General features: G+C 32.7%; 2 protein-coding genes across 7 annotated transcripts; both read right to left on the reverse strand.

The window, feature by feature from the left end:
• Positions 1 to 2144: 2144 nt before the first annotated feature.
• On the reverse strand, positions 2145 to 21452 carry LOC114176910 (RNA polymerase II C-terminal domain phosphatase-like 1). 5 transcript variants are annotated; one of them, XM_028062111.1, is made up of 19 exons: positions 17682 to 18196; positions 17115 to 17283; positions 16157 to 16627; positions 15579 to 15789; positions 15201 to 15358; positions 15023 to 15093; positions 14692 to 14797; positions 14488 to 14577; positions 13797 to 14378; positions 13630 to 13693; positions 11491 to 11621; positions 11331 to 11384; positions 10725 to 10821; positions 9816 to 10048; positions 9645 to 9734; positions 9168 to 9233; positions 8985 to 9058; positions 8548 to 8716; positions 2145 to 2396 (listed from the first exon to the last, which is right to left on the reverse strand). In XM_028062111.1, exons 2-18 carry the CDS (start codon positions 17142 to 17144, stop codon positions 8665 to 8667), a joined length of 2580 nt encoding a protein of 859 aa, XP_027917912.1. In that variant the 5' UTR covers positions 17145 to 17283; positions 17682 to 18196; the 3' UTR covers positions 2145 to 2396; positions 8548 to 8664. The 5 variants fall into 5 exon arrangements, with proteins under 5 accessions (XP_027917912.1, XP_027917911.1, XP_027917910.1 ...); XM_028062110.1 differs by lacking the exons at positions 2145 to 2396; positions 8548 to 8716 and adding an exon at positions 8734 to 8914 and having other exon boundaries at positions 11491 to 11540; positions 17682 to 18197; XM_028062109.1 differs by lacking the exons at positions 2145 to 2396; positions 8548 to 8716 and adding an exon at positions 8735 to 8914.
• A 3171-nt stretch (positions 21453 to 24623) lies between these two features.
• On the reverse strand, positions 24624 to 34832 carry LOC114177574 (RNA polymerase II C-terminal domain phosphatase-like 1). 2 transcript variants are annotated; one of them, XM_028062973.1, is made up of 17 exons: positions 34069 to 34832; positions 32982 to 33452; positions 32404 to 32614; positions 32026 to 32183; positions 31848 to 31918; positions 31517 to 31622; positions 31313 to 31402; positions 30622 to 31203; positions 30455 to 30518; positions 28370 to 28419; positions 28210 to 28263; positions 27604 to 27700; positions 26695 to 26927; positions 26524 to 26613; positions 26049 to 26114; positions 25866 to 25939; positions 24624 to 25431 (listed from the first exon to the last, which is right to left on the reverse strand). In XM_028062973.1, exons 1-17 carry the CDS (start codon positions 34321 to 34323, stop codon positions 25323 to 25325), a joined length of 2781 nt encoding a protein of 926 aa, XP_027918774.1. In that variant the 5' UTR covers positions 34324 to 34832; the 3' UTR covers positions 24624 to 25322. The 2 variants fall into 2 exon arrangements, with proteins under 2 accessions (XP_027918774.1, XP_027918773.1); XM_028062972.1 differs by having other exon boundaries at positions 28370 to 28500.
• Positions 34833 to 51681: the final 16849 nt, after the last annotated feature.

A 51681-nucleotide genomic window follows, 5' to 3' on the forward strand; every position in this document is an offset into this window, starting at 1 on the left:
TCCTACGTCTCACGTTCCACGACTCACGTTTCACGTTCCAAATCGCACGTCTCACATTATTGCACTGAAATACTTGATTCTTTAATAAAATAATGGTAATTTGGTTTACTGGTTGTAGTATAGCTAAGGTTCTTCTTTGCTGTTTATCTTTCAAATAATAGTTTCTTATTGATCGAAAGAAGGAAAAGAAATGACATTATTTTACCGGAAAGAGAAAAGCTAACCTTATGCAACAACATTAATTTGAAGCTTTTGCAGATGTCTGCTATCATTACATGGATGATTTTAGAAAAGTGTTTAGATGTTAGCAAGCAATATTTTTTTTTTGGTTTTCTGACATTCAATATGAGAAGAGATGTGTCAATAAATTCTAATCAAGGGTGGGCAAAAAATCCACTTTTTATAATCCAATCTATTTTTTCTATGATCTAATCCATTTAATATCTATTTTATTAAAAATTCAATCCATTTAAAATTCATTTTATTGGATATGGATATCAATCTTATATATATTTTATATGTTTTATGAATTGGATATCCATTCTCTAAATCTATATTTTCAAAATGGATAATCTAAAATATCCAATCCAAATTTTTAGTTTATATTTTTGGTTAGGTTAGGCTAAAAGTTGAGACCCACTAGTTCAAATTTAATCGTATTTGATTGAGTTGGCGTGACCCTATACAAAATTTGGTCGAATTCTGTCAAGTTGGTCTCGATCGAAATTTGGCCCAGCTGGTCTTGGACAAAATTTGGAAGTATTCGGTTGAGTTCACCCCGACCCAAATTTGACTGAATTGGGCTGAGTCGACCTAGACAAAATTTGACCGTATTCGGCTGAGACAACCGCGACCAAAATTTGGTTGTATTTAGCCTAGTTGGCTCTAGTCAAAATTTGGTCGACTTCAATCGAGTTGGCCCCGATTGAGATTTGGCTGTTAAATTCTATGGTGTCAGCCCTATCGAAAATCTAATCCACATCCATTTTGGATCCAAATAATGGATGTGGATCCAAATTTGTGTCCATAGGGATGACACCAAAGAATTTGACAGATTTGGCCAAATATTTCCAAATTTTGTCCAGGACCAACTTGGTCAAATCTCGATTGGGACCGACTTTGACAGAATTTGGCCTAATTCGGCCAAATTTTGTATAGGGTCACACCAACTCAATCAAATATGACTAAATTTGGGCTAGTCCGTCTCAACCTTTAACCTAACTTAACAAAAAATATAAAGTGAAAATTTGGATTGGATATGTTTGATTATCCATTTTGAAAATCTAGATTTCAAGAATGGATATCTAATCCATAAAATGTAGATTAGATTGATATCCAAATCCAATAAAATGGATTGGATTTTTAATAAAATGGATTGAATTTTTAATAGAATAGATATTAAATGAATTGGATCATAGAAAAAATGAATTGGATCATAAAAATTAGATTTTTTGTCCACCTATAATTTTGGAGAAAAAACTTATGTACTAAATTTAAAATTATCATTTATATATAGACAATTTTTAATTAGTAAATATAAAAATATTTTCTAATGAAATGAAGTTAATTTTTTTGGAAACATTATAGTAAAATTCTAGATATATTTTGGAATCTCTGATTGCTCTCGATGGATTGTGTATTTTAACTTTTAATGTTAGCTCAAATCCTTCAAAATTTAATTTTGACTTTATATAATTTGTTTAATTAAGAAAATAGTTTATAATGCAAAGACTAAAGTGAAATATACACATTAAAACACGATCAACTCCTACGAAATAAAGATTATAAGCACTTGAGTGAAAATCAATAAAAATTAAAATATTTTCAAAACTGTTATGTAATAAATTCATGGAACATTAAAATCGATACAACATAACTAAAAAATTTTACTCAACGCCTCGCCAAGCCTTCAATAAATGTATATTTTCAAGGCATACATATATATATATATATATATATATATATATATATATATATATATATATATATATATATATATAAGAAATACTAAGATAGCTTGCATGAGATTATCAATAAACTATATATATCACTAGAGTAGAATGTCAAGTTACAAAAGCTTTCCAAATCAGTAGTTGATTGACATATTTTATCTTTTGTAACTTTTAAAGTGTAAGAATACTAAATTCTGATAAATCTTTGCATTTGTAAAAACTAAAATATTTGGGGCATTTAGCTTTACATTTCATCAATTCGTTGTTGAATTTGCAGCTCCAACAAATAATTTGAGTTCATATATGAATTTTGTCAAAAAGAAAAAAGGTTGTACAAGAGAACAAGCATCTATCCAAATTCTTGTTAATCTGATGTAAGGATCTTAATCTGATGCAGAAGAAGAAGAGGCAACTCTACCTGGTCGTTTGCTTTATTTAGGTACCCTGCAAAAGAATCTCCCTCAAATTATTGTTCCAATTTCTTGTGAATGAGTAAGAGGAATAGTTCAACAAAATTAACAGGAAAAGCAGGCTATGATGCAGAAAACAATGCAATACGTTTTGGACTAGGAGGATGAAATTGCACACCCATGTAACAATGCTCCATTTTTCGCATGATAAATTAAACATGTGATGTCACAAATTTAAAATCTGCTAGAGGTGTTTGCTGTATGTAAAAAAAAAAAAGACCCTAAAGAATGTGGTAGTGATACAAACATTGAAATAGAAGGGCAAATTAGGAAGGCCCAAAAGGTGTACGAGAGGAGAAAGTGGAAGCCCATTACTTGGGGTCCACAGACACACACTCACTGATTCGGTTGCAACAGAATTTCCTACGTGGCTGTGAGGAGGGAAGGAGAGAGGATCGGGGGGTATAGGAGAGAGGGTCCGAATGGAAGAGGGGGGCTGGTTTTTTGGAGGAGGGAACGAGAGGATAGGTTGGTCTGGGATGGGACGAGAGTGTTACTAGACCTCTCTGTTTTGAGAGTGCATGGTGATTACGAGAAACACAATGGAAAAGCGTATGGAAGGCCTGGAACAACAACTAGTGGAGTTGAGAAATTTAATCATCTCGCGTAGCAGGTCTCGTCGGGGACGATCTTACAAAAGACGAACACATAGGCAAAGGCAGAGGAATGATGACGGAGATGGAGAAGTCGAAACTGAAGGTGGTTCGCGCTTCACTTCACGAAGCTGGAGTGGCGAATCGTCGCACGACTTCGGGGGACGCAAACTGAAAATTCCCATTTTCAGGGGCGATGATGCTTATGGTTGGATAGTTAGAGCTGAAAGATATTTCAAATTGAATATGGTGCACGATGACGAGAAGTTGGATGCCGTGGTTATTGCCCTGGAAGATAAGGCATTGAGCTGGTTCCAGTGGTGGGAAGAACAAAGCCCAGAGTTGAACTGGGAGGAATTTAAGGGGGCTCTTATTAGACGCTTCCAACTAGGGTTGGTGCAAAACCCGTTTGGCCCATTGTTGAGTATTAAGCAGACAAGCTCAGTCATGAAGTACAGGGAGAGGTTCGAGAGGGAATCGGCTCCGTTGAAAAAAGAGGAAAGAATTATGTTGAAGGGTATTTTTCTCAACGGATTGAAAGAAGAGATACAAGCTGAACTAAAGTTATATGCCACCGGGTCATTGGAGGAATTAATGGATAAAGCATTATTGTTAGAAGAAAAAAATAAGGGTTAAATATGTTTTTGGTCCCTCAAGTTTGAGCGAAATTTGGGTTTAGTCCCTCATCACAACTTTTGACCAATTTAGTCCTTCATCTTCCAAAATGCGTGAATTTAGTCCTTTTAACCAAATTTTGTTAAGTTTATCTGACATTTCAAGCGCATTTCATGATAGTATTTAAATTATTTATACTATTTGACACATTTTTGCTTCAATGTTAACTTAAATACTATCATGAAATGCGCTTGAAACGTCAGATAAACTTAACAAAATTTGGTTAAAAGGACTAAATTCATGTATTTTGATGAGGGACTAATTCCAAATTTCGCTGAAACTTGAGGGACCAAAAACATATTTAACCCAAAAAATAATGCTTTATGTAAAGTTGGGTTGATGGGTACAGAGAAGAAAGGAGGGGAACGACCTCTAACAAGGCAGACAAAAGGCTTTACTAGATGGGAGAAGGGAGGAAGTAAAGAGGGGTCAACCATTAGAGTGACTGAAAATGATTCTAGTGAAAGGAAGATAGTGGGGGGAGGAAGATTATCACAGGCAGAGCTACGTGATAGGAGTAAAAAGGGATTGTGTTTTAAATATGGAGAAACTTGGGGCAAAGATCATATGTGCAAATTTAAACATTATCAATTTGTGCTGGTGGAGGATTTGGAATGTGAGGAGTCGCAAGGGAGTGAGGGAGAGGGAGAAAATGGGGGCAATCTTACTGCTAAGATATTGCAGATTTCATTGAAAAGCAAAGAAGGGTTGACTTCTAATCGGTCTTTCAAGGTAATGGGAAGTATTGGAGGAACGGAGGTATTGGTTCTAGTGGACTGTGGAGCTTCTGCGAACTTTATTTCAAGAACTTTAGTTCAACATCTCAATTTAGAAGTGAATGATACAAAAGAGTTCGAGGTGGAAGTAGGAACAAGAGATAAAGTAGTGAATAGAGGAATATGTAAACAGTTGGAATTGGTGGTGCAAGGGATTCCAATTGTGCAACAATTCTATCTAATGGAATTGGGAGGAACTGATTTGGTGTTAGGAATGGAGTGGCTCACAAGCTTGGAAAACGTGAAAGCTAATTTTCGAAACTTAGTGTTGTGTTGGGGACAAAAAGGGGAGAAAAAACGGATGAAGGGTGATCCAACCCTCTGTAAATCGCAAGCTTCATGGAAGGCAATGATGAAGGCTCTCAACAATGAAGGGGAAGGACTTGCACCCACTGGCAAAGTGCCAGACAAGGATACTCTCAATGATGATATAACAACTATTTTAGCAGAATTTGAGGATATATTCAGTATACCCACTGAATTACCTCCTAAAAGAGCTTGTGATCATGCCATTACTCTTAAGGAAGGTGTGGATCCTCCCAACATACGACCCTATAGGTATCCCTACTATCAAAAGAATGAGATTGAGAAGTTTGTGAAGGAAATGATGATTGCTGGAATTATAAGGCCCAGTAACAGCCCTTACAGTAGCCCTGTAATTCTAGTAAGGAAGAAAGATGGGGGATGGAGGTTTTGTGTGGACTATCGAGCCCTAAACAAGTTGACAATACCAGATAAATTTCCTATACCAGTAATAGATGAACTTTTGGATGAATTGGGAGGAGCTCAAGTGTTTTCGAAGTTGGATTTAAAATTTGGGTACCACCAGATTCGCATGAAAGAAGGAGATGTTCAAAAAACAGCTTTTAGAACTCACGAAGGCCACTATGAATTCCTTGTCATGCCCTTTGGGCTTACTAATGCCCCATCCACATTCCAAGCCCTCATGAACCAAGTACTAAAGCCTTATTTGAGGAAGTTTGCTCTAGTTTTCTTTGATGACATACTCATATTTAGTAAGAATATGAAGGGTCATTGTGAGCATCTGAGAATTGTTTTGACTGCTTTGAGAAGGCATGGGTTAGTAGTGAATCAAAAGAAGTGCTCCTTTGGAAAGGAAAGTATTGAGTACTTGGGACACATCATCTCTGGGCAAGGAGTTGCGGCTGATCCAGCTAAAATAAAGGATATGTTAGAATGGCCAGTCTCGAAAGATGTCAAGGGATTGAGAGGATTCTTAGGCCTCACGGGATATTATAGAAAATTTGTAAGGGAGTATGGAAAAATAGTGTGGCCTTTAACACAACAGTTGAAGAAAGACAAGTTCAATTGGGATGATTTAGCTCAAAAAGCCTTTGAAAAGTTAAAAACTGCTATGACACAAGTGTCTGTGTTAGCAGTTCCTGATTTCAATAAGACTTTTGTGGTGGAAACTGATGCGTCTGGGAAAGGATTGGGGGTTGTTTTGATGCAGGAAGGACAACCCGTGGCATACATGAGCCAAACATTGTCAGACAAAGCTATAACTAAGTCAGTTTATGAGAAAGAATTGATGGCTATGGTATTGGTGATCCAAAAATGGAGGCACTATTTGCTAGGCAGGCATTTCATTGTTCATACAGATCAGAAAAGTTTGAAGTTTTTAATAGATCAAAGATTGATGAGTGAGGAGCAAAATAAATGGACCTCTAAGTTGTTGGGGTTTGATTTTGAAATTAAGTACAAACCAGGAATAGAAAATAGAGCAGCAGATGCTCTTTCCAGGAAGCTACTCTTCTCAGCTATGAGCACAATTTGCTTCTTTGAGTGGGAGGAATTAGAAGCCGAGATCGAGAAGGATGAGAAACTGAAGAAGATCCTTCAAGGGTTGTTGGTGACGGGGGTTGAACACCCAGGATATAAAGTGACCAATGGTAGATTATATTATCAATACCGATTGGTGATACCTAAAGAATCACAGAAAATAGGTTCTATATTGAGAGAATTTCATGACACAGCCGTAGGAGGGCATTCTGGGTATTTTCGAACCTACAAGAGGATTGCCAATCTGTTTTTTTGGGAAGGAATGAGGAGGAACATTAAGGAGTATGTGCAAAAATGTGAGGTATGCCAGAGAAATAAATATCAGACATTGAGTCCTGCAGGGTTGTTACAACCTTTGCCTATCCCTAAACAAATTTGGACAGATGTCTCTATGGACTTCATTGGGGGGTTGCCCAAGTCGGGAGGGATGGACACTATCTTGGTAGTGGTGGATCGGCTCACAAAATATGCCCATTTTATTGCTTTGGCACATCCTTATAATGCCAAAGATGTTGCTGAGTTATTCTTGAAAGAGGTGGTGAAATTGCATGGATTTCCCGAATCCATAATTTCTATAGGGACAGGATATTTATAAGTTCCTTCTGGACAGAGTTATTTAAGATGGCTGGAACTAAGTTAAAATTCAGTTCTGCTTATCACCCACGGACAGATGGGCAGACGGAAGTAGTAAATCGATGCTTGGAGACGTATTTGAGATGTATGACAGGTACTAAACCCAGGCAGTGGCATAAATGGCTTAGTTGAGCTGAATATTGGTATAACACCAACTATCATGAAGCTACGAAGATGACACCTTTCAAAGCCATGTATGGCCGAGATCCTCCTCCCGTGATTAGAGGAGATGTGGCAGCAACATCCCTAGATGAAGTCTCATTCATGATGAAGGAGAGAAATGAAATGCTAGACATGATGAGAGAGCACCTGGTGCAGGCCCAAAATAGGATGAAGCAACAGGCTGACAAAAAGAGAAGAATGGTGGAGTATAAGATTGGAGATGTGGTTTATTTGAGGATACAACCTTATAAGTTGAAGAAATTGGCTAAGAGAATTAATCAGAAACTTAGCCCAAGGTATTATGGTCCATATGAAATTGTTGAAAAGGTGGGAGAAGTGGCTTATAAGCTGAAATTACCGAATGATAGCAGAGTACACCCTGTTTTTCATGTATCTTTATTGAAGCCCACTCTCAAAGCTGATGTTGTTGTCCAACCTTTACCAGAATATGTGAATGAAGAATTGGAGTTACAAGTCCAACCAAAAAAGGTGTTAGCAGTGCGTGGAGAAAATGATCAATTGTTAGAAGTGCTGGTGAAATGGAAGAATATGCCAGAATGTGAAAATTCATGGGAATTTGTGTCCAAGATGATGGAAGCCTTTCCAGAACTCCACCTTGAGGACAAGGTGAATTTTAAGGGAGGAGGATTTGATACAAACATTGAAATAGAAGGGCAAATTAGGAAGGCCCAAAAGGTGTATGAGAGGAGAAAGTGGAAGCCCATTACTTGGGGTCCACAGACACACACTCACTGATTCGGTTGCAACAGAATTGCCTACGTGGCTGTGAGGAGGGAAGGAGAGAGGATCGGGGGTATAGGAGAGAGAGGGTCCGAATGGAAGAGGGGGGCTGGTTTTTTGGAGGAGGGAACCAGAGGATAGGTTGGTCTGGGATGGGAGGAGAGTGTTACTAGACCTCTCTGTTTTGAGAATATTGAAATAATACATACCATTTTGTCTTTAAAATTCCTTTTCCTGTTTTATTGGGTTCTATCAGGTAGTTTCTGGTTTATTTTTAGTGTGAAAACTTAAACATAAAAAGGTACTAATACAAATGTATCCAAAAGATGTATCAAATTTATAATAGTTATGGGGCTGAATAGAGGCAGAATGGTTTTGTTAAGGTAGGAACTGATGCTAAACTTGTATTCGAGGATTCTCTACCACCCCCTTTGTCAAAAGTATATTCAACAGAAAAGTCTACAATGACCAATTTTCACTGCTTTGGCAAGGAGAAGCTTTAAAATTTGGTGAAGATTTGACCAATAAAGTTTTATAAAATATAAACAGTCCCGTTCTTATATACATAAGTTTTAAAATAGTATCATAATATAACTTCAATCTACTATTTATCCGGATAGTAAAATTCAGGATGTCTTCATCCTGTAATTTGTTTCTTTTACTGATTCATTGTAGCCACTGGGTGCTCCACATTGATGTATGGAAAAGGAAAAAGAGATGGTAAAATAGGAACACCACTTACCACACTAGACACTACAATTTTATCTGACATTTCCTTGCACCTTCTATTAGAATTGAGCTCAAAGATGCCCAAATTGCTGGCGAAAGCTCGCTTTCTGTAACTTGAGAAAAATAAACCTTATCTACTTATAGCATTTATTTCCATGCCAGAATTGGCCTCATAAAAGTACCTGAACAAATAATAAGTAAAAGCAGATAAGAAATCTCGCACTGCACCATATATACTTCAATTTTAAGGAAACCGATAAGCCTCAAGAGGATATGGCTTCATATTATGGGGTAGGTTTTTCATCGTCACTGGTAGCTTGAAAAGATGCAGCCAGCCCCGAAAATCAAATGGGTGCAAACAACCCGCCAGATCAAGAAAGCTGAAAAAGACTAAACTCCATTCATTGTGGAAGAGAAAATGTAAAGAACATTAAATATAAACTAACGGACCTGGGAGTGCTCTGACGTTTCTGAATGCTTTGGCCAAGCTTTGACCTTAGACTTCCTAGTGCCTTCTCGGCAGCCTAAACAAAAGAATGCATCTTTAGTGCTCCAACACCATATGTGAAGAAGTTAATGGAAGAACACAAATATATTCATAAATATTATTTCATAATAAAAAAAATGACAGACCTGCATTTTAGCTTCATCCCATGTTAATCCGATACCTTTACCAAAGACCTTACCATCTATTTCGACCTAAAATATATAAAACAAAATATTTAGATGCTGCCCGAGCTTTTCTATTTTAAAAAATGCCAGAATTAAATAGGAAAGGTCAAAATGCAGGGGTAAACAGCGTGATCGAAATGTTCAGAATTACTATATAACACTCATCCTTCAACTTCCCTTGAAAATATAAGCATAAAACACATAAATAGAAGGAAAGTGACTATTTCTGATATTTCATCCTGGGGACACAAAATGGCCAAAACACCAGCATAATGTCTCTCTTCTTGAACTACCTCTTTTAAGTAAAAAACAACAACAAAGAACTAAAACATATAAATAAGACAAAGTTCAGAAACAAAGTATAATCCTTTTGCAACGCAATGAAGCCAATATTTTTAACTCAACTGGTTCAGACAACCGAAGCATTTGATTACAAACCTGTGCATGTACTTCGTCTTTCTGAAGTGAATTTGTTGACACTGGAGCAGGTGCAGATAGAAAATTGACACCAAGACCCTCCATCATGCACTGAAAAAATTGAGCGCAAAGTTATAGCATATCAATAACACAAACACTTAACTATAGGTAGGTCAATTTAAAAAATCTTACCAATTCTTTTAGGGCAGAGATTGAACCCATTGGCCTCTTAGAGACTTCCAACCTAGGATCTAAAACCCTTGATGAATCGGATGCAGTTGAAAAGGAAGCTGAATCCTCTTTAGGCAATGACTGGTTAGTAGAGCTGGCGATAACCATATAACCATTGTCATTTGCATTAGGAAACCCACCCACATCCCCATATGTGGAACCAGGCTCATCCTTAGCACTAGACAAATATATATCTACAAAAACAGCCAAAGTGTTCAAAATATACATTAAGAAAACAAAATTTTGAAAAAAAAAAGGAAAAAAACTTGAACAATCATTATCAGCTAATATTTTTCTGACAATGGGATCTAGCGAGAGATTTTAGGCGGCTTAGAACCAGCTAAAATTTGTAAATCAAATTATAATCATAATTTCTTATTCATCTACTGCAACCAACTAACTTTCGTTCATCATAAATAACATGATTGTTCACAAAAGATCTTTTGAACCAACTGTTGTAAGATATTTAATTTTGGAGGCGACAATGGTTTTACCATTTTAGATCACTAAATATCCTAATCCAAGAGCCTTCTAAGCTTGAAGCATGGATACTCCTTATGCTGAATTTTAAGTTAATAATAAAGAACAGGCAACATGGCTTAAAATATTGACCATTTGGTTCAAAAGATCAACACTCTCAAGCTGCAAGGAGGAGGCCCTAAAATGATTTATCTCTGACACGATTTACACTGAACTTTTATTGGTAGCAGGGCCATGGATATGAGCTTAATACACCATTGAGTTAGTCAATATCAAGCCAATACATCCGTTAACAAAGCAAGCTCTTCTTTTGATTTTGCAGTGGTGGAGATCGCCAATGCAAGAAAAAGTTTTGATAAAGTCACGATAAAAAAAATTAGAACATCTTACCGGCCAAATGCTTGATAGAATCCTCAGCAGCCTTATGTTGGGCTTCCTTTCTAGTTCTTCCAAATCCATGACCAATTTTTTTTCCAGAAAACCACGCCTAGAAATAAAAATGACAAACAATTATGAGTACACAGTCAAGCCAATAAATTCTGATACAAGAGAACCAAAAACATATTTCAACAAGTGACTTCACTCTACAGCAAGCAAGACGACATCAGCTTTGAGTCTCTAACCTAAAGATCACATTAAATTTGTAAACTTGTTTCTAGAAGAAACAACATCCATTCATCAAGGTTACCCAACCTTGTGTTCTAATACATAAACTTCAAAAGATTGGTATGCGTACACTTTGCATGCAAAATCAATTTTGTCCTGTTATTAAAGAGTAGGGGAAAGTATAAATCCCACGCAGTAACCAATTCTAAACTAACTCATATGTCCTGTGATAATTTGCAAGCGCCAGAGAGAGATTTTGTACCCACTGAATGAAAAATTAAACTAACTCATAAATCTAAATCCCTGGAGAAAAATATAAAATGAAAAAAATGCATGCAAATATAATAATCAACAAGGAATCATAGTCATGGAGTCCTCGATGAAAGATACCTCAATGGAGAACTGTAGTTCTGCACTTGCAACCAAAGATGACATAAATTCCACCTGTTCACATTAAACATTAGAAATTTGAAGCATCGCACAGAGAAATTAATATATCCAATGATGCCCCTCTAATTATTTACTAGCAAATAATCATATTTGTACTCACCTTAGTTCCACACTTCAGTGCAATTTCCTGTAACACTACAACTGGAGTATCTGCATGAAAAACAGAATGGCCAGATTCAGAGTCAAGATCCCTGTGGCTGGAAGATGATCTACTAAAAGGGAGTTCATCACCTTCACAACAACAATAAAATTATGTCATTCTCATGTTAGCACTAAAACAAATAGAATTGGAAAAGAAATTGTATAAACCTCATACCAAAACAAAAAGCACAATGAAGGCCTGTTTGTTTCAAGTTTTGTAGGAAAACTCCAACAAAAGTTGGAATATGACATTCCTATGGTTGGTATGCATGATCATTATGCCTATGCTTTACTAGCATTTTACTCCCACTGTAAAGCGTAGACATATTACTTTCTGAGGGGAACAGAGGTTACTTTGAAACCCATTAACTTCAACCTATGAAGCTCAGACATGCCTCATAAATAACATGTCCCGTGTCCGACACGTATCGACACCGACACTCGTACGATACTCGTAGGACATACTATGTCCAATTTAAAAGAAATGTTTTTATCTTTGACATGGTTCCAACACAATGTTAATAACATGTCTTATACAATCACTCCTTTTCGTTTTTTGAATATTAGATAGATAGATTAGGTTCATTTTTGTGTTAGTTGACAATGTGTTAGTTGACAGTTTCAAACTAATATGTATATACACTTAGTGTCCCGTGTCCTATATTTTTTTAGTTTAGTTGTATCTTCATGTCCGTTTCATATCCGTATCTAGGCAACATAGACTTCAACTCCCTATTTCCATTTACCACATTATATTTTTTGTTTTGACTAATCAAAATAGGAAAAAATTTCAGGAAAATTAAATGCTAGCCCATAGTTTGTAATTTACCCAATAATAACATAAGTGCAACAGAGAATCAGGGGTAGTTATTGGCAGAAACTAGTAGTAGTAGTAGTAGTAGTTAGATATTAAATAGGTGTAATAAATAATAACTGTCACTAGTATTTGTATCCTCCCTTCGCTCCTTAATACAAGGCACCATTTAGAAGATATCAATGGTCATTTTTTTAACGTATTTTACAATTGCAAAGAGGCATTTATACTATCTTCGCTGTTTTCTTTTATTGACAGTGGTGCTTTCAGATGTCTTCACATCACCACAATAATTTAATGATAATTAACAATGATAAAATTGGCACATTAGTAATAACTTTAAAAAACCAACTTATTGACTTATATTTACTGATTTGTGTAAATCTGTAACAAGTGTCTTCTACCAATATTAGAGGGAGTATTATTTGAATTAGTTGAATAGTAATGTCATGTTGACGACCTAAGACAGAAAGTTAGGAGCAATTGTATATTATGAAAAATGTGTGTAAGATGGAATGGGCGTATGTGTGTTATGTTTTTGAGTAATTTTGACAGAAAACTCTTCTCTGCAGGAGTCCATGACTCCAGACAGCAAATTCTGCTTTATTTGCGTCTTCTATGTGATTTAATATTACTCTTCTCCAAAATATCCATTGGTGTTCTGTAATAACATTCCTGCCTATATTGATCTTGGGAATATAACCATATATCTTGAGACAAACAACTCCCAATAAAACATTTTCAAATTCATATAATGCATTTTGAATGCTTACTACTATGTCCAGTTAAATAGAAAATGAATTAAGACAGGCAATCCTTCGAGATACTTTATGGAAGAAAAAAAAAGTAGACATAGGAACCAAAAACACAGATTTGTGATGCATTAATAAAAAATATGGAGTTAAAAAGTAAATGAAATAGGACAAAGGAAATCATATCAAGAGATATGTTTAGTATGAAGAGAAATACAGAACAAAAAAAAAATCTATGAAACATTAATAATAAAAACAAACTTATGCATATATATATATATATATATATATATATATATATATATATATATATATATATATATATATATATATATATATATATATATATATATATATATATATATATATATATATATTAGCTCAAAGAACCAAATTAAGCATACACAAGTTCTAAATTACATTTCGGGAGATCCAAATAACTGCATCCAAACACTAATCCTTACAAGAGAATACGTTAGGGACAGACTAGAAAGAAACAATCATATATGTAACAGCAAGTACTACAGCTTACCAGATAAAGATCGATAACTTGAGAGCATATGGTTTGATCTTGGGCGATCATCTCTATGATACATCTGCATGCACATAAATTATCTTAATACAATTAATTGATTAAATAAGCCAAAAGTCTAATCCTACGGTAAAACCACAAATGATAGACCAAAACATAGCCATTACCTCCTTCGGTAACCTTTGGTGGCTATCATGGAGAACTCTATCAGATGAAATGGAACTTTCAACCTTAGAGAAAAAGGATGGATGATGAGGCCGGTGCTTTTCAATACCCAATGGACCAGAATCTACGGAAAACTCCTTAGGTACTACCCGGTTTAGTGGCTGTGAACCAATATCCTCTTCTGCAGGAAACCAACCCCCTCGTGATGATACACGAGGTGCAGAGACTGGCATGGGATGTCTGATTGCGTATGTAGGCTCAGTGGATGCATGATCCCTGGTATCTTGTCCATGTTGCAATATGAGAAGCCTTCGCCTTGTATCTGGATCTAATTCTGATTCAGGTACTTCACCTTCTTCTCTGGCGGGAGAGCTATGCAAGCTAGATTCAGAAGGGGCAGCTTGACCCATTGGCTTTACTAGTGCAGCGGGTTGAGGAAACTGTACATGGGTAAATGGCATCATAGATGCCTGCGCTGTTGGAGGAGGAACTGAACCAGAAGACATTGTGTACTGAAGAGAAGTGAGTCTGGGGTCTAGGTTAGCAGTTGTCACAGGGATAGTTGAAGCTGCTGATAGTGCATCCTAATAGCAAGAACAATTAAAAAAATAAATAAAAAATGAGACAAGCTTCAAATTTAATCATACATATATCACAGTTCTCATGTATTCATTCAGAGTTCGGGGTTGATACCTTCAATTTTCTATCTACCTCAGCATCTGCCATGCCATCAAACAAGAATGGATCTCTGTTTCCATTGGAAATGGCACTAGAACCATCATCCTGAGTTCCAGTAAAACACAATGAAATGATACAAATATTACTTCGACATCAACAAAGTAGCCCAATTGATAAGAGGCAACAAATATGTATATTTGTACATCTATATACACTAACCTCTGAGACTAGATAATTGCTCACATCAGGAGGAGTAGGTATATCTTTGATATCATCTTCATAGGCAATTTGAGGAATCTTTTGTAAAAGACCATCATCAAAATCTCTGCACCAAATCATAAGACTTAATTAGGTTCAAGAATCCAGTTAACTATTTACTTTTATACTGATTTAAGATACGTAAACTGCTCTAAGAGCAACCTATAACCATTAAATACAGTTGTCCCCCAGATAGGGAAGGAAAAATGGTGAATCTGTGTATATCTCTTTCTTTAAGGTGCAGAGATAACAAGTCAAAATTACTTTCTGAAGGTTTAACACTATAACTTACTTAAAGAAGCCACCCCTAACATTGCAAGCAACATTTCTTGCGACACACAGGACAGGGATAGTATTACTTGCCTACAAGACAAACAGGTTGAATAAGTTCATATAGTGGAAAAAGTGCAAAATTCCATTCATGCAATTGAAGGTATTGGGCTTCCAACTATAGAAGAAAGAAAACTTACTTCCGCTTGAGGAGCATAATATGGAGCAAATGCAGGGACGACATGCACTCGAGGTTGATCCTTCTCATCCCACACTTTCAAGCGATCATCAATAACCAATGCCATCTTTGGATGGCATAAACCATCTTGGAAGACATTGAACAATGACTTCTTCAAACCTATATTGCATTATTGAAACACCATATTAGAAGTATTACAAGTAAATGAAACACAGTAGCAGAACTAAATCTGCATATGAATCTCAGATAGGTGAACTTTTACATACAAGCTGTCCTCATTTTCACAGTTTGCTTCTTTTAGGTGCTTCATTTCAAATATACAGTTTGTCAATGAAAACAAAACTAATAGTATAGAAAACAGCCATGCAATGCAACTTACCAGACTTAACACATACAATGCGACCTAACAGTTCTTTAGAATTTATCAAATTGGAATCTGGATCAAGAAGTCTCCACATTTCTAGTGCATAGTCCCTTTCAGCCATCGTGCACACATAAACCTCAAAACGCTTGCGCCCCCTTGCAGTCAGGTAGCTCCGAAGATCTTCCCATGCCGGTCTCAACCTCACAAGAACACTTGTATCTCGAATCTTTTCAAACACAAAATTTTGTTAGTTTGATGATCCTGACAAATCTATCAGCTTGCATAAGTTAGACAAATACATAAAAACAGCTCATCTATGTCTATATCATAGAATTAAACATCTGGACATAGGATAGCATAATGAATGCACTCTGATGTGAAAATGACATTACTCATCCAAACCAGGCAGCAGTCATAACAATGAGAAAGTGTACTAATCAAGTGTTTACTTGAACTAATAATGAAATCAGTTAATGTCTAGAAAAAACATTTTAAAACAGGTCTAAAGTATAATAATAAATATAAAAGGAAAATAAAAAACCCTAGTATGTGACAGTAGATACAACAAAAGTAGTGGATACAATAATAAATACCTGTGGATTGATGCGTGTCAGAATAATGTTCTTATCATGTAACCGTATAAGTGGTCGAACTATAGGCTGATGATTGTCAGATAATGCCGGGACAATCTCAGATTGAACTTTTATCACTCTCCCATTATCAACAACCTGATCATTTTCTGCATATTGCTTCAATATATTCTTATCATCTAGGTACCGCTTGACCTCTGCCTGCATGCCAGAAATTCGTTGTGGATCTACCTCAGAATTTATTTTTCTCTGGAGTGCATCAATTCTATCCTCAAATGACCGCATTGTGTTTGCTACTATAAGTGTTTCGTCCAGATCAAACACTATACCCAAACATCTAAGATTTAGCATAACGAGGCATGAATCATAAAGTCCCAAAGCAACAATAAATCCCCAAAAGCATGGTCTATCATCATTTCGTGAATGCATAGCAACCAAATGTATTTCTTCCCCACCTAGTGGAATTACAGCAGTCTGCAGGGTCCAACATCATAACATAGTTAGAATCCAGAGAGAACTAGTAGGAAACAAAAATATACAACTGTTAACCTGGCATATTTAAGAGATAAACATGATTGGTCAATGCTCACAAAAAAAAAAAAAAAAACTACATGTCGTCTTAATTAATGGTGCATTAACATATTCGCAACTCTATTCAAAGATTTAAGATCCTTTCTTCAACAAAACCAATTTTCACTGCTTTGGCAAGGAGAAGCTTTAAAATTTGGTGAAGATTTGACCAATAAAGTTTTATAAAATATAAACAGTCCTATTCTTATATACATAAGTTTTAAAATAGTATCATAACATAACTTCAATCTACTATTTATCCAGATAGTAAAATTCAGGATGTCTTCATCCTGTAATTTGTTTCTTTTGCTGATTCATTGTAGCCACTGGGTGCTCCATCATTGATGTATGGAAAAGGAAAAAGAGATGGTAAAATAGGAACACCACTTACCACACTAGACACTACAATTTTATCTGACATTTCCTTGCACCTTCTATTAGAATTGAGCTTAAAGATGCCCAAATTTCTGGCGAAAGCTCGCTTTCTGTAACTTGAGAAAAATAAACCTTATCTACTTATAGAATTTATTTCCATGCCAGAATTGGCCTCATAAAAGTACCTGAACAAATAATAAGTAAAAGCAGACAGGTCAGTGTCACGAAATCAGATAGAAATAAAATCATTTTACAACATCTAACCAGACATCAAGGAGATAGCAAAGAACTATAATGAAAACATTAATAGGTCATCGTAAAACAGCAAAGAACTATAATGGAAATAGCACTCTGCCCGGGTAGTCTCTTCTCCTGAACAACAAAGCAGCCATACTTTGCACTAAAAGAAATTAAAGACTGAAACATATTTCCTACACCAAATAAAGAAATAACTACACGTATATGATTTAAGAGAAACCAACATCAATCTATGATAATAACTCCAGGAGAAGGTAGAGAATCCTCAAGATATCCCAGTCCATATACAATATTACAATCAAATAATTGGATAAAGGTTACATACCTAAAAATCTTTTCACAGCAGAATTGTGTTCTTTTCTCCCTTCAGCTGGTGTGTATATCCCAATGACTGTCTGAGATTGATGGATTTGTCAACAACTTGATCATATGGAGTATGCTACTTCAATATATTCTTGGCAAAGGAGTAGCAGTTGACCACGGCCATCACATAAAAAAATTCATTGTTGAATCATCTCACCCTTGATTTTTCTCTTGAGTTCCAATCGTTCAACGATCGTAATGGATTTGTTACTATAAGTACTTCATCCACAACTTCCAATTCCAATCACATAAAGTTTAGCATCACAAGACAGTAATTATGATATAAAGATGTGGATTGTCTTTGTTAAACCTTTGTCTTGTTGCTTAAAACACCATAACCTTCATTTCCAAACAAAGAAGATGGTTACAGTCCACTCATTTCATCATCCCAATTGGACTTTGTAAGACATTAAGAGTCACTTTTTATAGGATTGGTCATAGTTTGAGTTTTGTATCATATCTCATCCATTAGACCATTTGTCACAAGTCCTTCTTCTGGGTAAATACCTTCAATAGCCTCCTGGCATCAGCCCTTTTTCCTGGCATAGAAAAATTTGAACTGAAATATAAGAGAGTGGTCTCAGATGGCACATGTCCTTTTTCACACATATCTCTCAGCAATTTTTTTGCCTCATTCTGATATGACAGTTTAAGTGCCCTGTCCATCTCTGGCTCACAGGATAATTTGCACCATCCACAGATTAGAATGTCATATGTAGAAGAGTTAGGAATTCTTCCTCTTGTCAACATCTCGTTCAAAAGTTCTCTAGCTTGGTGCATCTTTCCTGCTTTTGCACAATCTTGAATAAGCACATTATAGGTTCCTGTTGTAGGAATAAAACCTTTGGTTACCATTTCACAATATAGTTTTATAGAATCTCGTTTATTTCCAATCTTTCCATGGCCAGAAACCAGTATGTTATAAGTACTTGCATTTGGAACAAGTCCTCTTTCCCTCATCTCACTAATTAATTTATCCGCATCTCTCATCAAACCAGCAGTTGAAAAACCTTCTAAAAGGATATTGTAAGTAGAAATATTAGGAGAGATTCCATCCGCCAACATCTGTGAATAAGTATCAATAGCCTTCTCCACATGACTGCCTGTGCAATAACCACAAATAAGGGCATTATAAGTAACAATATCAGCTGAAATTCCTTTCATGACCATTTCCCTAAGCACCACATTTGCTTTTTTAGTCATCCCTAATCTGCATAATACTGTGATTAGCGTGTTATAAACTGTCTGGTCAAGATTGAGGCCCATAGATAAAAGCTTCTTGTGAATTTGCAAAATTGCATCTGCTTTTCTATTCCTTGAACATGCTTTAAGCAGAAACTTGTGAATGATTGGCGTAGGAATATACCCCATAAGCAACATTTCATCCAAAACATCTATTGCTTTTTCAATTGCACCAGTTTTACAAAGACCACCAATAAGAATATTATAAGTGACCATATTTGGCATTATCCCATAGCTCTTCATCTCATTCAGTACATCCAGGGCATTTTCCTTTTTACCTTGTATGAAGTATGTGTTAATCACAGAGTTATATGTAACACAATCTGGAGTCAGACCCAACTCCATCATTCTTGAAAACACGGAATTTGGTTCAAATTTTCCTGGCCTTAAGAGCCCCTTAATCAAAGCATTGTAAGCAACAACATCAAACTGAATGTTTTTGTCTGTCATTTCCTGAACTAAGGAAAGAGCAGCAGACTCATTTCCTTCTTTAAAGTAGCCATCTATCAGAGAAGTGTAGTTAAAAATGTCTGGGTAAATACCCTTGGAGCAAATATCTTCAATTAATGAATTAGCTTCCTTCATGCTTCCAGATCTTTTCAAATTGTTCAAAAAAATATCTAATATAATATTGTTGTCCTCCAATCGCCATGATTTCATTTCCTTATAAAAACCAGCAGCAGCTTCTTGTTGACCTGACCTAAAACAGGCATCCATCAAAATAGCATAAATAAAAGCATTTGGCATAATATTCATTTGAACCATCTTCCTTAACACATCAACTGCTTTATTTAGCATTCCCTTTTTGGCATATCCATTTATAATAGAAGAAAAGGTAACAACATTTGGGAGAACATGTTCTTTCTCCATTTTTTGCAACACCAACTCTGCAGATTTCATATCTCCTAACTTACAATGACCATCTACCAATGCTGAATATGTGACACAGTTTGGGACAAGATTGAGCTTTAAAACACTTTGGAACATTTCCTCAGCATCTTCAGATTTCCCAACTTTGAAAAGTCCATCCATTATAGTTGTACACAAAACTAGATCAAAAGAAATACCTCGAACGATCATTTGACTTTGAAAACTAAAAGCCTCCATCACCCTCCCAGATTTTAATAAAGCATCAATAATTGTAGTGTATGAAACATGATTAGGATCTAAATCCATTTTATACATCTCTCTCAGAAGTACTGCCGCTTCAGGTAATTTACCGTGCCTGCAAAGTCCATAAAGAATAGAACTACAAGTAACCACATCAGGCATGATTCCACTCATAACAATCCGTTCATACAGAGAAAGGAAATCTCCAACTCCGCGATGGTTACAGTAAGCAGAAATTAAGGTTGTCCACGTAACAACTGTTGGCTGCAAATCTCTTATCTCATCCTGACTTTCAACACTACAATCATTTACTACACCAGATTCCTCACCCCTCTGAAAGCCCAAAATGTCATTGATAAGAGACTCCCCCTTCGCAAGATCCCCATTCTTACAAAAAGCATTAAGCAAAGTATTATAAGTAACAATATCAGGCTTGATTCCATTCTTCCAACTATCCTCCACCAATGCTAACGCACGACTCATCAACCCCGCTTCACAATACCCATCAACCAAGGTGTTCAAACCTGTAACATCTAGTGGAACCCCCCCTCTAACCAAGTTGTCCACAATACCCTCAGCATATTGAACCAATCCAACTTCACAATACCCCTTAGCAAGTATATTACAAGTAACTGAATCAAAACACACACCCTTCTTAACCATTTCGGACAACAATCCAAAACCCTGATCAGCCAATCCATGCTTACAGAATCCCCACAGAACAGTATTATAAGTAACATGATCAAAAACACTGTTGTTCCTGAGATACCCTAAAGCCAAACCCAAGTCCCCCACTTTACACAACGAATGAACCAACACATTAACACTGAAAACATTAGGCACAACCCCGCAAAAAAACATCTCAGAATACAGCACTTTTACCTGGGAAACCAAACCACAGGCGTTGAATTCATACAAAAGGTCATTCCACAAGGGCAAGGAGGGGACGAGAGAAAGGGCACGCATGCGAGAGAAAGCGTGAGAGGCAATGCAGAACCTGCCACAAGCCAAGTAGAGGCGAATGAGCGTGCAGAAGAAGGAAGCGTAGAGATGGGTCTTGGTGGCGGGGATAAAAATCGAATCTTTGGGGAGGAGGGAGGAGAATCTTCTGACGGGGATCAAAGGGTAGTGAGGGCTGTAGTGAGGAGGGTGGAGAGTTCTATAAGATGAGAAAACGAACACAAGGGTCTTGCTTTGCAGGCTCTTGAGGTGCATCATCTCTGCACGAAGTAGTTACTTCAAGCTCTCAAGAACATGGTGGTATCTCAGAGTCTCAATTCAAGTTGCTGCACTGCAATGGAGTGGACTGTGAGAGAACACGAAGGAGAAAGAAACAGATTGTTACCGCGTCATTATTATTGTTATGTTTTCTTCTTTTCTGTATTAATCCTCAATTTCCTAGGGCTTGCATTGCTACAATGAAACCACAACAATGGTAATGTATAACATAATATTATCACTTACTAATATAATATCATATATAATATCATGCATATTTAAAAAATACATACACACAAGTATGATAACGCCTGTGTTACGCTAATATATATATATATATATATATATATATATATATATATATAATTCTTGTAAAAATAATAATAAAACATATTATGTAGTAATTATTTTAAAGAACTTATTTAGTTGTTTAAAAACAACAAAAAAAAGTACTGAATTACTTAGTTTATTGAATACAGAAATTACTTTATATTTATTAAAAAATAAGATTATCTAATTAAAAACCAAAATAAGTTGTCCAATATTTTAAATAATAGTATAAATATATAAATAAGTGAAGTCAATTTACGAAAATCAATATACTTATAGTGGTTTATTAAAAATGAATGACTAAGATTGTAGTTGCCCTTATGCATGTACTTCTTCTTTTTCCATAATAGTAGTTATTGATTTCTTTTTAACAAATAATTGTGGTATATGTTGAGCGAAGGATCGAAGAAGACTATTTCAATAAGAAATTGCTAAGTCGAGAATTATTTACATGCCTATTACATTTTATTTTGAAATAAACGTTGGCCTACATATTTGTTAAATAAAAAAAGTTTGTTATTTAGAACTTGCTAAACCATCAAGAAGCGTGTTTAAGAGTGATAAAATGGGTTGAAATCGACAATTGTCTAAAATGGAACATGAAGTTCAAAAATTCAATTTGTTAACTTATTTTAGTTTGATCAGTCTAGTCAATTTAATGGATTAACTCACGGTTATCTTGACCCATAATTTAAGAAATTAAATTTTTTCTATTATATATTTTACAGAAGTAAATATATAATAATATTATAATTTAAATTATTAATATTTACAAATTAAGTTGAATTATCAATTATCATATAATAATTTAACATATAAATATAATAATTATTTTTATTTATATAATTAAAAACATTAGTTAATTAATTAAAAATTTAGAAAATTTTTACATCATTAAATATATTTTTAATATTCATTTATTTGTATATATAATTTGTATATATAAATTGTATTGCACCTAGGCGGCGACCTAATAAAACTGTTCACCCTTTTTATCTTTTGCCGATATGTCTCCACCAGCAAAGGTTGGGGAACTGGTATACTACACCTAGACAGCCCGATCAAACTACGCGACTCAACCCGCATACGTAAGACCTTGCAAATAATTATCAAAGCGAATAAACATACATGTATAAGCGACCTGAACCGCCTACTTCAGATGACATGATGACATCTATCAACACTTCCAGATTTAGAGTATTTCAAACAAAGGCTCTAAGACCCACAATCACTGAAGGCCCAGGCCCACCTACAACCCTACCAATGGTTCAACCCATGACAAGACTAGTCATAATTAATAACTATAAATATACGTGGACCCCAATAATTAAGGGTACACATTCATTAATCCCTTAATCACGAGATTTGACTTTCTGAAAATCCTTTGGTTGACTTCAGCATCAGAGTCTTCTCTGCAGGTAACCCCTCTTGGGTCCAAGCCAGTCCAAACCGTGATACCAGCAAATGACATTCGCGAGCCGAGGAGAAGCCAACTAGAGAGATTGCGGATTGAAATAACGTGATGTTTGTATCTGACTTCTCTTATTTGTTCTCCGCAGGAACATAAACAAATTTTAAAAATTAAAAAAATTGAAAACAAATTAAAAAATAAAAATAATGAGTCAGTCCGGCAGAGGCCGTCAATCCATTTTATGTAGAACAAATTATTACTAATAGTTTATTTTTGTTTGACAGATCAATCCGTTCTAATATGTTTTTGACCTACAAATGACGAACTGGACCAAAATAAGTAAGATCAGACTGTTTTACCACTCTTAAGCGTTATACTATAATGAAAGAAAGAAAACACGGTTAAATTAGTAGTAGTCTAGTAGAAGGAGAATAGACACAAAATTAAAGAGCATGTGATGAGTACATGATATGAGAATCTTGTAAAAATCGTCAATTCGATAATGATAGGAAACTGATATGCATGTCTTGTGAAATCAAACGGATACTCTTCAGCTCTTATTGCCATACAAATAAACAAAGACTTAAAAAAATAGATTTGTCATGTTACGAATTGGCGAAACATTTAAAAACGGAACAATATCTCTTTTTGAAATCGGTTGAAAATAAAAAAACAAATTTTAAAGATTACATGGTATTAGTTATGATTTCAGAATAACACAGCAACTAACTAAAATTCATAAATACACTTCTAACCATGAACAAACTCAATCAATTATGAATACTCTAGCAAGAAAAACTAAGAATAATATTGAGATATTTTTGGCCACAACAAAACCTATCCTACAAATTACAAATATATACGTTTATCTAATCTGAGAAAAGATAAAAAATGTTAACAGTTAAATTCTTAATCAAAATTCATATATTACTGTATTCAATTATTTCCCTTCTCTTCCTTTGTAGTGAACGAAGACTCTTGGAATATAAGTCCCGAGCTAATTGATCACTCATGTTTATAATAGGAGTTTTATTCTTTTTATTTTCTTCTATTCTTACCTAGTTAGTATTTTTGAACCCAAAGAACAATATTGTTAAAAGCATTCATAAAGAGCCACCCTCATCACGCTGTGATTGTGAAAAATATTTACAGGTGAATGAAAACAAGAGCAACATTCTTTGATCTCCTCTTTTAAACATTCCACTATTAGATAAATTTCGTACAAATCTAAATCTTCTTATTTAATGTCTAGTTTGTGAAATCTATGACATGATACTAAAGTAGAAAATAAAGGGTAAAAAGTAAAGTAAATATCTCAAGATTTTGATCCTAATCAACTCTTAGGCAAACAAAATCTGTGGAGACTCCATAGTTACCATCACCTAAATCTAGAGTATTTGTTCTTATATTATCCCATTTAGATAGCTCACACATCTCTGTTTTCTTTCAAATAACTGTCATTTATGCAACATTTCTCTCTCTTTATCATCCTAGGATTCATCATATCACACACATTTCCCCATTTCTATCCCATTGTTGTACATATAACACTTTTCTTTTGAAAAAGATGTTTATAGAGCAGCACAACTCTCCTTAAATGAGTGGGAATAAAATTCACAGATAATCACAATTGTTAAGTGTATTACATCATGAGTGAGTTACAATACTATGCAAATTCGCGAACCTCAGACTCCGCAAATAACAGAATCCTGGGAGGAGCGAATGGTGACAGAATTAGTGCAATGAAAAACTATTAGCCGGATAGGTTAGCGAAAACCGACTTCCATGCATTAAGAAAAGAAAAAAAAAAAAAAGACCTGTACTAAATCATTGTACCATTACTTGAGTTAGAAAAAAGATGAATCAATTCTCAATTTCAATAAGGTTACTACTCTGTCTGAGTATGCTGCATCATGTATATAAACCACAGAAATGCAAATAAGCATCGGACTTGCCTCATCATCTCGTCTTGTGAAACCGGTGGTCTCAAAGCATTTCCAGGATACACAACCAATACTGCATTGCTTGGGAGTTGGGAGGGACCAAGATGAGAGAATCTTACAACATCTTTCACCAGTAGAGCACCCCACTTCAGTGAGGAACTTCTATTGGTACAAAAAGTGGGCCTTCTATTTTGGCTTTGGGCTCAGTATCATATCATAATGACTGAGGCCAAGCACCCACTTAAATGGAAATGGTCCAACCCAACAACCATTCTCCGTATTGTTGAATCAGTAACATATACACATGCCCCAACAACAGTCATATCAGGATCTAAGTCCAATACTCTTTTCAAGGAATTGGTGGAGCATTCCTGGGATATCGAGCTGATGAAGGAATCCGCTGCATTGTTCTAGGGTATTCTTGCTTCAAACGTTTATTTGAAAATCCTTGATGTGACCTGATTCACAAAACAAAAATTATGTCATGTAAGAAAAAGTTATTAAAAGGAGCACAGAAAGGGGGTAGTAAGAAACAACGAATTTTGAAAACCAGCACATCATGGTTAGAAAATGGAAGCCAATTCTATTCTATATATATTTGATTTGTCTTTTTTTATTTTATTTTATTTATGATTTAGACCAAAAGCAGATAAGAAATCTCGCACTGCACCATATATACTTCAATTTTAAGGAAACCGATAAGCCGCAAGAGGATATGGCTTCATAATATGGGGTAGGTTTTTCATCGTCACTGGTAGCTTGAAAAGATGCAGCCAGCCCCGAAAATCAAATGGGTGCAAACAACCCGCCAGATCAAGAAAGCTGAACAAGACTAAACTCCATTCATTGTGAAAGAGAAAATGTAAAGAATATTAAATATAAACTAACGGACCTGGGAGAGCTCTGACGTTTCTGAATGCTTTGGCCAAGCTTTGACCTTAGACTTCCTAGTGCCTTCTCGGCAGCCTAAACAAAAGAATGCATCTTTAGTGCTCCAACACCATATGTGAAGAAGTTAATGGAAGAACACAAATATATTCATAAATATTATTTCATAATAAAAAAAATGACAGACCTGCATTTTAGCTTCATCCCATGTTAATCCGATACCTTTACCAAAGACCTTACCATCTATTTCGACCTAAAATATATAAAACAAAATATTTAGATGCTACCCGAGCTTTTCTATTTTAAAAAATGCCAGAATTAAATAGGAAAGGTCAAAATGCAGGGGTAAACAGCGTGATCGAAATGTTCAGAATTACTATATAACACTCATCCTTCAACTTCCCTTGAAAATATAAGCATAAAACACATAAATAGAAGGAAAGTGACTATTTCTGATATTTCATCCTGGGGACACAAAATGGCCAAAACACCAGCATAATGTCTCTCTTCTTGAACTACCTCTTTTAAGTAAAAAACAACAACAAAGAACTAAAACATATAACTAAGACAAAGTTCAGAAACAAAGTATAATCCTTTTGCAACGCAATGAAGCCAATATTTAACTCAACTGGTTCAGACAACCGAAGCATTTGATTACAAACCTGTGCATGTACTTCGTCTTTCTGAAGTGAATTTGTTGACACTGGAGCAGGTGCAGATAGAAAATTGACACCAAGACCCTCCATCATGCACTGAAAAAATTGAGTGCAAAGTTATAGCATATCAATAACACAAACACTTAACTATAGGTAGGTCAATTTAAAAAATCTTACCAATTCTTTTAGGGCAGAGATTGAACCCATTGGCCTCTTAGAGACTTCCAACCTAGGATCTAAAACCCTTGATGAATCGGATGCAGTTGAAAAGGAAGCTGAATCCTCTTTAGGCAATGACTGGTTAGTTGAGCTGGCGATAACCATATAACCATTGTCATTTGCATTAGGAAACCCACCCACATCCCCATATGTGGAACCAGGCTCATCCTTAGCACTAGACAAATATATATCTACAAAAACAGCCAAAGTGTTTAATATATACATTAAGAAAACAAAATTTTGAAAAAAAAAAGGAAAAAAACTTGAACAATCATTATCAGCTAATATTTTTCTGACAATGGGATCTAGCGAGAGATTTTAGGCGGCTTAGAACCAGCTAAAATTTGTAAATCAAATTATAATCATAATTTCTTATTCATCTATTGCAACCAACTAACTTTCGTTCATCATAAATAACATGATTGTTCACAAAAGATCTTTTGAACCAACTGTTGTAAGATATTTAATTTTGGAGGCGACAATGGTTTTACCATTTTAGATCACTAAATATCCTAATCCAAGAGCCTTCTAAGCTTGAAGCATGGATACTCCTTATGCTGAATTTTAAGTTAATAATAAAGAACAGGCAACATGGCTTAAAATATTGACCATTTGGTTCAAAAGATCAACACTCTCAAGCTGCAAGGAGGAGGCCCTAAAATGATTTGTCTCTGACACGATTTACACTGAACTTTTATTGGTAGCAGGGCCATCGATATGAGCTTAATACACCATTGAGTTAGTCAATATCAAGCCAATACATCCGTTAACAAAGCAAGCTCTTCTTTTGATTTTGCAGTGGTGGAGATTGCCAATGCAAGAAAAAGTTTTGATAAAGTCACGATAAAAAAAATTAGAACATCTTACCGGCCAAATGCTTGATAGAATCCTCAGCAGCCTTATGTTGGGCTTCCTTTCTAGTTCTTCCAAATCCATGACCAATTTTTTTTCCAGAAAACCACGCCTAGAAATAAAAATGACAAACAATTATGAGTACACAGTCAAGCCAATAAATTCTGATACAAGAGAACCAAAAACATATTTCAACAAGTGACTTCACTCTACAGCAAGCAAGACGACATCAGCTTTGAGTCTCTAACCTAAAGATCACATTAAATTTGTAAACTTGTTTCTAGAAGAAACAACATCCATTCATCAAGGTTACCCAACCTTGTGTTCTAATACATAAACTTCAAAAGATTGGTATGCGTACACTTTGCATGCAAAATCAATTTTGTCCTGTTATTAAAGAGTAGGGGAAAGTATAAATCCCACGCAGTAACCAATTCTAAACTAACTCATATGTCCTGTGATAATTTGCAAGCGCCAGAGAGAGATTTTGTACCCACTGAATGAAAAATTAAACTAACTCATAAATCTAAATCCCTGGAGAAAAATATAAAATGAAAAAAATGCATGCAAATATAATAATCAACAAGGAATCATAGTCATGGAGTCCTCGATGAAAGATACCTCAATGGAGAACTGTAGTTCTGCACTTGCAACCAAAGATGACATAAATTCCACCTGTTCACATTAAACATTAGAAATTTGAAGCATCGCACAGAGAAATTAATATATCCAATGATGCCCCTCTAATTATTTACTAGCAAATAATCATATTTGTACTCACCTTAGTTCCACACTTCAGTGCAATTTCCTGTAACACTACAACTGGAGTATCTGCATGAAAAACAGAATGGCCAGATTCAGAGTCAAGATCCCTGTGGCTGGAAGATGATCTACTAAAAGGGAGTTCATCACCTTCACAACAACAATAAAATTATGTCATTCTCATGTTAGCACTAAAACAAATAGAATTGGAAAAGAAATTGTATAAACCTCATACCAAAACAAAAAGCACAATGAAGGCCTGTTTGTTTCAAGTTTTGTAGGAAAACTCCAACAAAAGTTGGAATATGACATTCCTATGGTTGGTATGCATGATCATTATGCCTATGCTTTACTAGCATTTTACTCCCACTGTAAAGCGTAGACATATTACTTTCTGAGGGGAACAGAGGTTACTTTGAAACCCATTAACTTCAACCTATGAAGCTCAGACATGCCTCATAAATAACATGTCCCGTGTCCGACACGTATCGACACCGACACTCGTACGATACTCGTAGGACATACTATGTCCAATTTAAAAGAAATGTTTTTATCTTTGACATGGTTCCAACACAATGTTAATAACATGTCTTATACAATCACTCCTTTTCGTTTTTTGAATATTAGATAGATAGATTAGGTTCATTTTTGTGTTAGTTGACAATGTGTTAGTTGACAGTTTCAAACTAATATGTATATACACTTAGTGTCCCGTGTCCTATATTTTTTTAGTTTAGTTGTATCTTCATGTCCGTTTCATATCCGTATCTAGGCAACATAGACTTCAACTCCCTATTTCCATTTACCACATTATATTTTTTGTTTTGACTAATCAAAATAGGAAAAAATTTCAGGAAAATTAAATGCTAGCCCATAGTTTGTAATTTACCCAATAATAACATAAGTGCAACAGAGAATCAGGGGTAGTTATTGGCAGAAACTAGTAGTAGTAGTAGTAGTAGTTAGATATTAAATAGGTGTAATAAATAATAACTGTCACTAGTATTTGTATCCTCCCTTCGCTCCTTAATACAAGGCACCATTTAGAAGATATCAATGGTCATTTTTTTAACGTATTTTACAATTGCAAAGAGGCATTTATACTATCTTCGCTGTTTTCTTTTATTGACAGTGGTGCTTTCAGATGTCTTCACATCACCACAATAATTTAATGATAATTAACAATGATAAAATTGGCACATTAGTAATAACTTTAAAAAACCAACTTATTGACTTATATTTACTGATTTGTGTAAATCTGTAACAAGTGTCTTCTACCAATATTAGAGGGAGTATTATTTGAATTAGTTGAATAGTAATGTCATGTTGACGACCTAAGACAGAAAGTTAGGAGCAATTGTATATTATGAAAAATGTGTGTAAGATGGAATGGGCGTATGTGTGTTATGTTTTTGAGTAATTTTGACAGAAAACTCTTCTCTGCAGGAGTCCATGACTCCAGACAGCAAATTCTGCTTTATTTGCGTCTTCTATGTGATTTAATATTACTCTTCTCCAAAATATCCATTGGTGTTCTGTAATAACATTCCTGCCTATATTGATCTTGGGAATATAACCATATATCTTGAGACAAACAACTCCCAATAAAACATTTTCAAATTCATATAATGCATTTTGAATGCTTACTACTATGTCCAGTTAAATAGAAAATGAATTAAGACAGGCAATCCTTCGAGATACTTTATGGAAGAAAAAAAAAGTAGACATAGGAACCAAAAACACAGATTTGTGATGCATTAATAAAAAATATGGAGTTAAAAAGTAAATGAAATAGGACAAAGGAAATCATATCAAGAGATATGTTTAGTATGAAGAGAAATACAGAACAAAAAAAAAATCTATGAAACATTAATAATAAAAACAAACTTATGCATATATATATATATATATATATATATATATATATATATATATATATATATATATATTAGCTCAAAGAACCAAATTAAGCATACACAAGTTCTAAATTACATTTCGGGAGATCCAAATAACTGCATCCAAACACTAATCCTTACAAGAGAATACGTTAGGGACAGACTAGAAAGAAACAATCATATATGTAACAGCAAGTACTACAGCTTACCAGATAAAGATCGATAACTTGAGAGCATATGGTTTGATCTTGGGCGATCATCTCTATGATACATCTGCATGCACATAAATTATCTTAATACAATTAATTGATTAAATAAGCCAAAAGTCTAATCCTACGGTAAAACCACAAATGATAGACCAAAACATAGCCATTACCTCCTTCGGTAACCTTTGGTGGCTATCATGGAGAACTCTATCAGATGAAATGGAACTTTCAACCTTAGAGAAAAAGGATGGATGATGAGGCCGGTGCTTTTCAATACCCAATGGACCAGAATCTACGGAAAACTCCTTAGGTACTACCCGGTTTAGTGGCTGTGAACCAATATCCTCTTCTGCAGGAAACCAACCCCCTCGTGATGATACACGAGGTGCAGAGACTGGCATGGGATGTCTGATTGCGTATGTAGGCTCAGTGGATGCATGATCCCTGGTATCTTGTCCATGTTGCAATATGAGAAGCCTTCGCCTTGTATCTGGATCTAATTCTGATTCAGGTACTTCACCTTCTTCTCTGGCGGGAGAGCTATGCAAGCTAGATTCAGAAGGGGCAGCTTGACCCATTGGCTTTACTAGTGCAGCGGGTTGAGGAAACTGTACATGGGTAAATGGCATCATAGATGCCTGCGCTGTTGGAGGAGGAACTGAACCAGAAGACATTGTGTACTGAAGAGAAGTGAGTCTGGGGTCTAGGTTAGCAGTTGTCACAGGGATAGTTGAAGCTGCTGATAGTGCATCCTAATAGCAAGAACAATTAAAAAAATAAATAAAAAATGAGACAAGCTTCAAATTTAATCATACATATATCACAGTTCTCATGTATTCATTCAGAGTTCGGGGTTGATACCTTCAATTTTCTATCTACCTCAGCATCTGCCATGCCATCAAACAAGAATGGATCTCTGTTTCCATTGGAAATGGCACTAGAACCATCATCCTGAGTTCCAGTAAAACACAATGAAATGATACAAATATTACTTCGACATCAACAAAGTAGCCCAATTGATAAGAGGCAACAAATATGTATATTTGTACATCTATATACACTAACCTCTGAGACTAGATAATTGCTCACATCAGGAGGAGTAGGTATATCTTTGATATCATCTTCATAGGCAATTTGAGGAATCTTTTGTAAAAGACCATCATCAAAATCTCTGCACCAAATCATAAGACTTAATTAGGTTCAAGAATCCAGTTAACTATTTACTTTTATACTGATTTAAGATACGTAAACTGCTCTAAGAGCAACCTATAACCATTAAATACAGTTGTCCCCCAGATAGGGAAGGAAAAATGGTGAATCTGTGTATATCTCTTTCTTTAAGGTGCAGAGATAACAAGTCAAAATTACTTTCTGAAGGTTTAACACTATAACTTACTTAAAGAAGCCACCCCTAACATTGCAAGCAACATTTCTTGCGACACACAGGACAGGGATAGTATTACTTGCCTACAAGACAAACAGGTTGAATAAGTTCATATAGTGGAAAAAGTGCAAAATTCCATTCATGCAATTGAAGGTATTGGGCTTCCAACTATAGAAGAAAGAAAACTTACTTCCGCTTGAGGAGCATAATATGGAGCAAATGCAGGGACGACATGCACTCGAGGTTGATCCTTCTCATCCCACACTTTCAAGCGATCATCAATAACCAATGCCATCTTTGGATGGCATAAACCATCTTGGAAGACATTGAACAATGACTTCTTCAAACCTATATTGCATTATTGAAACACCATATTAGAAGTATTACAAGTAAATGAAACACAGTAGCAGAACTAAATCTGCATATGAATCTCAGATAGGTGAACTTTTACATACAAGCTGTCCTCATTTTCACAGTTTGCTTCTTTTAGGTGCTTCATTTCAAATATACAGTTTGTCAATGAAAACAAAACTAATAGTATAGAAAACAGCCATGCAATGCAACTTACCAGACTTAACACATACAATGCGACCTAACAGTTCTTTAGAATTTATCAAATTGGAATCTGGATCAAGAAGTCTCCACATTTCTAGTGCATAGTCCCTTTCAGCCATCGTGCACACATAAACCTCAAAACGCTTGCGCCCCCTTGCAGTCAGGTAGCTCCGAAGATCTTCCCATGCCGGTCTCAACCTCACAAGAACACTTGTATCTCGAATCTTTTCAAACACAAAATTTTGTTAGTTTGATGATCCTGACAAATCTATCAGCTTGCATAAGTTAGACAAATACATAAAAACAGCTCATCTATGTCTATATCATAGAATTAAACATCTGGACATAGGATAGCATAATGAATGCACTCTGATGTGAAAATGACATTACTCATCCAAACCAGGCAGCAGTCATAACAATGAGAAAGTGTACTAATCAAGTGTTTACTTGAACTAATAATGAAATCAGTTAATGTCTAGAAAAAACATTTTAAAACAGGTCTAAAGTATAATAATAAATATAAAAGGAAAATAAAAAACCCTAGTATGTGACAGTAGATACAACAAAAGTAGTGGATACAATAATAAATACCTGTGGATTGATGCGTGTCAGAATAATGTTCTTATCATGTAACCGTATAAGTGGTCGAACTATAGGCTGATGATTGTCAGATAATGCCGGGACAATCTCAGATTGAACTTTTATCACTCTCCCATTATCAACAACCTGATCATTTTCTGCATATTGCTTCAATATATTCTTATCATCTAGGTACCGCTTGACCTCTGCCTGCATGCCAGAAATTCGTTGTGGATCTACCTCAGAATTTATTTTTCTCTGGAGTGCATCAATTCTATCCTCAAATGACCGCATTGTGTTTGCTACTATAAGTGTTTCGTCCAGATCAAACACTATACCCAAACATCTAAGATTTAGCATAACGAGGCATGAATCATAAAGTCCCAAAGCAACAATAAATCCCCAAAAGCATGGTCTATCATCATTTCGTGAATGCATAGCAACCAAATGTATTTCTTCCCCACCTAGTGGAATTACAGCAGTCTGCAGGGTCCAACATCATAACATAGTTAGAATCCAGAGAGAACTAGTAGGAAACAAAAATATACAACTGTTAACCTGGCATATTTAAGAGATAAACATGATTGGTCAATGCTCACAAAAAAAAAAAAAAAAACTACATGTCGTCTTAATTAATGGTGCATTAACATATTCGCAACTCTATTCAAAGATTTAAGATCCTTTCTTCAACAAAACCCAAGTCAGCATAGATACTACATTTCACTATGTTCACATACATTTCGTGACAACCAACCCTAGCAGCAATTGCCATAAGATTAACCAGAAACAATAGTCTTTCATAAAAGAGTCTCATTGAATATCATGAAACTCAGTTCAGTTTAGAAGTAATGTCAATCCTGGGTCCCTGTTAAGTGACCAATTAGCCAGTTCCTTCATCATCTGGGTTCAAAACAGCAGATTCGGTAAGTCCAGGCAAATTATTACAAAATTAACACACAAGTCATAAGTGGGTTATCCAAAGATTTGAGTGCAGTCCTCTGAGATTAATTAAGTCCAGAGTCAAATTGTCATGGAAGATAGTGCTTTAATAGTTAATTTATTTTGAGCCCTTTTAATTTTTTAAAGTGTTACTATATACCTTGTTCTCTCTGATACACAAGGAGTGCAAGTGAAAGAGGCCGTCCTGCTGCTGAGTCTTTGACTCCATTTTGAAGCAAACACCACATGAGGTAACAGTGTGAAGCACAGCAAGTGGGGGACACCTCTCACTTGGTTGCGAGAAGTGGCTTATTCTGATTTCCTTCACATGGAAGTTCTTGTAGTTGTTCTCTTCCGGGTATACCTCTACCTCACCCAACACCACCTCCCCCTGGTACACCACCGATTTATACATTCTCTTTTTTTGTTCCTTCAAATCAAATCACCACAACACACAAAAGTCTTTGAAAATTCTGTCAAGATTCCGTGTAAGTAAGGGAAAAAGTATTCATCAACATCATCATCATCATCACCATCATCATGGCCGTGTCAACAACGCTTTAAGGATTCGTCTGATTTTTGCATTACCAGAAAGGGAATGTACATATAAAATAACACAAAAATGAAAATTAGGGCGTTTTGTTTCAGGAGAAAGTTTTAGATCCGTGATTGAAGGTGATGGCGGATAAAAAATAATATTCCAAAAAATCGAATCGCGACTCTGGCTGGGGTGTGTGGATCGTGAATCTCCGACGCGGAGGCCGGCAAAAGGTTTCTTTACGCGTGAGAAATGCGATTGTTTCGGTGGTAGCTAGGGTTTGATGATGGGTGTGCGCGTGGAAGATGATGATGATCACAGAGGCGAAACCCTAGATCCGGAAAACGAAAGGTCAAAAACTGTACTTGGGGTTCCTAATGCATAAGCCACTCCCAATAAATAACACAGCAATAAAAAATTAGTATATCCCTCTTTTTCTAATTTCATAAATGATTAATTACAGATCAACTCTATATCTTTCTCTCTATTTGACCCGGCGCATCCTCGTATATATGATAATAATTTGCTTAATTAATAATATTAATGATATTACTAATTAATAATGTTTTTACTGGGTAAAGACCTTTTTATCCAAATATTGCAATTTATATTTTATTCTCCACAAATTAGTGTAATTTTAAATTAACTATCGACTTGTAATAAGTTATTCACACAAAAATAAATCATATTTTGAAACTACGACATTCAATATAATAAAAAATATGTGTCATTAAAATAAAGTGGTTAAATAAATACTCATGATTTTTTTTATGATGAATTAGCATAAACACAAGTAGTTACATATACATCTATACATCTTTTCTTAAGTTAAAATCTCATATTTAAATTATTTTCGTTTTATACTACCTTAAACACATGGACTCATTTTTTAAAATATCTAAAAAACATTAAATTTTGAAAGTACCGATTAAAAGGATAAATTTGAAAATATAAAATATATATAATTATAAATATATATATATATATATATATATATATATATATAAAATAAATTTTAGTTATAAATAATATTATGTAAATAATTTTTTTAGATAAAATAATTTTAGTTATTGAAATAAAATATATTATAAGTAATATTGTGTAAAAGAAATTATTATGATTAATTATTTAAATTGGAAAAAGTAGTTACTAAAATGATAAAATCCAAAAATATAATTTTTATTATTTATACTTGTGTATCTATACTTATATATAAATATAAGATACCCATTTCAGTATCACATTTCTATTTTTAATTTCATCTTTTAATAAATAATTATTATTTAAATTAATAAAAAAAAATTATCATTTTTACCTTTTAAGTAATTGTTTTGTTAAATTTACTTGTTTTATTCATTTAATTTTTTAAAAATTAATTATTTTTAAACTAAAATAATTATCTTTAATAAAAAAAAACTATCTACAAAATAAATAAACAAAAATTTTAAATAAAATTTTAAAAAATATATTTCTATTTATTTTTAAAATTAAAAAGGTGTTTGCACATATGTCTTACATGTGTTTTCTTCACTGATGGATAATTATTTAAATTTAAAAGGTAGATATTAAATGGATAAAATTGAAAAAAAAAAAAAACACCAAATAGATTATTTATATATAGTTATAAATAGGTATAGATATATAATTATAGATTATTTAAATTTAAAGAGTAATTATTATGAGACTAAGATTGAGAAGAAGAAAACAAGAGAACCCATGATAAACATATCTCTTATATATAGTTATATATATATATATATATATATATATATATATATATATATATATATAGTTATAAGTATATAGTTATAAATATTTTTTTAAATAAAAATATATAAATTATTATTTTTTATATGTATACGTAATTTATAATTCAAATGAAAAATAGTGTTAAAAGAAATAATATTATAAATTAAAAGGTTAAATATATTTTTGATTCTTTAATTTTCATTTAAATTTTGAATTAGTTTTTCTTTGAAAATTTGGATAATTTAATCTTTTATTTTTTTTAAATACGTGGATTTAGTCCTTTTAATCAAATTTTGTTAAGTTTATATGTTTGATAATAATATTTGACTTAATACTAAAGCGGAAATGTGTTAAACAGTATAAACAACTCAAATATAATCATAAAATACGTTTAAAACATCAAATAAACAATAAACTTAACAAAATTTGATTAAAAATACTAAATCTATACATTTCTAAAAGAAGGTGACTAAATTGATTCAAAATCTCAAAAATAAAGTAATTTCAAATTTCAATTTTTAACCCTAAATAAATATAGTAAAAAAGTATTGAGGCAGTAGTAAGTAGTACATAGACTCTTTTGAATGCGGATGTTTTTATGGTTACTATTTTTTTAGTTGTTGCATATATAATAATTGATAAAGATTTATGATATCGTTATTCGAAAATGTAATTAAGATAAAATGGAAATATAATATAATATATATATATATATATATATATATATAATTATATAAAAGTATTTTACTTTTTTATGTATATATTTCGTTTTTTAATTTTATTGTATTTTTTAAAATTAAAATATTTATCTATAATAAACAAATATTTATAAAGTAAAAAATTATGATTTGTATTTATTTTTATAATTTCATTATTTTTTGCTATAAAAAAATTAAACATATGTTCATAACACAATACTTTCATTAGTATATATAATAATCTTGTGATAGGTATAAATTAATTATAAAAATTAATTTTCTCATAAATTGCTTTAATGTAATCAAACAATGTATTATAAGTAGATTTCGAAATAATAAATTACTTCAAATAAGGAAATTATGTCGAGTAAGAAATTAAAAATATGAAAGTCTAATAAAAATATAAAGCAAGGATAGTCATTTCATTTATAACTAAGTTTCTTTTCGTTTAGGCAGGAGAAATTCTATTCATCAATTTTAATCACACACGATAATAACAAAAGTTGTGTGTTATAATACAGAAAAATTCAACAATGTTGACCTGTATTAAAAAAAATACTTTTGTATTATAAACGTTAATAAGTAATTAATAAGAAAACAAATTAAATGTATTTTTTCTTTTCTCTTTGATTTTTAGTGTATAAATAATATATATTCATGGTAACTAAATTTTATCTTCAATATGAACCAATAATGACTATATCTATATTCGTTATAATGTATTTAATGGTTTATATTTTTTTATTATTAAATATGTAAAAAATGTTTGGTAATTAATTAGATATAACTAATGTAGAATAATTATGTGGATAAATGAAAATTATTATTTTGCCTTATATGTCAATTATATAATTTTGTTGTTGTTTTTCAGTTTTAATTATCTTAGCTCAATTCTCACTTTCATAACATAATCTCTTATATATATATATATATAAATATTTAAATGACAATATGTCCTAATGATAAAATTAATGATACATTAGAAATAAAAAAATTAAAATTTAATGATAAAATTAACATGTTCATTACTTCAAAACTTTAATATGAATACAACTAAATAAAATTAATTAAGAAATTTCAACACATTGTTGAGGACAATGGCAAAGTTAAATAAAAACTTTAGAAAGTATATATGTAATTTTAAATATAGGATAAATGTTTCGAACAATAAACGAAAAAGTTATTCTAGTCATTTTTTTAGTTCAATCTCCTAGTTATTTTGAAATTTATTATGATTTTAATAATGTATGACACATATTTTGTGTATACTTTCATTTTATTGAACATGGAAAACAGATTCAATACGTTTTATTTTCAGTTTTTAAATAATTTTTTATCGGTAGTGAAGAATTAGATTTTGCTAGAAGTTAAACATTGATTTTCACCATAACTATTATAAAATCTTGTAATTTTTTTTCCTAAATAACTCTAAATTTTAAGCCTTTTGTTTTGAAAAGCATCTATAACTTTTTTTCCTTTCTCTCAACTCCACTTCCTTCTTCTCTATCTTTGAATTTTTATTCTTTGTTTGCTCATACCGAGACCGTTAGGTTGTTCCTCGGGACAAGGTCTTCGATTCCTACCGATCAATTTCTTGTTTCGTGTAAGTCAATTTTTCTCTTTATAGTGCGTGTAAGTCTTTCTTGCTTACATATGCCTTTTTGGTTGCCATCTTGTATCTCTTCTAATCAATGGTTGTGTGGGCACAATCGAATTGTTTTCTGTTGTCTTAGGTCGAGGTGAAATTTTTGCGAGTTCGAAGGTGCCTTCTCAGAGTTCGAGTTTATCTTCAAAGGTGAAGGAAGCCAAGTTTTCACAAATTGTATGATGGCTTTTCTGCCAAATTTGTTGTTTGCATTTTGAATTTGTGTTATGGGTATTATTTGTTATGATGCATAATGGGTGATTTGATCCATGAGCTATTGATTTTATTCCTCGAGTGGAAGGGGAGAAATCCCTAATTTTTACATGTCTTGACGTGTATGTGCTATGAAAAATCAAGAGGTTTGTTGGATGCATATTAATTGGTATAATTGAGTTTGGCTCTTCTAGTATGTTGTGCTTTTTAGAATTTGACTAAAACTTCGGAGTTTGATCTTTTGTGTCGTGCAAACTTGTTAGGCGAGCAAACGACTCATCTAGCGAGTGCCAAAATTAATTTTTACAAAGTGTTTTCCTCACTAGACAAGCAATTCTCGTCGGGTGAGCATGTCCTCTCGATGGGCGAGTGGGTTTTCCAACTTTGAGTCATCTTGCAAATTTTTGAATTCTCGCTTGGTAAAAAATGGTTATGAAAAAATATCAAGTACATAAATTTTCCTTTTATATTCATAAAGGAAAAAAATATACAAAAAAAATCATGAGATGCAAAAAAATAATAACTATTGAACTAACATTTCACTATCAAGAGACAATAAAGAGTTGTCTTTTTTATCTTCAAGAAGGAAAGAGAACAAATGGGAAAATGAAAGCATAGAGAATGAATTTGTGTCTAACTTTCTATTTTTGTTAAAAAAAAGACAATGGTACAGTGAAAGATTATACGATATGTGATAAACTTATAAGTGAATGAGACAAAACATAAAAAATACCTTAATAAATTTTTTTATTCTTTATTTAATTTAATTTTATATTTCATTATTTATTAACGATAAATATTATACTTTATAACCAAAAAAATAAAAATTATCTAATTTCATTTCATCATTATATTTTAAAAAAAAATAAAATGGAGGGGGGGGGTGGCCCCGTAGTTCACAACTAAGATTCGTTGTTGAGTATAAGTGTAGGAGCAAATCAAATTCAACATGTACAAACAACTATTTCAACTATGATGGTATATCAAATGTTTTCTTATGGAAACACTTTATGAAGTTGTGTTTAATGATTACTAGGCATGAGGAAATTATTAAGAAACATTGATAGGTAAAGTGAGAAAGATAAAGGGAAAGTTGATACACAAAGTGAGAAAAAATTATTCTTTAGTGAAAAAGTTTGAATTCTAAATGAACTCAGAGGGGTGGATTAAATGACGTCATTTTGTAATTAAATGACGTTAATCCAGATGGGTGAATTTGTCTTTACAAATCTATCTAGGTCAGAATGCTAATAAGCAAAAATTTTTGAAAGATATTTAAAACGATAAAATAGAAATAGATAAGAATATGAAGTAAAAATCGATAGAAATCACATTTCTAATGATGAAAGATAAGGCTACAAGTTTAAACACACAAAAGGTATAAAGGACATGTGATAAGACTGAGGAGTTATTCAATCACTCAAGAACTACTTAGGATAACCACTCTCACTGACATAAAATATATACTCTAATACAAAAGCTTTAGCTAGTAGAATTATAAAAGACCCATTAATTGCAATTACATGTCCACTTAATCTAACAATGATCTCATTACTTAATGATTAATTGTAATTGAAATTGTGGCAATCAAAAGTCTTTAAAAAACATTCAACAAAGGTTCTCTTGGTATTCCAAAGTTTGGTTCCTAAGTTGTCAAATGGATCCTCATTACAACTTGAAAATAAAATTAAACTAAAACTCATTCATTGTTTAACCGAAAACAAAATTTGATCAACCAATTTTACAAATGATTGATCCATTATTTCAACAAACTAATCACATAGAAATTGTAGTAAAGTGACATGTTAGTCCTCTTCTATTTGGGTCATGGTGCAATTCATATCAGGAAGGGAGAGAACAATAAAAAGTAGAGGAACAATGAATAAATTGTATATACTTGTTGGATTTTAAATAAACCCATATTATTTTGCTCAGGTATATAAATAAACCTTTAGCACTTAGCAAAGGTTCTAAAACTTCCGTTATTTAAATATTTTACCCGAGTTATATTAACCTCCCGTAAATAACCTCCACTAAACACAATTGTTTTAGTGACAATAACAACACTACTACTAATATTAATGCTACTAATACCTATAATAATATTAATAATATTAATACTATTTGTAATAATAATAATAATAATAATAATAATAATAATAATAATAGGATAATGATATTTTGACCCATTTTTCTTAACCCACTACTCCAATCATCCTTTAATTATCTATTTTGATTTTTGTAGTGATGTAATAATACTAATGATGATGATAATAATAATAATAATTTGAATAATAACAATAATTGTATTACTATTACTAATAACAATATGTAATAATAATAATAATAATAATAACTATTATTTTATTAGATATTTTTTTCCTATATAATTTATAACAATATATAAAGAAATACTCTTTTTGGTGTCCACATTTAATTATTCCAATTTTAACCTTAATTATTATTTTAAAAATTAATTATTTTGTAAATAGTTTTTACTTTTAACCATTATTCTAAAATCCTCTTTTGTCTTTAAAAGTTATTTTAATTTTTTTGTGTATATATTTTATTTTTCTAATTTTACATTTAACAAATATTTTAAAAATCAATTATACATTTCTTAATAATTTTAACTCACGAATACATATGCGCGGCACCTGTACTTTTGCTAGTAATTGATAATAATAATAATAAAATAATACTAATATTAACATTTCTACTAGTACTACTAATAATATAATACTAATACTACCATTCATAATAATAATAATAATAATAATAATAATATATGTGACGATAATAAAACAATGCGATATGATAAAATAATATTCCCATTAAGTTAACTGAAAAAATTAATAAAAAAGTTAAGTAATTCAATTCAAAAAGTTAAATTTATTCCGTATTCAATAAATTATAAAAATTAATTAGAGATACTTGATTGATTGAAAGTTTCTAAATTTATCAAAAGCTTAAAACATAATTTAAACATTAAATTGAGAGTTTTATTGCAATTATATTAAAATATAAATTTCAAAACAAAATTCTAATAAAATTTCATGTAAAATATAAATTTAAAAATACTTAATATTGTTAAATATATTTAATAAAAAAATATATTTTAATAAAAAAATATCAATATAATATTTATATAAAAATTAAACTTAGTTCAGAGGGACACAATTACTCAATTAAAAGTATGAATGACTGAATTGAATTAAAAAAAGCAAATACATAGACCCAGTGGCGGAACTTGGACCAAAAATTCAGAGGTGCCAATTTATAATTTTTATATATAATTTATTAATTAAAAAATTCTTTATTTTTTTTACTTAAACCTCTCTCATACCGCAATTAACACTTCTCAATTTTTAATTTTTCTAATGAATTGAATTCATGCAAAATAGGTATTCTAATTTCCATTCCAATTCAAGATTATTCAACTAATTCATTATATGAAGTGGAAACATAAAATTCCAACATTTTATAATGTAGGGTAATACTAATTTAGGAAAATATAATTAGGGTTCATGCCAATTTCATAAAAAAATCACTAAAATCAAATTAGTTTTCATACTAATTTAGGGAAAACTTAATTTAAAAGAAATATAGTAATGAGATAATCATAAATCTAATCTACATAAATCATATTAAGATTCTGATTCAGGATATCTTGTGAGTATGAGTTATTCGATCTCTTTACTCTCCAATCTCATTTTCTCAATCTCTCTTTCTTTATACTTTTACACTTTATTAATGGTTTGCTCTGAAAAAATTCTACGATCAGATACAAAACCTTAATCGCTTTATTAACTAAGATTTATAAAATTAGTTTTTATTTTATTTTTAAAAAATATATACATAACTTAATACATAAATAATATATATATATATATATATATATATATATATATATAACTTAATAAAAATAATATATAAATATATAAATTTAAAAAATATATAAATATATTACAAAATTTAAAATTAAAAACCTAGGGGGAGCCATGGCTCCCCTTGGTCATAACGTAGGTACGTCCCTGTATAGACCAAATGGAGACTAAGATAATGACATTTGGTGTGACATTAACATGTGATATTGTCACTTCCATTATCACATGACACGATGCTAATTGTAACATCCTTTTTTTTTAATAAACTGTATTATTTATTTAAATAAAGCAATTAGAAAATCTTATGTTTTTACTAATGTTTCATATATTATTATAATGTACTTTAAAAAGTAAAAAATATATTTTATCATGTTTTTACTTATTGAAAATAACAACAAGAAAAAAAAACAAAACTAATAAAAAATATATATATTTAAAAAAATATATTAGGTAAAAATATATTAATTAAAATATTATTAAATAGGTGTGTGTATTAAAAAAAAAAAACTTCAAAAGAGATAAGTAGATAAGGAGAAAAAAAGAAGAAGAAGAAGAAGAAGATAAGAAGAACATGAGAAAAGATAAGAAAGAAGAAAAAAAAAAGGATAAGAAGAGATAAACATTATCTCTTAATTAATGACACTAATGATGACTTTAGCACATGCATGGTGGCTTGGCTTATATATATATACACAAATGAAATGAAGTTACGGGAAAGTGAAAGAGAAAGGAGAAAGAAGGAGAAAGAAAAAGAGAAAAAGAAAGGAAGGAGAGAGAGAAAGAGAAAGAAGAAAGAGAAAGAGAGAGAGAAAGTAGGGAGGGAAAGAGAAAAATAGGGTAAGAAAGTTTAGAGCAAAGATTCAAAGACATCCTAGTCCTCTTCAAATATTATTGTGCCATTCAATCAATAAGGTAGGGGGGAGTGAGGTTAAGCTTTTATATATTAATCTTGATAAGCTCATGGGTTTTATATTAATCTTTTATTTATTTTGACTCATATATTATTCTATTTACTTTCATTTAACTTATTTTCATTTATTATCCTCTTATATTTATTTTATTTAATCTCCAATTATATACTGATCCTGTTTATTTATTTATTTTATTTAATCTCCAAATATGTATTGATCCTGTTTATTTATTTTATTTAATCTTTAGTAACGCGCTGGTCCTATTTATTTATTTTATTTTATTTACAGTTACGCACTGGTCCTATTTATTTATTTTATTTTATTTACCTCCAGTTACGCACTGGTCCTATTTATTTATTTTATTTACCTCCAGTTACGCACTGGTCCTATCTATTTATTTATTTTATTTTATTTATCTCCAGTTACGCACTGGTCCTATTTATTTACTTTATTTTATTTACCTCCAGTTACGCACTGGTCCTATTTATTTATTTTATTTTATTTATCTCCAGTTACGCACTGGTCCTATTTATTTATTTTATTTTATTTACCTCCAGTTACGCACTGGTCCTATTTAATTATTTTATTTTATTTACCTCCAGTTACGCACTGGTCCTATTTATTTACTTTATTTTATTTGCCTCCAGTTACGCACTGGTCCTATTTATTTATTTATTTTATTTTATTTACCTCCAGTTACGCACTGGTCCTATTTATTTATTTTATTTTATTTACCTCTAGTTACGCACTGGTCCTATTTATTTATTTTATTTTTATCTCCAGTTATGCACTGGTCCTGTTTATTTATTTCAATTAATATATCTCAAGTTATGCACTGGTCCCGTTTAATTTATATTTTTATATTTAATTATAATGTTCTAATCCTTATCTAATTATTTACTTAAAGTTCTTGCTTTGATTCTTATTTTATCATTATTTTATAATTAAAAATAAAAATAAATGTGAAGTGAAAGCAAATATTATTTTATTTAGTGAGCTTGGATAGAAGAAAATTGCATATCCATTTTATCGTTGTTTTATATTCTTTGTATATTGTTTATACAATGACATGAATTGATAGTCATCACATTTAATGACCTTTGAAAATATCCAAGAGTATGTCAGTTAAGTAAGAGTTAAGTTTGGTTTCAATAAGTTAAGATTAAACCAGTGTCAAAGTGTTTGTATTTGGGAAGTCACAGTTTGGTACACTGCGGGATGAAAGGCAGGGACCATGGTGGGGTCTAAGGAAGTTTTACCAAGTAGGTGAATATCTGGATAGTTCAGAATAGCGCCCTGGACTAGGATATTCATAGGCCAAACTTGGGACTATCCGATACCTGCTCGGCATCGCCAAGGTTAGGTAGTGAGTATATATCTCTTTTGTGAACCGATGAATGGCTAATATTCTCGAGAAAGAAATAATTATGATTGTACCAATGTTTTATGAGAAATACTCAACTACCTAATCACTTCCCAAAGTAACTTTTGATGTTCAGATTGGATCATCAGAAGTGAAATATGGATCCATATGTCTGGTAAAACAAGATTAAGTTTTGTGGTTGTAGGTCCAAATCTAGGCCCCCGGTGTCTGCATTGTTTGTTGAGTTTATTAAGATTGATATTTAAGGCTTATAAAGACCTCACTCCTTTCATATTTTTCTTTCATATGTACCTGTTGCATGAGCAGAAGAGGAACCTGCTCAGTGAGAGTTGTTCGGGATATTATTGGTGGATCCTCTGAAGATTGACTCATGGATAATTTCTATTAATATCTTTAGGAGATGTTAAAAATATAGAAAATCTTCTATTCTGATGTAGGACTCTTAATATTAACAAATATATATTTTTGTAATATTTCATGAACAATTACATAGATGCAAACTACATATATGAATATGAAGTTATGTTATTATTAATGTTCTCTCAAGGATAATCGTAAAAAAAAAATTGATTCCATATCTTTTTATCAAATAATAATTATTTAGTATAGTAGTCGGGGCGTCACATTGAGTGGTATCAGAGCAGTTCCTTCTGTCAAGACCTTGGGTATGGGGTCTTCCATGTTTGTAGTCTCTACTAGTAAGTAAAGGTGCAAGTTGTTTGTTCTTACATTTTTCTTGTAAAAGAGAAATGCAAGATAAGTAGACTAATAAAAGTATGTAATAACAACAATTAATACTTGTAGTAAGGATAAGTTTTAACAATAGTTAAAAAAAAATCTAAAGAAAACTAAGGAAATTGTTCATTCTTTCAGGAAAAGATGGATAACGGACCAAACATTACCAATGAGTTGTTGGAAAGAATGACAATTGTCCTGGAAAATATGAGCCAAAAACAAAATGTTGAACCCATGGAAAATCAAGGATTAGAAACTTTTCGCAGAAATAATCCACAAAAATTTAAAGGGGGATTTAATCCTGAAGGTGCTCAATCATGGATAGCAGAAATTGAGAAAATTTTCATCGCAATGACGTGTGCAGATGCAAATAGAGTCACATTTGCTACATTTATGCTCATTGAAGAAGCTGAAAACTGGTGGAGATTTACAAAACAACAATTGGAGGATGAAGGGAGACAAATTACTTGGGAAACCTTCAAACAAAAGTTTCTGGAAAAATATTTTCCAGAGGATCTTCGAAGGAGGAAAGAAGTTGAATTCCTTAATCTTCGTCAAGGAATCATGTCTGTAGGAGAATATGCAGCAAAGTTTGACGAGTTGTCAAAGTTTTGTCCTTACTTTCATGATAGAGTTGATGAACGTTCCCGTTGTTCCAAGTTTGAAAGTGGACTGAGACCTGATATTAAACAAGCAGTTGGTTATTTAGAGATTTCTTCTTTTCCCACTCTTGTAAATCGTTGTAGGATTTATGAGGATGATACTAAGGCAAGACAAACTCAATGGACGCAAGGAGGGCCTTTGAGGCACAAAAGAAATGATTTTAATAATAAGAAACCCTACCAACGTCCATCTCATACTTCGTGGAATTCTTCAGGACAAAGACATTCCTCTACTGCCAATAATTCAGGCGCAACCCACCCTATCAAATGTTTCCACTGTGGAGGAACTCATCTGTCAAGAAACTGCGCCACTAGGACTATAACTTGCTTCAATTGTGGGAAGTTGGGTCATTATCGTAATGAATGCAAAGAGTTAATTAAGGAGCAAGGAAGTGGAGGAAGCATCAACAGAGGAAAGAATCAACTTGGAAGACCAAAGACAACTGGGAGAGTCTTCACGATGAATGGTACTGAAGCTGTTCAATCTGAAGATTTAATCCAAGGTAAATGCATCATAAATGGTCACCTCGTTAATGTACTATATGATTCAGGTGCTACTCATTCTTTCATATCACATGAATGTGTCAAACATATAAAGTTACATGTCTCTTTATTGCCATATGATTTAACTGTGTCTACACCTACCAATGTTCCAGTCACCACTTCACTTGCATGCACAAATTGTCATATTTCTATAGGGAATAGAAAATTTTCTGTAAATCTTATATGTCTACCCTTGTCTCATTTGGATATTGTTCTTGGAATGGACTGGTTATCTTCCAACCATGTTCTCCTAAACTGTCACGATAAGACTTTAATTTTTGAATCACACATAGATGAAGTTTTTGACTCAAAAGAATTAAAAGAGAGTACTACCAACCACAATGAAATCCCAAAAGGATCTCAAGTATACATGATCTTAACTTCTTTAAAAGTCAAGGAAATTCCAAACATTAATAAGTTTCCTGTTGTTTGTGAGTATCTTGATGTTTTCCCTGAGGATGTCCCTGGGTTACCTCCACAAAGAGAAATAGAATTCACTATAGACTTGGTACCAGGATCAAGACCTGTGTCTATAGCCCCTTATAGGATGTCACCTCTAGAGTTAGCAGAGTTGAAAAAACAAATAGAAGAGTTATTGGATAAACAATTCATCAGACCTAGTGTTTCTCCCTGGGGTGCGCCAGTATTGTTAGTCAAGAAAAAGGATGGCACGATGAGGTTGTGTGTGGATTATCGTCAGCTTAACAAAATCACCATTAAGAACAAATACCCCCTACCAAGGATTGATGATTTGATGGATCAATTGAGAGGAGCTGTGGTATATTCCAAAATTGACTTAAAATCTGGCTATCATCAGATTCGAGTCAAGGCGGAAGATATTCAAAAGATAGCATTTAGGACAAGATACGGTCATTATGAGTACTTGGTAATGCCTTTTGGTGTGACCAATGCTCCTGCCATTTTTATGGATTATATAAACCATATTTTTCATGAATTTTTGGATAAATTTGTGGTTGTTTTCATTGACGACATTTTAATTTATTCCAAAAATCATGAAGAACATGAGAGACATTTGAGGATTGTGTTACAAATTCTAAGAGAAAGACAATTGTATGGAAAATGGTCAAAGTGTGAATTCTGGTTGAGAGAAGTTCAATTTTTGGGTCATGTGATATCACAAAATGGCATTGCAGTTGACCCCTCAAAGGTTCAAGCGGTATTGCTTTGGGAACAACCAAAGAATATCACAAAAATACGTAGTTTCTTAGGATTAGCAGGCTACTATAGAAAATTCATTGAAGGATTTTCTAAATTAGCATTGCCTTTGACTAAGTTAACACGTAAGGGACAACCTTTCGAATGGAATGAAGCATGTGAGTTTAGTTTTCAAGAGTTGAAGAAAAAATTAACATCTGCACCTGTTTTAATCCTTCCTGATCCTACAAAAAATTTTGAGGTATATTGTGATGCATGTGGACAAGGATTAGGATGTGTGTTGATGCAAGAAAGAAAAGTTGCAGCTTATGCTTCACGGCAACTCAAGCAACATGAGCTTAATTATCCTACACATGATTTGGAATTAGCTGCAGTGGTGTTTGCATTGAAAATATGGAGACATTACTTGTATGGAGCAAGGTTTGAAGTTTTTAGTGACCATAAAAGTTTGAAGTACCTTTTTGATCAGAAAGAACTAAATATGAGACAACGTAGATGGATGAAATTTCTTAAGGATTATGACTTTGAGCTGCAATATCACCCTGGGAAAGCAAATGTTGTTGCTGATGCTTTAAGTCGAAAGTCTATACATGCATCCATGATGATGGTGAAAGAATTGGATTTGATAGAATCATTCAGAGACTTGAACTTAGCTGTAAAACTTAGACCCAATAGCATATACTTAGGAATGTTAAAAATATCAAGTGAATTCTTAGAAGAAATAAAGAGAGCTCAAGAAAGAGATCAATTTTTGCAAGAAAAATTGATAGCAGAAGTTGAAGAAAAGGAATCTGAATTCCACAAAGATTCAAATGGAATCATCAAGTTTAGAGATAGAATTTGCATACCTGCAAAAGAAGAGTTGAGAAAGTTGATAATGGAGGAAGCTCATAAGAGTAGCTTAAGTATTCATCCGGGTACTACAAAGATGTATCAAGACTTAAAGAAAATGTTTTGGTGGTCTGGGATGAAGAAAGAAGTGGTGGAGTTTGTTGCACGTTGTCTAGTGTGTCAGAAAACAAAAGTTGAACATAGAAAGCCTTATGGGGAACTACAATCCTTAGATGTCCCAGAATGGAAATGGGAAAGCATATCCATGGATTTTGTGACAGGTTTACCAAAGACTGTGTCAGGTCATAATGCAATTTGGGTCATTGTGGATAGGTTAACAAAATCTGCTCACTTTCTACCTATTAACATTAGATTTTCCTTAGAAAAGTTAGCTCATTTGTACATAAAAGAAATTATCAAGCTGCATGGAGTACCTTCTAGTATAATTTCTGATAGAGACCCTCGTTTCACATCTAGATTTTGGGATAGCTTACAAAAAGCCTTGGGAACAAAAGTTAGGCTCAGTTCAGCTTATCACCCTCAAACTGATGGACAATCAGAAAGGACTATCCAATCTTTAGAAGACTTGTTGAGAGCCTGTGTTTTAGAACAAACTGAAAGTTGGGAGAAATTTCTACCACTTATAGAGTTCACTTATAACAACAGTTTCCACTCAAGCATAGGAATGGCTCCATATGAGGCTCTATATGGGAGAAGGTGTAGAACCCCGTTGTGTTGGTATGAGAATGGAAATTCCTTAGTTTTGGGTCCAGAGGTAATTCAACAAGCAACGAGAAGATTAAAATGATCAGGGAAAAGATGAAAACTTCTCAAGATAGGCAGAAAAGTTACTATGATAAACGAAGGAAACCCCTTGAGTTTGAAGAAGGAGATCATGTTTTCTTGAAAGTTACACCTGTAACTGGGGTTGGTAGAGCTCTCAAATCTATAAAACTTACACCTAAATTCATAGGTCCTTATCAAATCCTTAAAAGAATTGGTTCTGTCGCATATCAAATTGCTTTACCTCCAAACCTTTCAAAACTTCATAATGTTTTTCATGTGTCTCAACTTCGTAAATATATTCATGACCCTTTTCATGTGATAGAACCTGATATAGTACAAATACGAGAAAACCTTACTTATGATGTGCTTCCTGTAAGGATTGGAGATCGAAGGATTAAACAACTTCGAGGAAAGGACATATCTTTGGTAAAGGTATTGTGGAGTCAACAAGATGAGGGTGATGCAACTTGGGAATTAGAAAGTAATATGAGAGAGATGTATCCCCATCTTTTTGCAACCACGTGAATTTCGGGGACGAAATTCCTAAAAGGAGGGGAGAAATGTAACATCCTTTTTTTTAATAAACTGTATTATTTATTTAAATAAAGCAATTAGAAAATCTTATGTTTTTACTAATGTTTCATATATTATTATAATGTACTTTAAAAAGTAAAAAATATATTTTATCATGTTTTTACTTATTGAAAATAACAACAAGAAAAAAAACAAAACTAATAAAAAATATATATATTTAAAAAAATATATTAGGTAAAAATATATTAATTAAAATATTATTAAATAGGTGTGTGTATTAAAAAAAAAAAAACTTCAAAAGAGATAAGTAGATAAGGAGAAAAAAAAAGAAGAAGAAGAAGATAAGAAGAACATGAGAAAAGATAAGAAAGAAGAAAAAAAAAAGGATAAGAAGAGATAAACATTATCTCTTAATTAATGACACTAATGATGACTTTAGCACATGCATGGTGGCTTGGCTTATATATATATACACAAATGAAATGAAGTTACGGGAAAGTGAAAGAGAAAGGAGAAAGAAGGAGAAAGAAAAAGAGAAAGATAAAGGAAGGAGAGAGAGAAAGAAGAGAGAGAAAGAGAAAGAAGAAAGAGAAAGAGAAAGAGAAAGTAGAGAGGGAAAGAGAAAAATAGGATAAGAAAGTTTAGAGCAAAGATTCAAAGAGATCCTAATCCTCTTCAAATATTATTGTGCCCTTCAATCAACAAGGTAAAAGGGGAGTGAGGTTAAGCTTTTATATATTAATCTTGATAAGCTCATGGGTTTTATATTAATCTTTTATTTATTTTGACTCATATATTATTCTATTTACTTTCATTTAACTTATTTTCATTTATTATCCTCTTATATTTATTTTATTTAATCTCCAAATATGTATTGATCCTGTTTATTTATTTTATTTAATCTTTAGTAACGCGCTGGTCCTATTTATTTATTTTATTTACCTCTAGTTACGCACTGGTCCTATTTATTTATCTTATTTTATTTACCTCCAGTTACGCACTGGTCCTATTTATTTATTTTATTTACCTCCAGTTACGCACTGGTCCTATCTATTTATTTATTTTATTTTATTTATCTCCAGTTACGCACTGGTCCTATTTATTTACTTTATTTTATTTACCTCCAGTTACGCACTGGTCCTATTTAATTATTTTATTTTATTTACCTCCAGTTACGCACTGGTCCTATTTATTTACTTTATTTTATTTGCCTCCAGTTACGCACTGGTCCTATTTATTTATTTATTTTATTTTATTTACCTCCAGTTACGCACTGGTCCTATTTATTTATTTTATTTTATTTACCTCTAGTTACGCACTGGTCCTATTTATTTATTTTATTTTTATCTCCAGTTATGCACTGGTCCTGTTTATTTATTTCAATTAATATATCTCAAGTTATGCACTGGTCCCGTTTAATTTATATTTTTATATTTAATTATAATGTTCTAATCCTTATCTAATTATTTACTTAAAGTTCT

This window comes from Vigna unguiculata, chromosome 3, assembly GCF_004118075.2.
Source record: "Vigna unguiculata cultivar IT97K-499-35 chromosome 3, ASM411807v1, whole genome shotgun sequence".
In the NCBI taxonomy this organism is placed as follows: Eukaryota; Viridiplantae; Streptophyta; class Magnoliopsida; order Fabales; family Fabaceae; genus Vigna; species Vigna unguiculata.

Coding starts and splice junctions, on each gene's coding strand:
- LOC114176910 (XM_028062108.1), bottom strand. CDS start 21,289: ATGATGCACCTCAAGAGCCTGCAAAGCAAGACCCTTGTGTTCGTTTTC.
- LOC114177574 (XM_028062972.1), bottom strand. CDS start 34,323: ATGTATAAATCGGTGGTGTACCAGGGGGAGGTGGTGTTGGGTGAGGTA. Junction 28,501..30,454: donor AAGTTATCGATCTTTATCTG/GTAAGCTGTAGT, acceptor GTTGTTGTGAAG/GTGATGAACTCCCTTTTAGT. Junction 26,614..26,694: donor TCTCTGCCCTAAAAGAATTG/GTAAGATTTTTT, acceptor CAATTTTTTCAG/TGCATGATGGAGGGTCTTGG.